Genomic DNA, 71,717 nt, shown 5'->3' on the forward strand with positions numbered 1-71,717 from the left:
AAACCAGATCTTCAGACAAAATAGGCACAAATGCAGGTCTCATCGAGAATATAGCTGCTTGGATAGGAACGGCTCTAATCTCAGCAGTGCCACAAATCCCCTTTGAGAAAATGAATTTTGGAACACTAAATGTTTAACTGTTTTTCAGTTTCCATGGAGTAACACCCTGCCTCAGGCCACTGTAATAACATTCCTGGCTTGCCCTGCTGTAACAATCTGTAAAAACCCATCCAGTCAGATGATTTGGTTTTAGTATCAAGCTGCTCTGGAGAACATTCATGGTTGGAAGTGAATAATAATACGGTTTATTATTGCTGTAAGAAAACAGAAGAAAAGCTAGAAGTGGTTTGCTCATTGGGGAGCTCTGGTTTGTTATTACATTCTATGCAATGGTAATTAATGACTCCACAACCAGCACTGAAACAGTGTTCCCTGGCTAAAATGTTCAGAAGTAAGTCATGATAAAGGGTTTCTTTGCATTTATGTGTTCAGTTTGAAATACCTTAAAGAGGGACCTGCTTTTCAGCAAAGGCTAAGCACCGACTTTCTGCAAAACGTCTGCCTTGCTCTTAAACCCTTCAGATCCTGTCATTTTAAGGTCACGTTACATGCTGTTTACTGGCAACAAAAGCATGTCAATTCACAAATCAGCAATGGAGCGCCAGAATAGATCACAAATAAATCCATTTCAAAGGAAAACGTTTTCAAATGTTACCAGCCTTCCACCTGCAAGACTTCTGGACTCTTGAGATGATCGGAAGCTACTTAATGAACAAGCATGTAAGCAAAAGAGGGTAGGCTCGGGACTGGTTCTAGCAGTTGTTTTGTATTACTCAGTGAAAGAAAGATCAAGACCAAGATCCTAGAGTCTTGGGTGGTGCTTGGACATGTCAGAGTACTTTTGAATGTCACTGTACGCACTGCGCCTGCCTGAAGCTGTCCTGGAGCCTGGCTGTCCTTTGCCTGGCAGGAGGAATCACTATTAACACTTGTGTGAAGTGGGGAACCTGCAACTGAATCAGAAAGCTGATGTTTCAGTCTTGTTGTCAGTGCTCATTCAAGGTATGCAGTGATGGAGAAAGGAGCATCACAGATGTCCTTATTTCATCCACCCAAATGACTCAGCATCAGAAAAATCCAGAAAGGCTTCTAGGTTTTCCTCCCAGCTCAGCTGCACTGGAGCAGGTAGAAGGCAAAGGAGAAAGCAATGAACTGAGTCCGAGCTCTCCCTCTGCCACAGTGATTACCACAGGGTATCTTTATTTCATGCCCCTCTACGTGTAGTAATGTTCAGCTAGCCCAGATTAAAAACCTTTGGACCTTTGTCTCCCTGGCTTGGTTTTAGTCATTGCAACCTTGTCTTTCTTCAAAGAGAAGTCCCTGGCCAGGGCAAGTGTGCTGGATATCCAGGTCAGCATTTCAGAAGTACATTTCTCTTCTGATACCAGAGGTTCTCACATCTTGAAGTGGAGATTTCCCTTCTATTCATTTGGGCAGGATGAAACATTTTGTCCTGTAAAATTAACAGTGAGTATGCTTGCAAACATCCAAATCACCATGCTGTGCCTGATCGTGCGTGCAAGTGAAACTGTCAGAGGTCAGTAAAGGTAGAGCGAGGTAGCACTTGGTGGCTCAAGGTGCTCAGCTGCATGAAACTGGCTGGCCTGCTGATGGGGTTCTTAATCCTAAATTTGGCCTGGGTTGGGATTATTCCTGTTGACTTAGACACAAGGCAAGACCCCGCTTGTGTGAGCTTGCTCTGCCTTCCCCAGGACTGTGCACTTTTGCTTTGCAGAGGACTTTGTCCCTGTTGTAAGTCACTCTTCCCAAGTCTTGTGGTTTATCTAGTATATGCTCAACATCCTTTTGTTTCAAGGTGTCCTTTGCGGACAGGATTTATCCGCAGACACCAAGATTTCATCAGCAGGATAATGAAAGCGGTTCTTGTTTTACTCCAGCTCTCTTGCCCTGCTTTTATCTTAGATTTTCCATCACTAATGCTTCTCTTCTGCCTGGCTGAAGGACAGAGGAGTGTTCATCTAGTTCCAGTCTGAAGGGAAAAAGCCTGGAAGTAAGGAGATAGCATCAAATGATTACACTGCTCTGCCTTTAATGGGCAGTCTTCTGACTGTGTGTCACTATGGCCTGGAAGAAGCACCCTAGCACAGGGAAGTCTTACCACTATAGCTGTACCATGGTTCTCAAAGAAACAGAGACTTCTGGGCACAGGGCAGGGATGCTGGGGCTGCAGAGAAGACTGCTTGCTATGCTAGCCACAATTGAAAGGACCCTATTTTGCTTTGCTGAACTACAACTTGATTTTACAGCTCTGACACACTGAGGTGTGGTATGTGACTGATACTGCTGCTAGGAGTGAGGGGAGAAGGTATGCCTTGACTAACTTGGTCAAACTTTGTGAAGTCCCATTTGGAATGAAGAGGTTTTATTTAAGGCCTAGGCCTGCATTTGCTTTCTCAGAATTACTCTAGGCTACAGAGAGGATAAACCCTGAAGAAGGAAGCGGGATAAAGTCAGAGCTGCAGAGCTTGCCAGGGTCAGGCAGTATTTCATGCAGAACCGGGATCAGTCAAGGACATACTGACAAGCAACGATCCAGCAGAGCTGGGCTGGGAAAAGCAGTTAGTGTGGCAGCTCAGGGCTGGTGAAGCAACCACGGTGGCTGATAGCACAGCAAGTGGGCAGTGTCACCCCGGAGCAGCAGGCTGAGGGCCCTGTGCACGGCATGCCCAGCAGTGCTGCGCTGCATTGTTGGCAGCAAACACGGGAGCTGGCGGCATGCCTGGGAAATAAACATTGAAAGATGAAAGCAAGCCAATGTGGGAGGTAGCAGCCTGCTCACTTTCCAGCCTCTGAGCACCTTCTTCCAGTCCCTGTTTCCTCGGCGTCCCCTTGTCCTCTCAGAATGAATGGACCGTTGCCGTCCATCGGGAAAATGAATTGCCATATGAATGAAGAGATTGCCCAGATGATTCCCCAGAGAATTGCTTTGCATTCAAGGGTGTGTGCACATCCTGAGAAAGGACGTGATCTGACTTCTTTTAATAGGCTCATTGCAGCCTCATAGTCTGGAGCATCCACAATGGCCCCTGGTTTCCTCATTTCCTTCTCAGAATCTTACTGATACAGCTCTTTAAGATGTTCATACCAACACGAGTAGAGAAGTACCACAGCAAGTAGCATCATGCTTTGAAGCCTGAGTGTTGGTCCCTTGCACCAATGCTTCCTTCCCAAAATCTAACCAGATCCCAGAGCTGTGGGGGTCAGGCTGATGAAGCCTGAGGATGGTAACCACCAGTTGCACAGCTGCCATCCTGCTGCACTCTGGTTGCACTTAACTCTGCTGGTATTGTTACAGCAAGTACTTGTTACAACAAGTAGCAGACCATTTTGTTTCTTTTTCTCCATCCTATCAACAGATCCCCAACAATGAAACATATGGTAGTAAAAACAAAGCAGTGGATTATTGCCCTCTTCAGTTAGGGGTTCTTTGCCCAAGTAGCATTAGATGAAGACGACTTGCTGAACCTTAACCCTGACAAAAATGGAAGCATCAAGAGGATTTGCATTATGGGTAAGAGACAGAGCACATCTAGGGGTTTATGCTACTAAAACTTTATACTTCTGAGAGGTTTGTAAGTATCTAGCATAAAAATATTTACTACATGCTAGACACAAAAAATGAATGCTAGTTTGCTACGGAAGGAATTGAAAAGAGAAACAGCCTACCAGTTGAAGTTAAAAACTCACTTAGGGAATTTTATACAAGTGGAGTCAGCAGTGGGTAACTGCTGACTTGGGAAAGATTGTTGTGGTTTAACCCAGCTGGCAACTAAGCACCACACAGCTGCTTGCTCACTGCCCTCCCTGGCCCTGGTGGGATGGGGAGAGAATCAGAAAGGTAAAAGTGATAAAACTTGTGGGTTGAGTTACAGACAGTTTAATCGGTGAAGCAAAAGCTGTGCACACAAGCAAAGCAAAACAAGGAGTTCATTCACCACTTCCCATTGGCAGGCAGGTGTTCAGCATCTCCAGGAGAGCAGGGCTCCATCATGCATAACAGTTACTTGGGAAAACAAATACCACTACGCCAAACAGGCCCCAATTCCTTCTTTTTAATCATGCTGAGCATGATGCCATATGATGTGGAATATCCCTTGGGTCAGTTGGGGCCAGCTGTCCCGGCTGTGTCCTCTCCCAGCTCCTTGTGCACTCCCAGCATCCTCACTGGTGAGGTGGGCTGAGAAGCAGAAAAGGCCTTGACTTTGTGTAAGCACTGCTCAGCAATAATGAAAACATCCCTGTGTTATCAGCACTGTTTCCAACACAAATCCAAAACACAGCCCCATACCAGCTACTAGGAAGAAAATTAACCCTATCCCAGCCAAACCCAGCACAAAGATAAGTACTCTCAGGTGATATGGTGATGTTAAATGTTACAGAACCACAGAAGGGCAGAGGTTGGAAGTGACCCCTGGAGGTCATCTTGTCCAGCCTCCCCTCATCATGCAGGATCAGCTAGAGCTGGTTGCGCAGGACCATGCTGAGATGGCTTTTGGGTATCTCTAAGGATGGAGGCTCCAGAGTCTCTCTGGGCAACCTGTTCCAGTGCTTGGTCACCCTCGCTGCAAAGAAGTGTTTCCTGCTGTTCAGGCAGAACATCCTGTGTTTCAGTCTGTGCCCATTTCCTCTGGTCCCGTCACTGGGCAGCATTGTTAAGAGTCTGACTCCATCCTCTTCACATCCTCCCTTCAGATATTTATATACACTGATGAGATCCCCTGAGGCTTCTCTTCTTCAGGCTAAATAGTCCCAGCTCTTCCAGTCTCCCTTCATAGGAGAAATGTTTCAGTCCCTCAGTGATCTTAGCAGTCCTCTGCTGGACTCTCTCCAGTAGCTCCATGTCTCTCTGGTCTCTGGAGACCACAGAACTGGACACAGGGCTGCAGGTGTGGCCTCACCAGGGCAAAGGAGAGGGGAAGGATCGCCTCCCTTGACCTGCTGGCACACTCCTCCTCATGCAGCCCACACCACCATTATCCTTCACTGCCAGCATAGGCACACGGCTGGCTCGTGTTCAGCTTGGTGTGCACCAGGACACTCAGGCCTTTCTCTGCAAAGCTGCTTTCTAGCCAGTCACCCCCAGCATGGACAGGGGCTTGGGGTTGTTGCTCCCCAAGTGCAGGACTTTGCATTTCCCCCTCTTGAACTGTTAGGCTGACTAGATCCTGGCTGTGCTGGCTCTGGATTTATTTTGCTTGTTGTTACTACTTGCTAGCTCATTCTTCCTTGCACTGTTTACGTAGGGCTGCCAAGTGGCAATTTAGCTGCATCTGTGCTGGGTGCACATGAATCCTTCATGAGTGCTACCCTGTTCTAGAAATGTAAATTCACACATTGGCCTCATCAGTATCATTCTGAATGCAGCTAACATCAATTATGTATGTTTCATTATATTTTTCATCCTCTTCCAAGGTGCAGAACTGCTTATACAGGGTATTATTTCATCTTTGAGGTTTTTGCTGCTAATGTATATGCTAGGCTGTGTTCTGCATGCAGAAGTATGCTGAAGCTGCCTCTTCCTCAAGCTGAATGAGGCCTGTTAGCTCAGCCTCTCCTCACAGGGTAAATGCTGCAGCTTTCCCTGGACAACTTGGTGGCCTCCACTGAACTTGCTACGGTCTGTTGAGCTTTTCCTTGCATTTGGACACCTAAAACCGGACACGTTATTCTATACATGGCTGAGTAGAAGCAGGTAAAGATTTTCCCTGGCCTGCTGGCTGTGTTCCTAGTGGCAAAGCCCATGATGCTCTTGGCCTCTTTTGCTGCCAGGACGCAGTGCTGGTTTGTGGCCAGCCTGCTGTCTACCAAGACCCCATGTCCTTTCCTGTCTGTACTGTTGCAGAGGGCTCTTCCTTCCCAGGTGCTGGACTTGTTGAATTCCCTTTCACTTGTCCTTCCACTGTCCCACTCTGGCATTACCTGCAAACTTGATGAGCATGCACTCCCATCCTCCTCAAGTCACTGAGAAAGGTGTCAAACAGAGCTGGCCCCTGCAGTCCTCCACTCCCTACCACCAGCAGAGTACAGCCCACTGCCCCTGACCCTCCAAGCCTGGTGATCCAACTGGTTTTTCCCCACCAAACCATCCACCCTCAGACCGCAGCATCCCGGTTTATGTGCTACATGCAGGAAGACAAGTCACGCTCCGTTGCTTGCAATGCCAAGTTATCTTTTTGTACTGGTGCAGCAACGAGTGATTCCTCTGTCTGATGTGATCAAACACACTTCATCCGTGCTTGAGCCGAGCAGTGAGCTTGCTCCCCATTATACAGAGGCAGGAAAAGGAGACGGAGCTGTTTTGAACAGGGCATTGCTCTCAGCAATACCCACATCTCTTCGGAGGTCTCTGTAAGCATTCGCTAGTCCCTTCTGCTTACAAGGAGCCACTGGACTTCAGATCCAGCGCTGGGGCAGCTGGTGGCGTTATCCAGGGAGCAGCTCCGCAGCAGGTACTATGCCAGCCACCTCGTTAGCAGGCACCCAGCCCAGCCCGGGGCTGCTCCGAGCGCTCCTCCAGACCTTCCAAGGCCTGGCAGAGCGGCGGCACGGAGCGTTGCCCGTCCCGGGGCGGGGGATTTCGGATGCCGGGGGTGCGGGTGGGTACACGGCTTGGCCGGCCCCACCGCCGTTCCTATTCTGACACCGAGCCTCAGGGGTGAGCTCGGGCCCGGCTGCTGATCCCGCGTCCACCAGCCCACGCCGGGCACGGACCAGACCGAATCCCCGCCTCGTCCCGCGCCGCTTCCTCCCGTCGGCCCCCGCCGCTTGACCCAGTCCCGCCCCGCGCCCGAACCCAAAATGGCCGCCGGAGAGCCCCTTCCCACATTGGGCATCGTGCCCCACTCCAAGATGGTCGCCAATGGAGCCTAGCCGGAGACATCGTAGCGGGTCAGTCCCAGCGCCGCGGCCCGGTAGGCTGGGCGATGCCCCGCCTCAGCCAGCCTGCCGCTCCCATTGGTTGTGCCGAGGGTCAGGCTCGCCCTCATTGGCTGGCGAGGTGTCGCTCCCGCTCTGTGCGCTCCGGGGCCCGGGGAGCTATTTTCCATTCGGCGGAGGGGGGCCGGGGAGGGGGCTCCGCGGATCGCTCCGTCCGCGCCGAGCGGCAGGCGGCGGGCCCGGGCGGGGCGCCGGAGGATGTCGGGGCCGCCGGGACGGCGCTGAGGCGTCGCTGTCCCCGCCGCGGCGCAGAGGTAGGTGCCTCCCGGTCGGGGCTTGGCGGACGGGACCTGCGCCGCTCGCCCCCCGGCGGCGAGAGGCGGCCGCTCCCTACCCCGCAGCCCCGCTGCTGCCCGCCGAGGCCGCGGCCCCGGCTCCGCGGCCGGAGCTGCCACCGTCTCCCGGCCGCGGGCAGCCAGCGCCCGAGGGAGCCGGGGGAAGGGAGGGGGAGGGCTCGGCCGCGGAGTGCCGCCGCGGGGCTTGGCCGGGCCGGGGTGCCCGTGAGGGAGGAGGCCGCCCCGGGGCGAGGGGCAGCGCCGCTCCGTCCCAGCGCCCTCCTGAGAGAGGCGGCCCCAGGCGAGGTGTGGTGTTGGCAGCGGAGCCCCAAGGGGTTGGGGTTCAAGCTGCCCCAATGCGGTGCCGGCTCCCCGAGGCGGGCGGTGGGGGTGCCCCGACTCTGACCGCCGCTCCTCCGGGCTTCCAGGTTAATTCGGTAGCTGGTGCAGGAGCGGGGCGGTAGCTCCTCCAGTCGAGCTTGCACGGGTGTTTGTCAGTGTAGAAATCACCCAGGCAAAAGAGCCCCTTTGAGTGTTCGGGGCACAGAAGCGACTGTTAACCCCTTCTGTGGAGGGTGGCACGTTAAGTGTCAGGCTGTGAGCGCTCATAAAAGTTTTGGTGCAAAACTCATGAAAGTCTTTACATGCATCTGACTCGGAGTTGTGAATGGTTTCTTGGAATTGTGGAAGCAGTAAATCGTGTTATTTCTGCTGCTGTTAACTTTGTAATTCAGTGCTTGCACAGGATCACAATAGCTTAATCCCGTGGAATACATTTCTGACTCTGATACGTTTGTTTCATCGGGTTTGTGTCATCTGAGCGTGTATTCTTATGAACACAGCATGTACAATAGTTACATTTCCATTCCCTGAATACTTGCAGAAGCTTCTCTTTTATCTCTCTTTTTTTCCTTCTGTCTCCTCTAAAGCTTGTTGAAGTTTTCTGCAATGTTACTATGATTGTAAGATACACGTTTTAGATTGATCATCATATGGGATGCCATATGCCATCATTTGTCCTTAGTGACATGGGTTAGGGGTTGACTTGGCAGTCCTGGGGGAAGGGTTGGACTTGAAACGTCTTTTCCAACCTGATTGATTATGTGATTCTATGTGATGTATGGTCCCTGACCACGCCATGAAAACCCTCTTAAGACACTGACTGTGCTTTCCCATTGAAGCTGATTCCAGTATAGTTTGTAAGTTTGGTAAAGGTAACAACAAACAGTAACAACTTCAGTGGTGCTTTTGTTGGTGCAGTATACTCCTATTACAAGAAAATATTTTGGGGATAGATGTGGCCCAACTCAACTATTTGCATGGAGATTGTATGACTGGAAAGTGCTACTAAAGCTCGTATTTATATAACCTTATTTAAAAATACATGTTCCAAAAACTTGCACAGAAGTTGACTGGTTATCTCTTTAAATTGGTCTGCCCCTTTCAGCAAACAGGTGAACTGGATATCAAGATGAGAGTGAAAATGTTGAGAGCTTTTTTCCTGGCTTTAAAACTCTCTGCAGGAGGCTAAATTGCATTTTCATGGCTATTTGAACACTTCACATGCTTTAAAGACATTTGAGTGTTCTGTTTTCTAAAGTTATTACTTTATCTTGACATCTTTTGTGTAATTAAGTTTAAAATTCCCTTAGAGATGAGCAGTTGCGTGTCAGGGCACTTTTTTCTTGTTTCCTTCTTGGTGGATAGCAAAAAAGACCCTTCTGTGGTTGCAGGTACCACGGAAAATATTTTACTGGGGTTAAAGTGCATTATCATTTAAAGTGGAACTTTAGAGTAGTTTCACTTTGATTTTGTTAATATTATGAGTCAGGACCCAATACTGAAAAGATTGCGCACTTGCTGGACCCTTTAGTATAAACTTCTTTACAGAATCAGTGTCTTAATGTGCCTTTCTAGAAGTGCTTTTATCTTAATTATGGGATTGTATAGAAGCCTAATTCTGTTTCTTGTAAACCTGGTTAACTTCCTAGTTTAGAGCTCTTCCTCCAAGATACACTACTCTTACGAAAGAGCAGTTTTAGTCCCATTCCACCCTGCAGAGTGTATTTGTGCAACATGAAGACTGTAATTTATGGGTGCCGGAAGGCTTGAGTCCAGTGAATTATCGAGGAGAATGGAATGTCCTTTCATAAGTCCATTTCAGGAAGGGAAGTTGGGGTTGTGTGACTAGGTAATGACCGTGGAGTACATCATAGCCCCTAAATGTTGTTTGCCTTACTCAGGTCTCTTAACTTCTGGGTTCAGCTCTCACATGGGCCACAGGTGTGCGCAGAGATGACATTAGGGCAATTTCATAGTTAAACTGTGTTACAGCTATAGAAATCTTGAGGTGTGGTTCGCACACCTCAAGGTCTTGTGACATGCAAGGTTTGTGCTGTTCAGGGCTTCCTGCTGAAGATGTCATGCAGCCCTGAAGATAACCCCCGTTACCTTGAATATCCCCAGTTAATGAGATTGCTACAGGGAGGTGCTGGACGAAGGCAACTTTCCAAGTTAACAGCCTCCTAATTCATTCAGTTGTCAATCTGAAAACCAGGATATTCAAGTGGGCCTGGTATCAGTGCAGTAGCCTTAGCTCTGTCAGAACATATTTTATTGTTATGTTGTGGGTTTTGTGCATTAATAAGTATGGCAGGGTGAATTAGCTGTGTTTTTGGGGTGCGTTCTTTGTCAGTCCAAAGCAAACTACAAAGAAGGGAAAACAAAACTTTGGGACCTGATGTACTGAGCTGCTAAGTGTGTTCGGATTGTTCCAGTTGGTCTTTTAGATGTCTCGCATCTACTCTGATTTCAGAATTGCATTAGCAGTACAACCAGCTAGTGAATTCAGACAGCTGGGTAGCATGCAATAGCTTGACATGACTTCATACATATGACAGCATTGGAAAAATGGCTGGGTTAGTCCTTGGAGGGCTATCTAGAATTTCTCCTCTGTTGCTCTTTTTATGATGGCAGGTACATCTAAGAAAGAGAACAGATGGAAGGGATTAGAAATAACTGTGTTCTTTTAGAAAGGTTTGGGGTGGTTTTTTAATCTTTAAAACATGTGGAACCTGTCATTCTGTGGCAAGGTTCTAGAGGGATGACTATTCATTGAACTCAATGTGGCAACTCATGTGTTTCCCTGATGGACTCGTAACTCAAGATGGTATATCGTGCGTTTTTCTGATCATGTTCATGGTGTTTGAACTAAGATGTATTTTAGTCTAATCAAAAGATAGTGCTGATTTCTGTTAACAGTTGTAAACCACCTTGTTCTGTAAGAGCCTGTTGCTAAATAGCTTGATTTTTTTGTTTTTGTTTTTGATAGATGGGATTCAAGGTGTAACTTTCAAAGTGTAGGTTGATCTAAAGTGGTGATGTTTAATTCAGTGCTACAAATAGTGAAAGCAAACTTCAAATCTAAACAAGATGCCTTTTTCTTCACCAAAATGGACATTCTTAACTTTGTCGAATAAATAAAAGAACTTTTGATATAAAGGCTTCACCATAAACTCCTAAAATACTGATTCCTATTCCAAAACATTGGAATAGGCTGGCGTGTTAAATCATTCTTGAGTAGCTCTCTGTTTTAGGCTTATTTCCTTGCCTCTAGTTTGCCCAAGAGCTATGTTTGGTAGGTTTCTTCAGCCTTAAGGGGAAATAAGCACTTAGTACTATGTTGTGGCATTTATGCCTAGAGGCTTCATTAAGGCCACAAGGTTTGGTTGTGTTGAGAAATTTCCTGTGCCTCCCCTCCATCTCATCGTGCCCACTGTCTTCTAAAGGTGTCTGCCTAGTTTAAGAAAAACCTTGTATTTTGCTTTATGGGGTTTGGGGTCAGAAGGATTATCAACTTTTCCAAAACTGTGAACCTATGCATTAGTTTGAAGCAAACATGCAGTTGCTCCATTAAATAAGAAGCGCCCTGAAATGCTACGTGTTTGTGTGGTTTGGTTGTTGGACAGTTATTTTAATCTTTGAGCTATATCTAGTTAAAATGTTGTATTTAAAATTTAGTAAATGTATGCTATACCTTCTGGAGCCCTTATACTTTGTCAGCTCTATAAATTAACTCTGACACACTGAATATTTTTCACCAGCTAACATAGCTGTTAGTGAAGTTAAATAAAGGAGAGAAGCCCACATGCTCTCTCCATGCATACAGCTGGACATCTCTTAAATTTTTCCACAAAAATGAAATTTTGATTGCTTTTTAGAGCTTCATGAATACACTAATTGGTGAATCATCTAATGTGCAGTTCAGTTTCAGGAAATCCGAAATGGCTCGCTAACTCCGTGGGGATAGGATTATGCAGACCACCTGAAAGTCTCAGTAAGAAAATGCGTGCAGTGGCGGTAGTCGGTATTTTTGGCTGTGGAGAGGTTGGCTAAAACTCAGTGCAGTTAGGCATGGTCTGCACTAGTTTATATGACAGAAATTCCTTTGTGGGATTATCTGGAAGGGAGAATAATTTTACAGGTTTATCTGCTCTTGGGACCTTACCCAGATTTTATTAAAGAAGTTTGCAGCCAGGAGCCTCTTTTAGGTCGGGACTGGTCCTGAATTCCTGGATAACATGGGAGTTGCTTTTACACAGCCGTGGTTGTTGAATTCTTCAGCCTTAATGTTGGACAGCTGTAAAGCATTTAAACCCTATCTTTGAAAGACTGGGATAAGAAGGAGAGGGAGATGGAGGCTGCCAAGATAAGTAATACTTCTTGGGGAGTCTGAAGTATTTTCTTTATGTAGCCGTATACGGTGTGTTCCTGGCTAGCTGGATACTACTTGATTGTGTACTCTGTTATCGGCTGAAGTATTTAAACCAGTAGTCCTTACTTGTGAAAGCTGGGGTCTCTACACCAGTTGAAGAGTCAAAGAGGTCAGGAGTATTCTTTTTGCTGCAGCAAAGAAAAAGAATCAGTGCAGTGCGCAAGGTCTCTTTATAAACCCCAGGTTTTAGACTAAGTATTCTCACTCTTGTTGAAGATGCACAGGGCATTCTTAGAATACTATTGTATCTCACTACATATTGCACTAGTGAGCACCAGTTTCTTACAGCTAGAAACTTAGTGTTTGGAAGTGCTTCAGCAATTTCTCATTGGAGTGCATTTACCGAGGTGAAATTTCAGAGTGTTTTAAAATTGAAGTACAGTAGAAACAATTGGAAAAAGTTTTTCTGCAATACTAAATCTGTTAACAGTTTTGTTCCTCCTCAGCAGAATGAATCCTGATTATAACGCAACAGTCAGCCTGGCTCCCAGCTGAAATCATTTGGGCCTCATTGTGCAAAGCCCAAATGTCAGTCATAGGATTAAGAATTGTAATTCTGGGATAAAAAAGGCTGTCACTTAGCACCCTTTACAGGTTGCCATTAGGCTAGTAGAGACTCAAGGACTGCAGTTGAATGAATTAGGACTGAGAGAATCTCTTGGAATATTTGGCTTTCAGTAACAAAATCTTAAGTTGTGGTGATTGTTGATGCCAGTTTGACATAATTTTATTCGTGGAACTTGGCTAGCTAAGGATGAATGTGTTTAATAAGGCAGACCTGCAAGTCCCCTGTTTCTTGAAAAGAACTCCAGACTTCCCCATTTCCAAGATGTCTCAGAGTTTCTGATGCCTCGAATTCTGTCTGCTTGGGTGTATCTGTTATTATACCTACCTGTATACTGTGCCTCTCTACCTTAGGTTTTTGGTTTTGCAGAATAAGGCATGTGCAGCGGAGTCTGATTTACTGACTGCCTCGCTTATGGAAAAAATACCCATTACTAAACTTTGTTTTTGGAGAGCTTTTACGTTTGGCCTCTGTGAAGACGGAGATATTTTAATCATTTCACTAGTGCAGTAAGAGGTCTCTTGTTCTTTTGAAGTAGCATATGGATAAAGTGAATCAATTTTAGACTGCAAATTATCTTTAATCTTGAGTTGACTGGATTCTTTGCGTGATAGATTTGGTTAAACACTTATGCTGCTTAGTTGATGCTTTGTTTTCCTAGATCTTTAATTTTCACATTTCTGTTGGGGAATGGTGAATTACATACTTCTTTTTTTTTAAACAAATGTTAAACTTCACTTGGACAGAAAGTGGAATTCAATTAAATATACAAATAGCATTTTAAAATTGATCTGCAGTTTATTCCTTCAGATGTGCTGGATGAGTACTTAAACCAGCAATTTTACCTAAACACTTTTTTTTTTTTTTAATTTAAAACTTGCCCAGTAAGTTCAAATTTCTGTTCATTTTTGTGTTGCAGTATTTTAGACTTTGTGGATCTCATTTCTTATCTATTGGTCTTACTTAGGGCTTGGAAGAGGAAAATAACTACGTATTCTTAAACTGTCAAACAGTTGTGCTGTTAAAATTACTAATACTTAACCTCTTAGCCAGACTTCTCATTCTTATCTTTACTAAAAGAGCATTGCTTTCAACTGTAAGCTATCAGCCTGTGATTGTTTCCACCATTCCACTTGTGAGCCAGGGTGATATCGTGTGGCTCTGCCACTCCTGTAGGCTCTACTGAAACCATCTCTCCATATTGTCATGTTATTTGCTGCTTGAGTCCTCCTCAGAATTGTGGCTGTTTAGGAAGGAACTTCAGGAGTCCATCCGACCCAGGGATGGGTCCCTGGTCTTGTTAACGTTGAAATTATTGGTTTTTTTCCATTTTCTGAAGTAGTATATAAGTTGGGTCTTCGTGACCACTTGGCAGAGAACTGGGAGAGGTGCTATCAATGTCCTCTCACTGTGATCGTAGTTAATAAAGCTTCTGTCTGACCTATCCTAAATTGTATGTGTATTATTATGCACTTGGGGTCCCCAGATTCTCTTGTCAGAGTTTCTCATTTTTTAATCAATCCGTTGTTTTAATCCATGATGTTCTCCTTTCTTTTTTCCTCTTGGGATAGTTGGTGGTGGCTTGTTGAGGGAGACTAACTCTGGCTGCTGGTGTCAGTGTAAGAGGGTGGGCTGGGGTATGTGATGGGATGAGTAGGTCAAGGCCTTAATGCAGATTGTCGTGATGCTGGGTAGATTTGGATGTAAATTGGATTTCAAGTCTAGGTATCAGACCAGATTTACCTTCAAAAATGTATGTGATCTGTCTATGAAGAAGTTCTGCAAATCTGTTGTCCTTAAGACTTGGATGCCTTATTTATGGAAGCAAGAAATTTGATAACAGGGCTTCTGGTTCTTACAGATGTAAAACGAACTATACATAATAATTTAGATTAGTATTATGAGGTTAAAAATTCCGTTAATCCTGGAGGATGCAGAGGTACAAGCTCTGGTTTAAGGCCCTGAATTGCAAAATACTGACTCTGGGAGAGGATGTGTGCATTGTCTCCCTGTTTGTATTTGCTCATATTATTAGTTTATAGCCTGGTTTAGCAATTAACAAAAGTTATGTCACACCCTGGATTATAACATAGCGATTGTTGGTGGGGTCATTTGGTGACTTAGTTGGTTTTAGAAGAGAATGTGTGACAAGGACTTTCGGAAAAAAGTCTTCATTCTGGAAGGTTAACATATTGTGCACCGGTAAAAATGTAGAAATACCGATTGCCTAATTCCTGTTAATGTACTCACTTTAAGCATAAAAACGATCTTTTGTTCGTTATAATAAAGATAGCTTAGAAATTAGTCCTCCTGTATGACAGTTCCAAAATAACTTCTCTTATGGTGCTTTCATGTTGCAGTTAAAATGTTTGCAAATTCAGTAAGTCCACACGGTAATCTATATTATAGAGGTATTCTTATCGCCCGTTGCATTATATTTCAGCAACACTTCCTTGAATAAATACAAGGACTCTTTCAGCTTGACCTGCTGATCTTCTGTTTCCCGTTACTGGCACTGAAAAGCAAAATCTGGAAACCTGTCAGAAATTCTAATTATTATAATGCTGAAACGGTTGTGCTATAAGAAGGGAGAAAACTGCTTTGCCTCACGGGTCTGGGTTGACCAGTGTCAGTTGTCATGTGCAGATGATATGGTTTTGTTCTCCCAAATTCCTTGGGGTCTGAAGCATCTGTTAGAGGATTTAGCATTTTTGTCGGTAGAACTATTAGTCCTTATATGCATATGACATGGTTTTGTTCTCTCAAACTCCTCTGGGAGTGAAGCATCTGTTAAAGGATTTTCAATGTTTTTGTCAGAAGGAATGTGACTAAAATTCGAAACTATCAAGTCATTGCACTCATCTGTAGCTCAGAGTTGCTTGTGTGGAGGACTGGTGAGCACTTGCATTGAACAAGTTTTCTATTTGGATGTTTGTCTAAGAGTTGTGAGCAGAATAAGTGAGGTTAGGGCCTTAAGGTCCAGGCCAGCAGGGTAACTTGTGTCTGAAAAAGTAGTAGTCGCCTTGTATTTTAGATTAAGGTTTGGACTTTTATTCAGTATGGCATGTGGTGTAGGGAAAACACTTTGTTCTACGGTGGACCATAGAAATGTATGTGATTCAGGCAAACCTGACCTTTTGTTAATTAAACTTATGCTTGTTTCCAGGACTAGGTCTAGAAGGCAGTTTCTAGGCGTCAACTCTGCAGGGGTCTGAAAGTTTGAAATCTCCCTGCTTTGTGTTTGATTTGTCCCTTCCCCATATCTGCTGATCACTGTTAGTATTTCTTTTTTCCCTTGAGTGCTTTTTGGCTTCTTTTTTTTACAAGGAGTTTTGAAAAGAATTTTAAGAATGGAAAAAATTAGCATAGTAATGTATCATCAGTTGTCTTTTTGAGGCTATCTATATTTAACTGACATTTGGAAATCCTTGTTGCTAATGAGCTCCAGAGAAACTTTACAGCTCTGTTTTCAGCAATACAGTTGGTTTATTTGGGTAGAAAATACTCTCCCTGAGCATCATAGATGGTAATGGATAAGCTGAAGATTTGCGGTTTATATCTATTTCATAAACGGTTCTTAAGATGCAAATGACTTTAGTTTTAGTCCTGTAAGTTCTTGCTTATAGGCTCAAAAATTACCATTTTATAAAATAGTCTTTTGTTTCAGTTATGCAGATAATTCCCTTATTTTGACTGTGTAGCAGTAGAAACAAAGACTGCAAGAGATCTACATAGCCCATGAATTCTCTAATAGTTTTTTAAACTTTAGCTCACATATGAGAGACTGATCAGTTTTATACCAGAACTCCATCCACACGGAGCCCCATCCCTGGCAATGTTCACGGCCGGGTTGGACAGGGCTTAGAGCAACCTAGTCTAGTGGAAGGTGTCCCTGTCTCTGGCAGGGAACTGGATGATCTTTAAGGTCCCTTCCAACCCAAACCATCCTGTGATTCTATAAGGCAAATCTCAATGCTAGTAAAGTTAACATGGCATACTAATACTATATCTGTGCATGGTTGAGGAATATGTCATCCCTGTAGTTGCTTCGAAGCCTGTCATAAGTGAAAAGAATCTTGATTTGCCAGTTCCATTGAGAGAGGCATGTATAATTTCACACAAGTTTCTTAATGGGATGCCTGCAGTGGTGTTTTCTGTTTTCCTGAGAAATGCAGAGGCGCTGAAACTATTTGTTTCTTTCCTTACAATCCCAGAGAAGAATGAGTAAAGCAAACCTGAAAATTGTGGAGAAAAGAGACTATTGTTATGTAGGAGATGAAATACCATACAACTGTGGCTTATTATTTGTTCATTACTATGAAATTTGATGAAATTATGTTCTTTTTTGAATATTAATGCTTTGTTTGGCAGACTAAAGTTTGATACAGCAAAGATGTGCAAAGAAGTAGTTTTGCCCTTTTTGTTACACAATATAGATCTAGAAAGTGGCTGCCCTTGTTCAGAGTCTGTTCTCAAGTCTTTCCTGTACTTAAATTAAATACACTGCTTGTATTTAATTTTCTGAGTTCTCACAAATGTTGGGCTTGGTTTCTTCTGCTACACTCAGACTTGCTTTTCTTTGTGCCATTAAGTTATGCCTCAAATGCCAAAAAATCTACTTTGCAATTTAATGTTGGCTGACTTGAAGAGGGTCAGTAATTATAGTTACCATTCCCAGCAAGTTGAGTTTTTCCAGCAGTCTGCGTAGAAAGTGACTGTGGATTAATTGAACATAAAAATGAGTCAAAACCTTTTCTCTGCCAAAGGCAAACATAGGAGTAGGTGCTAGTAAGGTTTTCAAAACTGTTTCCTAGGCAATTTGTAGATCTACTGTGAGCTGTTGCTCAAGGAAGTATAAAACTGATTTAATTTAGTGAGAAAGTTATTGGGGTACAGCTTACTCCTAAAACAGAGAGCAGTTCTGTGGAAGCTCTTCAGTTTTCACGGCATGTTGATGTCGAGGCATCTTTAAAGCCTGCTGCTTCCAAGCTTCCTGCCAACAGTGAGGCTGGCACCTCTAAAGCATGTGTCCTGGGTTCAGCATGGTACCCTGCCTTTTTTCAAGTCATGCTGAGTTCGGAGAAGACAGTAATTTAGCAGTTGTTGATTTAAGAATATGCTGACATCATGGATGATGTGACTAACAGAATTTCTTCTCTTCTGCCTTGCTAGCTTATGCACGTTCCTTTGGTGTCCTGGAGGGGGTGAGGAGGCAGGAGTGGCGCTCTGTGGCAGCAGGATGATGTACTTAAGTCACTGAATAGCGTGTGATAGTATTCAGGTGATGCCTCTCCTCTGAAGGATATTTAGTTCTGCCATTAATCACTGTAAGTTGTCTTCACAATGGCAAAGAACGCTCTTCTTTGGCTCAGGATTTGCAATGAATATGAGTTTTATTCTTGCAACTACCTCTGGATGGAATTACATCGTGATACTACATATGTACAGCGTGTCTTTTCACATGGATTGCACAGCACTTGCTAGGCTGTTTATAAACCAGTGTTTGTATGTAGAAAACCTCTCCAATTAACTAGAATGAAAGCAGGAAGATGATAATTTGTGAATATATTTGATCAGGTTGATTCTGGAGGAAAACTGTCAGAACTAGAGAAAAATATACATAAAGATATTTGGCAGGGGTCAGCGTCTCCACATTACTGTTGTGGAATGTGATGGTGCAGGGACTGGAACCTTGTTTGGAGTTATAGTTAATTAATTATACGTTATTGCATAAATATAACACAGACCATTGGTTTTTGAGACTTACTAGAGATATATTCCTAATGCTCAGTGTGTACTTCTGTTTTACAAAACCACCGTAGTGCTGGTATAAGGAGTGATCAAGAAATGCTTCACAAACTCGGCTGAGTTTGGTATTGGCATGGAGAAGTAGTCTTGATCTTAGCTGTCATTGCTGTGCTCTCAAGACCATGGTTTGTGTAGCAGGAGTTATGGTGGTGCTAGATACAGCTTTGTTGGAAGAAAAATCTGGACTTCAGTTTGGGACAGTGATGGAGGCCAAATGGGGAAAAGAATATCAGTGTGCACAGCTACCTTTCTGTTACAAAATCTTGCTAGGTAGGCCTGCTGATACAGCAACATTTGCAAATCCCTTAAGCTTAGATGAATCCAGTGCTTCTGATCCTTGTTTCCTACTCATTTAGCTTTGTATGTGTATTTTATGATCTTTGTACTAACTTTGGAGTTGAACCATGTGTTTAGCTCTAATGGAAAGTGGTTGTACTTCAACATTTCAGGCAGCATAGGTAGTTAATGCCTCAATGCAGGAGCTAAGCCTGGGGCTTAAATAAATGCATGTAGAAAATTGCTGCTCAAAAGGCTTTGCCAGCTTACTTATCCTACACATCCAGGAAGTAAGTAGATAGGAGTGAACTGTGTATTCATGTACTTTGGTTGTTGTATGGGAGTGCACAGAAGGAGCATAGAGTTGAACTTACTTTGTGAGGAGCAGCAGCAAAGGCATGCATTACGAAGTGAGGGAGGAGAAGGAGGTGAAACCAAGTTCTGTGTGTGTGTAATCTGGAGAGCTGAAGCTTGCAGTGTGTCCACAGTAGCACAACTGCTGGTGGTGGTGATCCCAAACTTGTATGTGATCCCTGGGGTGTTACATGGTGCCAACACGTGCTGCTATTAAAGGAGTTATTGCTACTTTTGCATCTTTCTCCCCCCTCCTCGGGTAGGAAGGACATACAACCATAGAGATCTGTTGGGGGAACGTGGTGAAGTCCTTGACTGTGTCCATAGGAGGCAACAAAGCTGGTGAAAGGGCTGGCAGGAGTGTCCTATGTGGAGCAGTTGAGGACTTTGGGCTCATCTAGTTTGGAGAAAAGGAGGCTGATGGATGACCTCATTGGCCTCTCCAGCTTCCTGAGAAGAATTGGAGAGGGAAGTGCTGATCTTTTCTCCCTGTTATCCAGCGAGAGGATGCATGGGAACAGCACAGAGTTCTGCCAGGGAAGGATTCGACTGGGCATTAGGAAGCGTTTCTTTACTGAGAGGGTGGTCAAACACGGGAAGAGGCTTCCTAGGGAGGTGGCTAATGCTGCAAGCCTGTCACTGCTTAAGAGACATTTGGACAATGCCCTTAATAACATGCTTTAACTTTTGGTCAGCTCTGAATTGGTCAGGCAGATGGGCTAGATGATCATTGACAGTTCCTTCCAACTAAACATTATTCTATAAAGTCTAGAGTAGACTATATACTATAATATAAAATATAACAGTATATAATATAATACTTAAAGTCTGTTCTATAAAGAAACAAACAAAAAAACCCAATCAGAGCAAACAAAAAACCTCACAAAACCAAACAAAACTCCCAAAATAAACAAAACCCCAAACAAACAAAAACCAAACCAACCCCACAACAGACACTGAGTATTTAGACAAAGGTATAACTTTGGACCAGGTGTGGCTATATTGAAAGGTATTCCAAAACTAGGCCGGCTGCATGTAGTGTTGCTTTACGATGCTTCAAATTGCCCGTGGTGGAAGTTGAGCAATGGTAACTGGATGTAAAGAGCCATAGCTCTTTCTGGTTTTATTTATGTGTGAGTGGAGGTTAAATGGAATGTCCGGAAGAGTGAAGAAAAACCTCTCCTGGTCATTGTGTTTTCTTACTGTTGAAGTGGGCTTTTTCTCCTCTTCAGACTCTTTGAGGTGTCTTACCTGGTCCTTGTGGAGTGTAGTTCCTGCTTACTGTGGGCCTGGAAGTCCCTTATTTTAAGCAATAACTTAAGAGAGTATTGACTATGGTATATGTCCATATTGCTTCACTTTCTAGTTCACTGCCTCTACTCTGTACTCTCAGGATGGAGTGTACCATTGTACAAGCTGGAGGCTTTGAAGTCTTGCAATTGAGTATAATGCCTCTGAGGTTTGCAAAGGTCACTCTGATTTGCCTTGCATGAAATGTTTTCTGGAGGAAACAAGATGGCCGAGTGTTTATGCTACATGATCTCAATGAGCAGACAAATAGCTGCAATGTTTAGTAAGGTAAGCTTTATATTTTATTTGTGCTTGCTGGATCGTCCTGCTCTGTCATTTCACTGAACCTGACATTGGCCATTACACAAATAACCCTGACAGTGTCTACTTGTTCACCCATCCGCTTGCAGACTCTTTAATGGACAATTTGAATAGCCATGACCCTTTGTCATTGACAAAGGGTCCTATTTTGTTGCACAGCTGTAAACTTCTATAGCGAAGTGCATTGCTGCATAAGTGACGCTGGGAGTTCACACATGAGTCATTGTTCCCACTGGTGTTCTTCCTTCATCTCTGCCACAGATAATAGGAGGTGTTAGACAATTTTGAAGAGACGTTGTATTCAGTTGCTTATAACTTTCTGAACCCCGGTTTTTTGGACTGAAATACTTTATGCCATTTCTTTGCCTTGAGTTTAATTTTGTTTAAAGCTTTCAGCCAAAATGCCTCATCTGTTTTCAGAAGTAAAACTCTAATAAATCTCTGCCATTTTGTTTATGTCAGTTTCTCCTTTGAAATACTGTAATGCACCTCTGAACTGGAACATCTACTTGACATTTGTTGGTGGGTGGCCTCTGGCTGAGCTCTAATGTTTTAGTGTTACATGAAAATCTGCCTAAATGGAGCCAGTTCTCTTTGAATTTGAATATTTGTGACCTAGACATGGCAACATTTCTTTGTGGAATTCTCTGGAGACTGCCCGCGCTCTGTGTGCTTAGCAGGACCTTCCTTTCAAGTACGTCTCTGGACTGCAGTAAGCTGTGCAGAGCCTGGGAACACAATTGTCCTAGGTTAATAAGGGGACTGAATGGGGTCTTATGGCACGAAGCCGGGTGGGAAATCTCCATAAGACAGCCCTGACACTCGTCAACTCTGGAATCATGCACTCGTTCCTCCTCCCTTCCTGTCCCAACAGCTCCCCAGTACCTCCAGACTCCCACCAGCACCTGTACTCTTGACTGTGACTTTGGCAAGACTTTCTTTAGAGGTATCCATACTGGGCTAAAGTTTGGCTTTGCCTGTATGTGAACAGGTAGGTAACTTGTAACAAGGATGCCAGTCATCATACTAATGTGTAACTGTGGAATGTAGGGAGCACGCGCAATCGCTTTGTAGGAGTAGGGTATACACGTTTGGTCAGTACTGATCGCCATGACAGTCATCCAGAAATGCTCAATCTGATTCTTTAGAGACCTTAACAGATAAAATCTGGAAAAACTGAGACAATGAACCTAAATTTTTTTTTCTTTTTAATTTTGGGAGCTCCAAACTGGTCCACATTTGGCTGTACTTCCGTAAGGAGAGCAGAGGTACCACACAAAGTCCATGCTTCCTGAATTTATAAGATGAGGTGGTGGTGTAGTTGTTGGGTTTTTTTACTATTAGACAGTCAAAATATGACCTTTTTTGGATGTTTTTCCTGCAACTTCAGCTTTGAAGAGCTATTTTAGGTAGCTACCTGGCCTATCAAATTCAGACCAAACTAGGAAGCTAAAGGCAGCCACTGAATGCGATCTAATAATGGGAAGCATTAGATAATCATAAAATATAAATTATTGAGAAGAAGGAAAACATGTTTTCAGAGGCATGTTCCTGTTGTTGGGAAGAAGACTTTAAACCCACCAAGTAGGCCAAATGTCTCTGCTCCTTTGGAGGTGGCTAGTTCAAGCTATAAGAAAGATGGTCTTGCCTGTTGACATTGTACAGCTTAAAGTATTCTTTTTTTAATGCATTTCTCCTGTAGCAAAATCCGTGTCTATTAATGTTGACACTTGAAGTTGGGTGAGAGAACCTTTACTAAGTTTTTTGCTGTCCTTCCTCTGAACTAGCAGCAGTGCCCACTGTGGCAGTGTGACCTTCACAAGAAGTTAGTACCAGGTTGAGCAGGAGTTCCTTCTTTTTCCTCTGTTCAGTCTAGGAGAGAACAGACAGATTTTGCTGAAAGATGTTCTAGTCTGGCTGCTTGTCGTAACTGTTATGAAAGTAAATGTTAAGTTTTCTTTGAGTCGGGATGGATTTAAAGTTACCTGCAGGTTAATTCTGTATGCCTGCGTACCGCTGAGGCAGTGCTATCAGAAATCTGCCATGCTATATGCCCTCAGACACTAGACAGTGTTCTTTGGTTTCACCTCCTTTCTCCACCTGCCAGTCTACAGCAGATTTTGAAGTTGCACTGAATAACTTGCAGTTATTCAGACCCTTCAGCTTTAATGGTTTGGGGGATGCTCAAGCTGTGGCTAATCATCAGCGTCTCAAAAATGCCTTAGTTATTGCCCAGGAATGAGAATTTGGAATCCTCATTCTTGTGATCACCAGGCATGTTTTCCATCAGGAACTTCTGGCCTCCACGTGACAGTACTAGATGTGGAAACTGCCACGTCTCCTGATGATAAATTGAGGAAACTTGAATTTGATTCTTGATGTAGAAATACTATTTTGACGTGGAGGATGCTAAAGGATTATAGCTTCCTGAAGTCATTTATTGAACAGGTTGTCCCTGTCATCTTGAAAATGTTTATGTAGATTGTCTGGTATTTTAAGTAACAGTTGAACTGTCCTTACTGAAAAATGAAGAGGAATAGTTCCTGATTTCATGTTGATAGATTTTCCTGTTAATAGTGGTATGCCTCCTGTATCCTCTGAAATGTGCAGTATTTCTCTAGATGAGTCTTGGTCTCAAGGCTTCATTTTATCTTTTTGCTGCACAATTATGACTTTATTATACTTTTTAATAAAGTATGTTCCCTGGTATAAGGAAAGTGTGGTTTAACATTAAGGAGTGGGATTCTATAGAAATGGCTAAACCACTGTTAACAGCTCACTGCTGCTGGGAGAGATGGGTTTTCTCCTTTTCTCTCCTGGAGCTTCTCCTGCGCTCATGCTGTCACTTGTCTTTTCTGGCTTCTTTTTCCTAGCAAGGGCTTGTTGGTCTGTCTTGTGCTTCCATTAATTAGCTCATAGTGAAAGTAGAGGTCAGATGAATGTTAGAAGTGATGCAAAGGGGTGGGAGCGAAGCAGGAATATCCCTTTGATTAGCAGAAAAGCAATAGTAGGTTACTTATCATGGACTGTCACCCTTCGGGTGCCCTGGCTATGGCTAAATTCTGTTTATGAGATACAACCTAGAAGACCTATACTCTTCTGTTCCTTTCATGCAGGGGATGGTAAATTATGATCTCGAGCTGATAATGGTGAAATAGCATCAATGACTTGCTCTGTGTTTGTGATTTGTTGGGTTCTTTTGTTGTTGGGTTGTTTTTTCTTTTAATACCCCTTCTGTGGTAAGTTCAACATCCAGTAACTGTGTGATTTAGCTTTCTGTTTGTGGTGCTGCAAACTTTGTGCGTGAAGCACAGTCTCTTAAACCATTCCTACAACTGGATCCCTGCTTTCATACATCCAGTGAAGGACAGAAGAGGTTAATGAGTTTTATTAGTCTTGTGCAGCTGGTACTGCTGTTGTAAAGATCAATTTTTCTAATTTCCTGCAGCATATAACTTATATTTACCTGTATCAGATAGGAGCCCTTAGATACTTGGTGACTTGACAGTACTGCATGAGCTGTTGTGTGTGTGTGTGGCTATTAGAGTGGTATCGCAGGTAGTGAGTTGCCTTTTTTAGGTAAGCCATTTTCCTATTGATTAATAGGCATTAATAGACATTAGCTAAGCAGTGAGTTATTGGTCTATGGCTAGGGCTTGGTGCAACAATCCTTAGTGAATCCGGAGGCAGCTTTAGGATTAGATAGATGACCTCAAAAGGCAGAGCATTTATCTATTTTGTTTTCAGAATTTAGGAATTAATCAAGCACGTTTTTTCTTAGAGAGTTCTCATCCTGTGGGGGCTCAGTCACTTAACACACACAGATGCACCTTTGCTAGAATAAACATTCATTCAAATTGTAGGATCATTGAATGGTTTGGGTTGAAAGGGACTTTAAAAGTTACCCGGTTCCAGCCCCTCCTACTGTGGGCACCGACACCGTCCACTCATGAGTATAGACCAAGAGAGACTCTAAGTTTACTCATTAGCCTTGTCTGTGTAAAGGTGCAGAATACAGAAGGAGAGCAGGTATTGCAAAGAGCTGGATCTGTTCTGTGCTGTCATGGTAGGAAACGTTTTCTGTTATTCTAAAGCAGTACCTCTAAACATTTTCTGTTACTAAAGCAGTACCTCTAAACTTAGCGATTTACAATCTCATTTTCTTTTTAAAGATTGCTAATGGATCTTTGTATTAGCCCTGTTTAACATCACTATCAGCTAAAGGTATTGTGCAATTGTTTACATAAGGTGTTCAGTTAAAACCGAAGTGGCACACTGCATGGCTCTTAGGGACACCAGTGGTCTGACTATCAAGTACTTCCATCGCAATCTCTAGTTTTCTCAAACACCATAATTCTGCATGAACGCTTCTTGATTGACATGCCATACAGAGACTATGCCTGACTTTGCCTTTTAACACTTCTAAATCTGCAGTTAAGTTATGGAAATATTCATGCTACTGTACATTGTTGGAATTCTTGACTAGCAAGCTAAAAGTAAACCACCTAAAATGTGGAACTTGGCACAGGCATAAAGTCTCAGCTGAACGCTTTGCTCTAAAGAAATCTAGTTTTTTCTTTTCAGTATTTATACTTAAACTGTCTTAAACAAAAATCTGGAGGAAAAAAAACCCTGAAGTATATCGATGCATTTATTTTATGTATGTTCTTGCTTGTGTATAGGTAATTAGGCACTTGTTGATTCCATAATGTAAAACTCTGCTAAGCTAACAAACTGGTATTTTTCCCCCTTACTCCTAAGAAGAAATTCCCTACCTCAGGAATTGAACCTGCAAGGCTAATGCTTTAAATTGTTTTTGCTTGAGTTTTAATATTGCAAAAAACAAAGAGTGGAATTTCAGAAAGCTTCAAATTTGCCGAAATCATGAATCTTCTAATCAAGGAGGTGATCCTGCCTCTCTGCTCTGCTCTCGCGAGACCTCACTTGGAGTATTGTGTGCAGTTCTGGTGTCCTCAACATAAAAAGGATGTGGAACTGTTGGAACAAGTCCAGAGGAGGGCCACGAAGATGATCAGGGTCTGGATCACCTCCTGTATGAAGACAGGCTGAGAAAGTTGGGGCTGTTCAGCCTGGAGAAGAGAAGGCTGCGTGGAGACCTCATAGCAGCCTTCCAGTATCTGAAGGGGGCCTATAGGGATGCTGGGGAGGGACTCTTCATTAGGGACTGTAGTGATAGGACAAGGGGTAATGGGGAAAGTTTAGATTGGATATAAGGAAGAAGTTCTTTGCTGTAAGGATGGTGAGGCACCAGAATGGGTTGCCTGAGGAAGCTGTGAATGCTCCATCCCTGGTGGTGTTCAAGGCCAGGTTGGACAGAGCCTTGGGTAATATGGTTTAGTGTGAGGTGTCCCTGCCCATGGCAGGGGGATTGGATCTGGATGATCTTAAGGTCCTCTCCAACCCTAACTATTCTGTGATTCCTAGCAGAGGTCAAAACATATTCTAAGTGTCTTTTCACACTTCTGGAAGTCCCCCTTCAAATTCCTTGTACAGCTTACTTCTAGCTAGTTTCCAGAATTGGTTTGGGTTTTTTACTTTCTTCCCTTTCTTCAAAGATGCACTGTAATTTGCTGTGTCTCATAAGCTGTCACTGTGTGTGCTTTATATGTCCAATATGCAGAATATCCGGGACAGTCTCAGTTTTGATTTTCTGGCATATTGCTCTGTAATTTTAAAGTTATAATAATACTTTTAAGCTAATTTTTGGTGGCATTTGAAAACCAGAATTCCAATTGTGCTGCAATTTAATAGTAGTGTTGATGTTGCAGTTGGCTGTGCCGCAGCATGACCCCGCACAGCAGGGCCTGGTGGGCATGCAGTGGCAGAGCTCGCAGGTACACAGCCGTAAAGCACGGGTTCCTTTCAGCTGGAAAGCTGCAGGAAACATTTCTGGTAGCTCCAGCTGGGTATGGTTTAGGATGGAGTTGCCTGTGGATCAAAGTGAAAACATGAAACAGGCTATGCCTGCTGGAAACCTTCCAGCTGCCTCTCCTCCTTCTTTGCAGGGTTTATATTCTTTTACCTACCAGGGCCCAGCCTAGGGAACCAGGTGCTTGCTGCCAATTAGTCTTGTCAAGACAGCCCAGAGCCTCCCTTGACAAGCCTGACTGCTGATAGCAGCTGTGGGGTAGTCTTAGGCAGGATTTTAACTCCTTGCTCACCAAGTGCTTTGCAGGTTAAATCTCCTGGTCTCGTTCTGCAGCTATTCAAATGTGCTTCTATTCTGTGAAAACACATTTTATACAGAAACTGGCCGAAGATTGCGAGTGGTGCTGTAATGATAGAGTTTACTTGTCAAGCTTCTGGCACGGAAGCATGTACGTTGGGGGTTACCATCCATCCCAGGCCATCTTCTACTTGATATAGAGCAGGGCTGTAGCTGGACTAGGCTGGTCCAGCAATTCTCTCCCCAGTAGCTTGAAGCTTAGTCTCTCTCTAGAAGTGCATTGGCATCAAGGGATTTAGGCCAGTTTACAGCTCATCCATTAGTATCATTGAAATATAAATTGCAATGATATGTTTCATGTTTTTAAGCATTTCAAGTCACTTATCTTGCTGCCAGGAGAAGCACTACCTCTAGTGATGTATCGACAATGGTGACTACACAGGAAAAAGCAGTATTGTTATTCAAGCTAAATTGCAAGACATTAAAAAAGCCACCCTTTCAAATTTGAGTGGAATGGACCTGAAACTTCAAAAGCCCCTAGAACCACAACAGCTAAAGAGTAGCAGCCTCAGCTGTGTGCTCTTAGGAACTGCATTTAAGTAGTGTTAACCTGAAGACTAAATATTGCCACATGCACTTAAAAAAAAATTGAGATCTCTTGCACTATGAGTTGCTCAGATCATTAATTTGCCATTTTGGATGAACATTAAAAAAAATCCACTGAGGTTTAGTGGGTAGCATCTGTATTTTTTGTTCACTGCTAACATTACTGGAGCACTTGATAACAGCAAGGTCATACCCATGGGTAAAAGACAAGTAGGTTTGTAACCACTTTTAAGAGGTGGCAGCTAGCTGGTCTGTATTGAAGCATAGGATCTTTTGCTTGTTCAGACAGAAGATGATCAGGGGAAGTAGCTGGGTGCTTGAGAAGAGCTCTGTGTCTAAAGGAGATGCTTGTAAGCTAGCCGGGAGCAAAGGCACTATGGGGAGGGAGAGGCATTAGGCAGGCTGTAGAGGTGTTGAAAAATGTAGCAGTGGGAGTAAGACTGTTAAAACAGCAGAAATTGATCCCAAAAGAGAGGAACTGTTTGTTTGCAAAACAGCCAATTTGCAACAGAATGAAATGCACTGTTTACAAAATAATCTGAAATTGGATGTTTCTACTGAGCTAATCTAGAAAGAGGGATGTGATTGACTCAGCTGTTCAACTTTGCTTCCAATTTCCTTTGCTTTTAGGTATGCTTTTCCTTCACTCAGAACTCCCAAGAACTGCATGCATATAACTGTTGGCTCACTCTTTATGTCAATTTGAGACCTATTTATATTTTAGAACTTGATAGCGAAGAATATGCTTCATTAGAGTTCTTAAAAGTAGAAATCAATTCTGCCCTGCTAGGGGAGAGCTCCATAATGTTTTCCAGAGTACTCACAGCTTTTGCAGAGGTCATGAAGAGGGCTGCTCTACTTAAAATGAACACTGACTGGAACCATTTACTTTGCCCACATCAGTTAATAAAGAGTATATTGGCAGCTCTTGTTTGAGGAGAGTTAAACACAGCAGTACAGAAATGTTATTTCAGCAAGTCATAGAATCATAGAATAGTTAGGGTTGGAAAGGACCTTAAGATCATCCAGTTCCACCCCCCCTGCCATGGGCAGGGACACCTCCCACTAAACCATGTCACCCAAGGCTCTGTCCAACCTGGCCTTGAACGCTGCCAGGGATGGAGCATTCACAGCTTCCTCAGGCAACCCATTCCAGTGCCTCACCAGCCTTATAGTGAAGAACTTCCCATCAAGAGATCTCTTCCATAGCGGGCACCTTACTTTGCTAACTTAATGCCTTTGCTTTTAGGTTTTCAAGCAATAAGGGAAAGTTATGAGTTGCCTGCTTAGGGTGTGTAGAGGTAATTGAAAAGAAACTGCTTCTGTTTAATGTTGCTTGTACGGCTTACTGTGTTATGATGTGTGGCCATCAGGACGCTGCCTGAATGATTTGAGGGTGTCTTTACTTGGAATGAACATGCATCATTATCTTGAATTTGCAGAGATTCTACCATGGATATCTACCAGAATGTACAGTTCTCAGTAGATCTGTATAGCATTATTTCTGTATTAATACCTGAAACGTAATGCTTGCTGTGTGTAGTTCTGTGATCCTTATAATTAGAAATACAGGCTTTGTTCATGATGGTTGTATTATTATCCACTATATTTGTGTAAGTACAGGGAAAAGAGTAGTTCGGAAAGAGCTGCCTCATTATTTTTGAGTCAGTATTGTTCACATTCCATTCTTCCATTGATGTTTTCTCTGTTTCAGGGATTTTAGGTTTTCTGAACAAAAAAGAAATGGATAGCAGCTGCACAGTATTTTGTAATCTAACATGTGAACACATGTAGTCCTGACATTGTCCTTTTTGAACTCCAGAGCCTAGTCACGGGGCTGTAAGGATATATCCCACTGTTTGAAATATCTTGGAATGAGATTTTTGAACTGAAGTTACCAATGTGTGGCCACTTGGAAAGAAACGGGCAGAGCATCAGCTATCCAAGCCAAGACTGCTTCTTGCTCCTTGAGAATCTGCACCAAGGCCGGGGAGAAGATTACTTCTTGCTGTCGTTGGAATAATGGCAAAATATCATTGTTTTTCTTTGAGCTGACAGTCTGCCAGCTTAAGTCCTTTAGACCTGTAGCTTTCCCTCTGTTTTAGCAGGGCGCATCCAGCCAACTCAGCATGTTAGTTTTGAAGTAAGCATTTTCAGCAGCTGAACTTTCAACACGAATGCTCAAAGCAGCAGCTTAAATAGAGTCCTAATCTCTCTGTCTGCAGTCAGAGCCCCACAGCTGGTTAACATGGTAGGCTTCAAAGTAGCTGTTTCAGGTCTTCGTATCTTGAGCAGAACTAACCAGTGCTGCAGTGGAAGGAAGCATTCTTGCCCTGGCTGCTGCTTGTCCCTCCTCACCCAATCATCCCTTGAGTTACCATGAATGTTTAGACAGAAGTCAAACCGGATGGAATAAATGATTAAGACTTTTTGAGAGAATTCGTTACAGCGTGGATCAGTTCCTTGAGCTGGTTGACTGAGCAGCCATATGGTGTGCAGACCACCTCCTGCACCAGCACAGGTGGGCAGGAAGAGGCTGACGCCATTTCTTTTGGTTGCAGTCCTGACTTAGGCCAATTTTGTGTGTTGTTGGAATTCAGCTTGGTGTCCTTTACGTCTTGGCGAGTTTGAGTTTTGATTTGGGGGTTCAGACCTTCAGATTCTTCTCCCTACACAACTGCACTTGCAAGTTATCAGAGACTGATAGGGCCAAGCAGTTTTTTTTTTCCCTAATGAGGCTTTCATGGACACTTGGGACACTTGGGCCTTTTGCCTTGACTAGTTAAGAAATAACAGCCACCTTTTCCTTCCAGCCTCCAAATCAGTTCAAGCTGTCCGCAGTGAACACGTTTTTGTGCATGTGCAGAAAAATGCATGGTTCCACATAAGCCAACATATTCCTTATTTTTTTAACAAAAGTTGTCTCTAATGTACAGTAGTAATTCATTATCTCTGGAATGTGTATTGGAAGGGAGGGAATTGCTTTGTAATCCTTAGTATTTCCCTTCCTTCCTTCCTTCCTTCCTTCCTTCCTCAGGTGGGTTGCTTTCAAGGGTAGGTGTTTGCCAGCCTTATTCATTCTGACTGAATAAGGTTGAGGAGTGCTTATGTGAGCAGCTTTGTTAGTGCATCCCTAGGAGCAGTAGCCTATAGCAGGCAGTTGGCAATGTGCAAATAGGGCATTAACCTCTTCTGCAAGCATACCTTAAGGGAAGCAAATGTCTTTAATAACAGAGTCTCTTGTCACTGCTTATTGAATCATTGCAAAGTAAGGAACAATCCAAATAGAAGGATAGACTCCCTCCATTCCTTTCACTTCTACCTCTGTGGTCCAGGGTGATGTGCCTCAGTGTCACTGAGTGTGTTAGCCTGCTTGCCTGTGTTGGCTCATGCTAGCATTGAACTAAGCAGTGTTTGAAGAGCAGAGACTGTGATTTGTCTCCCTCCCCTCTCTTCCCCTCCATTTTCAGATGGTTGGGGGTTTTTGACTGGTTTTGTTTTCTTTTGATGTTTTTTCCTGTTATCTTTCAGTGTTTTGAAGCTAATCATCATATGAACATACCAAAACGATGAGTCTTGTAGATGCTTGGTTTTTAAATAAGCATACTATACCTGTTTTGCAAGGTGTTATATGTTATGCAGTGTATCAGCTTTTGTGAAGATGGTACATTTTAGGAGTTAATATTTTTGATGTAGTTTACCTTATCAGCTGTTTTTTAAGTTGGCTAACACTGAGAGAGTAAAACAAGTGTATTAGCTTTAGGACAGAACACAGCCTTGGCATTGAATGTTCCTCCTAGGAGGTCACAGGCAGAAAGCTCTGGTTAGATCTCTTAACACTTGTGGAGGAATGGTCTGGGTTTGCACAGTAATCTATTAATATGTGGTACTTCAGGATTGCAAACAGGTTGTAACTGTTGTCTTTATTTAAATAGCATTACACAAGTGGTTTTGGTAGCTTCTCTTTGAAGACTGCACTCCTGCAAACCTCATGGCTTTGAATGTCTCTAAATTTACTACAGATGGAGAGAGAATGTTAAGATACTACTGCTCATTGCTTCTGTCATCCCTGTAGAGTGCTTACTACCTGTTGGGTGTTTTTTAAGGTAACTTACGCCAGTTTAAAGTGGACAGAAATCATTTTTAGCTGAAAAGAGATTGGCTTAGGAATATTTCTTTTTCTCAGGAAACCTACAAATTGGTGAGTTCACTTTGTAGATTTTGGTAGAATTAAATTTGTTTTCTGTTTTGGCTGCAGTAACCACTGGCATTGCTCCTTTGTAAAACCGGGATGACTTTAGGGCCAGTTCAGCTGTAATTTGTATTTTGTCAACCTTAGCAGTGCCACAAGAAATCTGTGAAACCACACATCTGTTGCACATTAGTTTAAAATCAATGTCAAATTACTAGATTGAATATTAAATACTTTACCAATGACTCAAGTTTTAGTCTTACACAAGGTTGAGAGGTGTAACTGAGACAGTCACCCAAACTGAAGAAACTGTTTTCCACTAGGGAGGGATGGGCTCCCAAAGCAACCACTGCCTCCTGGAGCCACCAGGCAATTTGTCCAGCGGGCTGTGTTGGCTGGCTAGCATCGCTGATGTGATAGGGGGTACACAGACTGCTCGTGTTCCTGAGCAGAGGAAGAGAATAACAGTGATGTATAAAATAATGTACATTAAGCATGAAATGTCAAGATCTGCTTCCGTGTCCTTTTTGTATTTTTAATGAGTTAAAATGGGTAGCGTGCAGCTCCTTTGTCACCAGTAAAACAGCATTACTGGTTTTATTTGGAATGCAGGTATGTCTTAGGAGGCCTGGGTGATCTGATGTTTTAAGGAAGGCTTTATTGAAAATTGTATAGCCCTTATTTTAGCAACTTTACCATTATTTGCTCCATTAAAGCCTTGCTCTGAACAAGGTGTAGTAAGTTTTACTGTCTTGTGTTTGTAGACTTGCTGGGAACATAATGGGGGGGGGGGGGAGGAATGGGTGTAAATGTTGAAGTTGCAGAAGAATTTTACTTTTGCTTTGATCTCCATTCTATACTAAGATTTTGTCCTAGTAACTCTGTTGCTCTCTGGAAAGGTTACTGCTATGGAATCTTTCAGTAGCAGTGAGGCCTAACTTTAAAAGTGTTTCAGTGATTTTGGTGCTTCCAGAGGTGAATGGAAACTTTAGTACTTTTCAGACATTACCCTGGATTTTCTGCATGGGGAATAATAACTTTTAATATTCACCTAGTGATTGCTCAACCCCATAGGTTTTTTTTATTCCAATAAATGCATCATATTTGAATATTGTTTTCCTGTTCTGCATGTAAAGCTTTAACATAAGCTCCCAATGTTTTCTGTTAACTCTTAATGCTGTCCTAGGCTTGGCTGTAGCGTGGAAAAGAAAATTACTCTCCTGTGTCATGTTTCTGTTAGATTTCTGTCAGTGGTGTGAGCGTATTAAATCACTCGACTGCTCTTGGATTTCTGAAAAACAATGATGATTATTTTAGGGAAGTGCTGACCTATTCTTTTAATAAAGAACTTGTCTTGTATTCCACCTTCCCATTTTTAGAATCATGGTTCATATGCCTCTTGCTGCACAATCCTGTAACATCCTGTGGCAAGTACAGCAGTTGCTTACCTGGAAAAGTAATATTAGAAAAGTGTGTATTTTTAGCTGCCTTTTGATGTGATGTAGCAGCTGGAAACAAGGAGGAGAGGCAGTATGAGGTGATCTGACAGCACTGCCAATCACAACTTGGGAACCACGGCTTTGGACTTGCGACCAAACTGTGGGGAATCCATTTTTACAGGCCTGAGTGTGCCCATTGTGCCTGGCACTTCAGCGACCCACATGCTGTGGGTTCACTTTTGGGGCTCAGGGGCTCCATTTTGAGGATCCCCTTCTGGACTCCTGACAAATGTCATTAATAGATGAAATAAAGTTCTGTAAAGCTTTTTGTTTATGTTGGTTTGCATTAAAAGTGTATAGTAAGCGGGCAGTTCCATGCACATATTTGAGATATAATAGGTAAAATATCACTTTGATACCAGTGACTACTTGTAAACACCTAAATTGAAATCTATTCTATCAACTAACAAAAATGCCATTTTTGCCATTTTTCTCTTTGTAGGAATCATGTCCAGAACTCAGAGAAGGAATCTAGCAAGTTCATGTTGAGGCATATTCTGAAGACAAAATACAGCGACTCGTATGCTTTTCTGGGTAAGAAGGATGTCTATATTCTCTTGAGTATGACAAAAAGTAGTTAAACTGTTAAATTTAACTTGTGAAAAGTACAGTCTGTCAAGCCAGTATGGTGGGGGTTTGTTTTTGCTTTGTTCTTGAAGCTTTCTGGACGAGTGCAGAGCACTTCCCACCCATGTAGCAGTCTAAAGACTTTCTAGACTAATAGTACAAAGGAAGAGCAATAATGAGCAGTATTGGAATAAAAGACACCACTGAACAGTGTGTGACTGGTTAGAAAAGTAATTCCAATGCATTGTTGCAAAGATGTATACTACTTCTAGCCTGATTTCCCAAGAGAATGAAGGTGGTGTACTCTCTCTTCCTCCTTTTCCCTTCCCAACAATGTTAAACATCTCTATGAAGAGAAATGTACAACTTGAGAGAAAAGGGGGTAGAAGCCTATCATATATATGCTGTGTTGACAGGCTGGCAACCAGCAAGCGTAAGCTGCCTCCTGGTCAGTGTGGATATTCTGAGACACCATGAGCAGCTATGGTTATTGTGATGGCAGGATACATGGTTGCATGGTGCCTATAGATCTGTATGTGATCTGACTTCGTTAGCTCAGCTGCTTTTGGAACTCCCAGAGTCCCCTGATTTGGTCCAGACAGCTCCAGAAAAAGGAAATTTAGGCATGTTTTTTTTCATCAGGAAGACATTCTTTGCTCAGTTGCTTACACACTTTTACCTATGCACAGAACTCTATAGCATCTCTTACCTATAACACTTCTCTGCAAGTGTCTCCCTCCTTAATAACTACTTGGGTGTTCATATTGTCAGTAGCATTGTGTTCTAGCTAACTTGTACCAGTGGTCTCCAGAGACTGTTAAGGCCTGCTTCCCCTCACCACCTCCCTGCATCCACACTGAAGTCTTAAGGTTTTACTTTATGCAGTTAGATGTAGATGCCTTGCTTGCTGGGTTTGCTGAATTATCTAAGGAGCGGGTGGAGAAGAAAGTATTTGTCCCTTTTGCTTTCTGTTCCTGTAACAGTTAGGTGTTTCTCGTTCATTATCCTGCCATGATTCTGATGTAAGCTGTACCTCTGATTCTTCCTCAGTCCCGGTGGATTCTGCTATAAAGTCATGGGTTTACAGCTGTGCTTTATCTTAAGGGACTTCTAGACTGAATCACTAGAGCATTGCTTACTTATTATCCACATTATTTAATGAGACCCAGTGTGTTCAATCCCTGCTCCAGATCCCTTTCTAGCTGTGATCAGAAAAGAACTGCAGGAACAGAGGGATGTTGCCTTGAAGTAATGTTTCCAAAGGACAGAGCAGTTTCCCTTAAGAGTTAAATTAGATAAGATGGCATGTTTCAGTCCTTTAAGTTTAGCACTTCTCTCAGAACTTAATTAGATCTAATTTAGCTTGGCATTGCCTGACTTTCTTAGTAGAGAATTAGCCTGTTTCTCTCTGTCCTAGGGCAGTCTCGAGTTTTTGGCAGTCTTGTTCCAATTATCACACTGTTTCTAAAGAAGTAGTTGCAGAATACACACTGCTAATGTTTGTATCTTTTGACTGTATCTTCATGATTCACTGTCATTGTGTTTCTGCTGCAAGCTGGTTTCTTTTTAAGTGCTCTTACTAAAGATAGTAAAGCTCCTTAGCTCTTTCATTCTTTTATATCTTAAGTAATAAAGTCAGGCAGTTCCTCTTTTTGTTTTTAAGTGTTTCATATGTGTGGCTTTAATTTATGAGAGACTTTATAATTCTACAATTCTGCTCATAGCTTATTGCCTTTCCTTGTCTTTGGCAATTGCCTCATCTAAGAATGTTGAATTTTATTTTTTTTTTCCCTAAATTTCATTTTTTGTGCACTTTTTTATAATCTTGACAGTTACAGCTTGGAATTTATCTGACCTGTGGCTGGAGCTTTTGCTTTTAAATGGTGTATTTGGGCATTTGCAGTGTGCTTGTTGGATTTCACTAACTGCTGTCATGGTTTGGAGTGTCATAAACAGTTCTTTTTCAGGGTTTGTTTTACTGCTGCTTCTTGGAAGCTTATTAGGGAGGTCATGCTTTACATGTGACTTACAGATTCTTCCTAAAATGAAGAATTTCAGACTGTGTATTTCCTGTTCATCAAACCCAACTCTACATGCAGAAAAAATGGGGAGGGCCTGCTTGTAAATAAAATGCTTGTCACTTCCTAAACATTTTCTTATGGGATTTTTCTAACTATCAGAACGGTGTGACGTGTGACACTTCCACATAGCCAATGAACAATAGAGCACTTCTTAAAATGTAGTGTTTTCAATTAACAGTCATTTTGTGCCTGTAACTTTATTGATAACTGAAGGTGTAGCCTCTTTTTTAACTCTATTTTTATGTTAATATTTCTTCTCTTGAATTTAGATAACATAATCCATGGATAAAGTGGGAAAGATGTGGAACAATTTCAAATACAGGTGCCAGAATCTCTTCAGTCATGAGGGTGGAAGCCAAAATGAAAATGTGGTTGTGAACTCCAGTAGTTGCTCATCTGCTAAAGAGAAAGCTATCCAGATAACTGATTTGGCTCAACAACAACCCAGTAGCCCTTTGAGAGAAAACATTGCTTTGCAATTAGGTTTAAGCCCTTCAAAGAATTCAGCAAGGCGGAACCAAAACTGCGTCACGGAAATCCCTCAGATTGTTGAAATAAGCATTGAGAAAGAGAATGACTCGTGTGTCACCACGGGAGCTAGGCTTGCTCGAAGGGACTCTTATTCTCGGCATGCCCCTTGGGGTGGGAAGAAGAAGCATTCCTGCTCTACCAAAACCCAGAGCTCCTTGGATACTGAAAAAAGAATTGGTAGAACACGAAGTGGTTTGCAGAGGAGGGAGAGAAGGTACGGGGTGAGCTCTGTCCATGATATGGATGCAGTGTCAAGCAGGACAGTAGGTAGCCGTTCTCTGCGACAGCGTCTGCAGGATACCGTTGGGCTGTGTTTTCCCATGAGAACTTACAGCAAGCAGTCCAAACCTCTGTTTTCCAACAAAAGAAAGATCCATCTCTCTGAACTAATGCTTGAGAAATGCCCTTTTCCTGCAGGTTCAGATCTGGCTCAGAAGTGGCATCTGATTAAACAACACACAGCTCCTGTGAGTCCTCATTCAACTTTTTTTGACACATTTGATCCTTCCTTGGTTTCCACAGAAGATGAAGAAGACAGGCTCAGAGAGAGACGTAGACTTAGTATTGAAGAAGGGGTTGATCCCCCTCCCAATGCCCAAATACATACTTTTGAAGCTACAGCACAGGTTAATCCATTGTATAAACTGGGACCAAAGTTAGCCCCCGGTATGACTGAGCTGACCGGGGACAAAAACCTCACACCTCCAGGGAACTGTGACTCTGAAGAGGACACAACAACGCTCTGTCTGCAGTCACGCAGGCAGAAGCAGCGACAGATGTCTGGAGAGGGCCACGGCCATATCAGTAGGCAGGGGGCTTGGAAAGTGCACACTCAAATCGATTACATCCATTGCCTCGTGCCAGACTTACTTCAGATCACAGGTAACCCGTGTTACTGGGGTGTGATGGACCGCTATGAAGCAGAAGCACTTCTGGAGGGTAAACCCGAAGGCACTTTTTTGCTCAGGGATTCCGCGCAGGAGGACTACCTCTTCTCTGTGAGCTTCCGTCGTTACAACCGATCGCTACACGCACGCATTGAGCAGTGGAATCACAACTTTAGTTTCGATGCCCACGATCCCTGTGTATTTCACTCCTCCACGGTTACAGGGCTTCTGGAACACTACAAAGACCCTAGCTCTTGCATGTTCTTTGAACCATTACTTACTGTATCTCTGAACAGGACCTTCCCCTTTAGTCTGCAGTATATCTGCCGGGCAGTAATCTGCAGGTGCACTACGTATGATGGAATTGATGACCTTCCTCTACCCTCAATGTTGCAAGACTTTCTCAAGGAGTATCACTATAAACAAAAAGTCAGGGTGCGATGGCTGGAGCGGGAACCTATAAAATCAAAGTAAAAAGAAATCGGAATAAGCTTCTAGAATATGCTTTTTTGTGTGTGTGTGTTACAGTTTAACTGCAGCAAGCGCACCAACAGCGTCTAGCTTTTCTGCAATATCCTATTTAAGCTGAGTGTTAGTATCCTGTCAGATGCTGCCTGCTGTTAATCAGACTAAGTTATGATGCCTCTTGGAAACAGTAAGCAGACACAATTCTGCACGTTTTTCATTAAGGCCTAATGAAAATATTTTTGCTAATTTCTAAATATTTTTGTTTCCCTTTTAGAGCTGTAGTAATTGGATGAAGAAACTATGAGGCATTTTCCATGGGGCATTCATGTAATGCTAAGAAAGGCTTTAGTAGAGGAGCATTTTTGCTAATATTGGAAATATTTTTATAAAATGATCTTCTTGAAAGCTCTCCACTACTCAAAGTACTGATTTAGCTCACAGACAAGTTCCCAAATACTAGCGAATTAAGACTATTTTCCTTTAATGAAGAGCAGTTCATTAGAAGCAGTCCATTAAGAGTTAATGGTGCTTTCACGCTAACAAATGAATCATGCATTTCTCAGTGTATAAGGTTTCCTAGTCATTAAGACTTGAATATGCCTGCTCAGTACTGTAATTCTGTTTTAAACACTTGGAGATTTAAGTGGCATTGTTAGCAAAAGTAATACTGTCTTGGACAGTTAAGTACCTTCCAGCGTGAATTACTGATTCAGTCGACAGGACAGGAGATTAGATTATCGCCATGCAACAAAAGGTGGTGTTTTTTCCTAAACCAGAATTTGATTGGCCTGCCTGCAAGTAACTGACAATGGAAGGTAATAGTGAAGAGAAAAATAATGTTTAATTATTTAAAGTCGTCTGATATTTTTATGGAGAAAGCTACAAGTGGTTGAATTATTATAACCAGAACGCAAAATCTGACATATCTGAAATAAATGTCAGGTTTCAAAGGTACTGTTACACTTTATTTGTAAATATCTTTCCATTTGCGCTTTTAAAAATACCTTAAAGTAATATGCACTGATGATAGTTTCAACAGATCGCTTAGAAACAAGATTCTAAGTTCTGTTTGCTTATTTAATTGGAGATGGAACTGAAAATAGTTCTGTCTTGGATGGTTTTGCACTAAAATTTTATTGGAATGCCCTGACCCCTGTTTCATGTTTTGTACCAATTCCGAGTGCTCCCTAGTTTCTTTACCAGCTGCTACAGTGTGTTATTACTTACTTCTCTATGGCAGTGACCTGTGCGAGGTAGGGAACATTTTGGCTGCAATTACAATAAACGTTATTCTTGTATGCTACACTAACCCTTCTCTTGATGTATTTTTCTGCTTGCTGTGCCTTGTTCTGGCTTTTTTTGTGCTAATAAAGTACAGTATGTTCAGTGTTATACTTGTATATCTGCTCTGTTTTTATATATTCAAGTAACTTGTAGCAGTTAACTGAATTTTTAATAGGCTTTTCTTAGTACTTAGCATAGGTAACGCACAAACACTGTGCAGTTGAAGACTGGTTAGTCAGCACACCATAGTCCTGGGTTTTGTTCCTTGCTTATCAGAAACCTGGCAGTGTACACCCTTCAATAATGTTTCTGTAGTCACTGCAAAGTAACGGACGTGTCTGCAGGCGTAGAGCATTTTGCAGGTTTTTGTAATGTAAAGGATAAATGTTAAGCAGGAAGTATTCTAAAAATTTATCGATCCCCTTTAATGGTTGCTGAAGGTGTTTCAGCTTCTTATATTGGCTAACTGCTAAGCTTTTGATACCCCCCCACTGCGTAAGGAATGGTTATTCCTGTAAATTGACAGTACAGCGGTGGCATTTGTTCACTTTTAGACTATTTTAATAAATAGATGTATGCGCAAACTGGCCAAATGTCCTGTTTTTACCAAAGAATACTGTCAATTTATGTTGGGGTCTTTGTTCGTAGTAAGAAGAGTGGAGAGGTGCAATTTCTGTTCTATCAGATATTTATCCCAAGCTATGATAAACCAAAGTGTATTTGACAACTTCATCTGAACTTAATGTGTATGTTTATGTTGGTAGAGCTTAAAACCTTTACATCAGCGGTGTGGTTGTTTTCCTTGAACTCACAATGCACCTGGAGGAGAACGATTAATGTTTGTAATGACTGGAACAGCACTACATGGAAGCTCATACTGCAAGGGGTTAATCTGAAGCACCCAGAAAGCACTTTAAAACATGTGTTTATATGCTTGTGGAAAATTTGTGATCTCGTTATGCATTCTTTGTAGTAGCTTATCTTTCATGTGTTAAAAAGACTTAAACTGTTACAATGGAACTTTGTTTAGAGTGTGTAAATACCAAGTTTATGTAAGTATGTGTACAAATGTGCTAATGGTCACTTAAGTTTTGAATTGTGTGTGTCATTGGATATGCAACTCCTGGTTTCAAACCTGCTCGAAGCATAAAAAGCAGAAAAACAAAGTCACCAGCATGAAATTGCACCTAAGTGTACCTTCACTGTGTCGTTCTCACTGTTCCCTCCGTTGGATCTGAATTCCAGACGAGTTTACTTTAAATCTTGCTTTCAATATTACTATCGTGCAGTCAGCCTGCAGCCAAGCTTTGTCCCAATGTGGGGACCTGTTCTTTGTTTACACCCGTTGCAGTTCCTTGTCATAAAGTAGCTGATGAGATTCTAGCTGTGACATTATCAATGTGGTCAGGAGTACACGTTCATTTCATTTTTTATCATGTGGTGAAATCTTTGGAGAAAAAAAAAAAGAAATAAAAACCCCAAACCCTTATCTCAGAAAGTTTGCTCTTGCATTTGTGTAAATAATCTGTATGGAGAGGATTTATTGCTGCCTTAAAGCACACGAAAAAGGAATGATCTGTTTCCTTAACAACTTGGTTAAAGCTTTGCTTCACTGAAATATACAGAATAACCTGCTAGTGTGGTTATGCTAAAAATAATCACATTTTAAATTATAGTAGGCTTGAGCGTTGGCTACTCGAGTTGCAGTAATGAGTACATTTTCAGTTCTAAAGGCACTAAAACGTTGGTATGTTGAGAATGCAATTCCTGCTTTCTGTTTGAGGACTACACCTTGACCTGCTTTCATTTAGAATATTTTATACATGTCATCTGTGCAAACCACTGATAGGATTCAATGTAATAAGGTATGGTAGCATGATTCTAATCTGATTTGATTTCATGACAGGTAAGTATTTGAGACTCAGTCTTGCAAAATGCTCTGTCAAGGTGGTTGTCCTTTCTGCAGGAAAGGCTACATAGAAAGGGCTTACTCAATAGGACTGTTTTGCAAAGAGCCTTACAAAGATCTTTGACCAGATTGGAAAAGAACAGGGGATGTGGCGGGTACTATGTGCGAGTTAAGATCTTGGAATACTCAGCACAACTTGATGTTTTCGTTCCTTAAAAATACACATCGTTATATTTTTGAAGGTTGGCAACAGCACCAGTTTACCAACAAGGAAATTACAATTTCCATATAACATGCTGTCTGGCATTGAAAACTACTGTGTAAGTGAAACTGTCCGTAATGCACTGGCATACAGCGTGTGGAGGTTTTTTACTCTGACTGGATCATAGTTTGTAGAACAATTGCAATTTAAAAAAACGAGGATATTAAATCCAGATGGTTTTAGAAATCGGTCTTTATGTCCCCATGAAGTTGGAGAGATGTAACTATACTGTATTTTACCTATACACGAGGGTCTATGGGTTGGGATACCTTACCGGCTTTGAAGGCATAGCTCTCCTGAAAATACTCTTAAAGAGTAGACATTTGTCCAGGTATTACTTGTCAGAATTAATCCTCATTTAAGAGAGTAAGTTATAAAGCTGTGGTTTGCATTTTATGTACTTTGAATTTTGTGTATTTGAAGATTTGTTGCTCACATATTGGTCTTTAGGAAGCATGCAGTCTTAGACCTGTCGGCGTATTCATTTGACAAGATGAATTTAAGCCTTTGCTAATTGTCGTCCTGGCACTCGCTCTCATCTTTAAGTCTGTATTTAAGGTTCTGCACTACTTGGAAACAAGCAAAGATTCTGAATTTATCTGATGCAAACCTGGTTTACTTTACTCTCCATCAACTAGCCAAAATGTTTGCAGAACGCTTTAAAGCTTGTCTCTGCTGCAGAGTTGCATGGAAGACCGGACCTGAGAGGTGAGAAGTTGCTGAGTACCAGAGAGATGAATATGCAGGGAGCATGTGGGGGTTTTCTGGTTTTTATATGAACTGCCTCTTCTGTGATTCTTTCCAACATAACCAGATTTGTGTCCTTTGAAAATCATTCCCATTTGAAATTGAGGCTGAGTCTCGTTTTCCTTAAGTGTTGTGAAGTGACCATGTATGTGCCAAACCTTAGTCTGCAAGTATCTACATAGCCTAGATATATATATAAATAGAAGATTACTCCAAGCATGTGCACATTCATGTTCTTATTTGAAGCTACCTGAAGTACACCAATATTGTGAGCATTAATACATTGGGATTCTAAAAATTCTCTTTGTGCTTGGCATACATTCCAAATAAAAGGACTATTTTACTTGTAACTTCAGCTGTATTTATATATTACAGCCAGTTGATTGGTGTGCGTTAAACACTTGTCTCCTGCCTGTGACCGAAGGAGGCTTTATGTTCATAACTGCGGTAGACTGACATAAAATCAGTTGGCATTTAAAGTGTTAACTCTGACGAAGCATGGTAGAACGCTGCTCATTGCTCTCCCTTTTTGCAATATTGATGTACGAAGAATCATTTAGCTTCACTATGGATGTGTGTACCAAAGGCAGTTGCCTTAAAATGTCAGGATTTTAAGGTTTGGGGGTTTTGGGTTTTTTTCCTTTTATTTTTTCAATTGAAAATGCTGGTGCTGAGGATAGAAAAAGACTTTGTGTTTTCACAGCAAGATGCATAAAGTAAATGCTTTGCAGTGAGCTAAAGATCTCTTGAAATGTTTTTGAAGTTCCCCCCCCTTATGTCTTAAATCGAGACTTTTAAAGAAAAAAATAAGCACCTCTTGATGACTTAAACCTTACAGTCGTTTACAGACTGAAATCTGGTGCTTTTACTTGATTTTGCTTGCATGTCGCTATACAGACTTAAAAGTAGTCGTTTCAAGAAGCAAATTCTGTTATTTCAATGAAGCATTGCCTTATTTTTATAAAACACTCAATTTACAAAACTCATGTATCAATAGGATGTTAATCTGGTACTGTCTTCAACTCTCTTGTTATCAAGGTAATTATTGTGTATTGGCTTTTCAAGCTGAATGAATGGTCACTTTGTAAATCTGCATTAAAGCTACAGCTGTTATCAGCTAGGTTTCTTTGGGCCAACACTATGTATTTATGAGCTGAAGCTCCTGGTGCTTGACCCCTTTTTCTCTATCTTCCATAGACAAAAGAAATGCATAATTGATCGTGTGTGATACAGCTAATGTTGCGCATCTTGTGAAGCACATAGCTACTACTGACAAGCAGAAACAGACCTGCACTTGCTTGTCTGGAGTAACCTCTCTTGCTTTCTCAGCAGCTGTAACGGTGGCAAGTTGGCAAGGAGGAAGCAGAAGTGGGTTTTGTTCTTCTCTGAGCAGCTGTTACATGGAACGCGGTGTGTGCTTCCTGTGCAATAAGGTATATTAACTTTTTAGAGCGCCAGCAATTTTAATGGCTTTTGGAGGATACTTGGAAGTAGTTGGCTGCTTTGTCACTTCTTGCTTTTGTACTTGTAGTTTTATGAAAGCACAAAGATACAGTTATTAAAACTGAATCTATGTAGTCACCAACTGTATAAGCACTGTGTCGTAATATCTGTATGGAGATAGGGTATTCCTACGCAGTTGTATTTCAGCTGTTTTGGGAGAACGAACACTGTGGGCACAAATTCATTCAGATTGCACTATAAACTTTCGTACCAGAAGCCTTCATTCTTTAAAAAAGAAATAAAATCCTATGCGATCCCTGCACAGAAAAACTGTAGTTTTGGTGATGTGCTCTTTGGTAGGTGTCCAAAAAAGCAGCACCCAGACGGTCCCCGGACCTTTTCCCGGCCTTCCAGCTGAAGGGGCCCTGGCAGGCCTGCCAGGCACTCGAGGAGTTGGCTGGCAAGTGTGCTGTGCCCAATGCCAGCACCTTGTGTAACGGCGCTGGCTCAGGTCTCCCTAGTTCAGATGGATTTTGACCCGCTGCAGCTTAAATGTTTCTTCACCCTGCCTAATTTGTCTTTGTTATCTGGTTGCCAAGCTGTCTCGCATCTTAATATAGTAAGAAAAGAATGTGATTTATGGCTACCCAGCCAGTGTATTAAGTAATGGATGGCTCTGTCTTAATAAATGGGGTATAAGCTATCAGTGCTTTCTTTTTATATCTGTTTGGGAGCAAAAAAAAGTTGTCATTTTCAGGAGTTGGTTTGAAGTCTGTACTGTAAATACATCTTTTTACCAATATAGTTGTCATGCATGTCAGAGATAAGCAGTTAGAATAATCAGTTTATTTGGGTCCATTTCTATTGCATCTAAAATACTCGAGTGAAGACATCCAGAGACTGATAATTATCATCTTAAGAAGTTTTGCCACACTGAAATTCCAGCAAGCTCCTAAATTAGCAAGTTTTCACTTAAATCTCAAGGTTCCCCCCCCCCCCCCCCCCCCCAGTTATGGGCCAAGAACATGGTTTCTGAGACATAACTGTACTCTGGAGCACAGCCCCCATGAGCACAAGCTGAAGGATCAGATGTATGTATCATCTGAGTGTCTCCTTTGTGCCTTATGGGAGCAATTCCTACAGCACATCAGTGCGGATTATGGCAACTGGGCAAAATGCTGCTGGTGAGCAGTTGTAGTGGGCACAGGAACAGCCGTGTGACAAGCTGAAATAGTATTGTGGGCTGCTCTGTGCAGCTATTTTAGGCTGAATCTGTTAATTATATGTTTTCTAGAGCATTGCTCCTAAAAATACATGTAGTCTAGGCACCTTTTTGGAGTCTTTATATCTCATCATTTAGTGAACTAATAGAAATAAACCCTGAAAACAAAACAGTGGGGTTTTGGCTGCTTTATGTAGAGGTTACCTTTGTAGTTTTAGCTTCATTGAAACATCTTCATTAAGACCAGAGTCTTAAACTCTGCTGAAATAAATCCATAGTTGATTAATAAACACAAGTTACGGGCACTGGCTTACCTTAGTGGTGCGGTTGATACAGAGAGTTCTAATTCTGTTAAACTTAGGGCAGAGATCATCATTCATAACATTCTATGATTTCAGTATCTTAAGTGTTTAGGTAAGGAAAAGGCAGGCACAATGGTATTGCACAATGGTTTCAAAACGCCCAGGGGATCTGAAGCAAAGGTTGCTGGAATCAGTCTCTTCTGTATCCCTGTCCCTAGAGGAGGGAATTTGAGTCTGTCTCAGAAAGCTCTTTGAGTTGTGACTTTGCCGGATGCCAGAAAATACATGGGTGTCTAGAACAGAATACATAGGTATATAGAGTAAATATGAGAGGCCCTAGAATGAGCATGCCTGGCTACCACCAGTGTAAGATGTGCTGAAGAGAATACATACCCCTAGTGGTTCTTGAGCTTTGAATTGCCCACATGAGCTGCTCAGACCTAATGCTGAGAAGCAGCACAAGAGTAACACAGTACAGATTCCTGAAGCAATGTTCCTGCTGCTTTTATCTATGAGATAATATTTATCTAGGAGGTAAATGAATCTGTGAGAAGGGTTTGTGGTGTCTGAAGCAGCTGGTGGTGTAAGGAGCATCAATATGGTTCCAGATGTGAGCTTCCCAGTAGTCAATGGGCTAGTTCAGGTATGGTTGGAGTAGCACTGATATGACCTGCTCGTGAGGCTGTTCTCACTTCATTCACCCATCAGGTGTCCTGTGGCATCTGGGCAGTCAAGGTTGTGACCTTCAGCAGGGCTTTTGTCATCTCTTAGTGAAACAAAAGTGACTAAAAATTGCTATATATAGGGTTTCTAACTGTCAGGATAGTGTAAATTGTAGCTCTTATCTGTTATATTAGGAATATTAGGAAGAATATGTAAAATCATCTCGGTTTTAAGAGAGCACCGTGGACTTTGTCAGAAGGTCACAAAGAGCTGCTTGGGAATCGGACTTGCTAGATGTGGGGTAAGTTGGACACGTTTGCTAGCTCAGGTTTCCCTTTAGTGAAAGAAGAATGATGATGCTTATCTGTTTGTGAAATACTTAGTGCTCTGGCGAAGAGCAGCATAATAGAACTAGTCTGTGTTACTTGGGAATGTCTGACACCCTTCACCAAGTCATAGAGCTGAGGTGGGTATGTGTCCTCTCCGTACTGTAATTCAGTGTTCTAGCTGAAGTGACAACTGACACAATACATATGATACGCAGGTATGTGGGGTACTGAGCGCCATATGCCCTTTATTTCCTAACCCAGCCCATTGTCAAGCCATAGTTTGGGTTTTCCCCGCGTAAAGTGTTGTTTTCTACATGCAAGCTCTGTTCTGGAGACACTGTTTTTTGCCTCCTCGCTTCTGTCACTTTGGTTTTTGTATCCCATCTGATAAGGCTGATAACCTGCAAGCAGCATGCGGGGAGAATTTCCTGGCATGAGCCAGTGAACTGCTGAGATTGTTATCATTCTGTACTACAGAAGCACCCTGTTTTATTTAGACACCATTTGTCTTTGGTTTCATTATGTGCCAAGAAGAAAAGAGCCAGACTTCTCCTTCAAGCAATTGCTTGTATAACCATTCATACTCTGGGCATACGGGTGCCTCATGTTTAAGCCAAGTTAGTTTTGTGCCCCAGCAATGTTCATGAGAGTACTCCTTTTCCCCCCTCCCCAGTCTGGTGCATGCATTGTTTGTTCTTCGCTGGAGGACACTTCCACTCTTTTTTTGGAGCTATCAAACCTTTCTGTTTTAACTGAAAATTTGCTTCCTTGTGTCTACGGGCATGGCTTTGCATGGAGGCTGTGGCTTTAAACTGTTCCAGATGTGTCAGAGCCACTGCTGACCATCAGATGAGTGCTGCCAGTGTTTATGCTGTTCAGGAAAAAGCCTGTGGGAAGCCGCCTGTGAGCCAAGAGTTTGCAAGAAGCATCCATGGCTTCAGCTGTTTCTCTCTGGAAGTCTTTTAGCTTCAGCTTGATTCCGTACTTCAAGGAGCCTTAATCCTTACGCTGGCGTCACCTCAACGAGATGTTTCACACTGCGCAGGAAAGGAAAAGAAGGGAAAATACGTGTAAACAATTCCAGCATGGACTTCAAAGGAGCCATTTCCAAGGCTGGTATCTGTATCGCTTTAAGACCTCCTGAATGTCTCAGGTGTCTGGTATCTCCCACAGGAACGTAAGACTGGCACCAGCTTCAGACATAGAGTTGCCGAGAAAAGCCAAGAGGTGCCCTGAAACAAGACTTGGCTGCGGCTCTTGGTGGATGCCTTCGAAGTCACTTCCCAGCAGGTCACCGTTTACTACACTATAGACTTCATGGACATTGGTGCTCTCTAGAACTTGCCCTTGGTCCTGGTTTCTGGCAGTTTAGGCCCTTTTAACAAAGGTTCCGTTTCTAATCCTCGTGCTCCTCTTTGAACCAGCGCCGCCTCATGAAACAGCCTAAGGTGGTCTGAGGCTCTGAATGTGGCTCAGCCTTCCTTTGCTTCTTGGGGAGACCGATTGCAGGTGGATCCCCATCTCAGACTGGACAGAGTGGCTCAGGTGGCCAGCCCTGCTTTTCACCCTCTATAGTTAGGGAGCTTTTACTGCCCTCCTGTAGCCAGGAGTCTCAGGTTCACAGGAGAAAATCTGGCTTGGCTCCTGCCTGAGCGAGCCTCCCGACCACATCCCTCTGTCCTAACAGGGCCGGTTCTTGGCATCCTCCTTGTCATGTGCAAGGTAAGAGACTCTGCCCAGCTGCCTTGGTTAAGAGTAATTGAACAGGGCTTCCCTCAGGCTGTGCCCTTTCTGGAGTAGAAAGGTAACGTGTCTGCACCCATATCGTGAGCGATCGGCGCTCTGAGCTGCAGGCTGCCTTCAGTTTGTATAAGGAGCATTTCTGCAGTGTTATAGTCCCTTTCAGGCCATTTTAAAGGGCTTCTCTCGGTTTTCTCAAGACAATGTCTATTCTCATTGTTTCTGTTGTAACTTGAGCCAGTAATAGCTTATAATTTCTTAAGTTTTGTCAAAAATAATGAAGCAATTAGCTAACCAGTAATCTCAGACCTGCTCACAGATTCCCAAATCAGCATCTCCACTCAAAGCTCCATTCATTGCCTGCAGTCTGTGAGTCATATGGTCCTCACTGTTCAGTCCTGGCTTTGCTTTTCTGTTGGGAGATACCCTAATTAACAGCAGCAGTGAATGCCAAAGCCAAGTAATTAGATTCTCGGCTTGAAGTCCAGTCATCTCTTTTCCCCAAGGGCATGTTGCTCCCCTTTCGTTCTGGCACGCTGTTTGGTGTCTGAGCTTCTTGGTTGAAAGTTTGTCTGCAGCCATTGTTGCTGCTCAAACGCTATTTCTTTTGCCTCCATCCTGCAGCAGTTGGAAACCTTAAGGACTTAGGAACACTTATTTTCATTGTGTTTTAGTTTTTCTCTTCTTATGATATTTACAACCTCTTTCCTTAGGGGATGTTTAAACTGGGAAGATCAGATCACCGAGCCTCTGGCAACCATTCTGATGGCTGTCAGATGGATGAGAAGGGTGAGCAGTACATGCCCTCCCTATACCATCTCTGTTTTGACAAAATTACCCTTTGCACTTGCTTTTCTGAGGTGAATTTGATTTGTGCTACTTTATCTTTCCCAAACCTGCAGATGTTCAGATTTGAATCATCCCATTTTATCTTGGATGTTGAGGAGCGTTTTGGTTTTCTGTTTGGACACCATGGAAGTGGTTGGGAGGATCTTCCACATCAGGAGACCAGGGCTCAGCCATTTTATCTAAAGGTCTTGGGCCCAAAGAACTGGTTGTGACACCACCACAAAAGTGAGAGGATGGAAATACCAAATGTGGTTAGAATACAGCTCACCAAAGCTTGGACAGCTCAGACGGACTGGGTGAGGAAAGTGGCTACCTGGAACTGTGGCTGCATCTCACCACAGATCATCACCAGGTATGGTGTGGTTTGAACAGAAGGGTACCCTGCTCATTGCTCTCTTAAGGGCTGCAGAATGCTTCACCCTGTTGTTTGCTGAGGCTCAGGGGTAGCGGGGGTGTCTACCAAGTGAAATAGCCTGTGGAAATGAGCATCGCTCCCGGAAAAAGAACACCTCTGTGATGCGCTATGGAAACACACTCAATCAATGACTTTAATGAGGGGGGAAATACATACGCTACGTTGGCTCCAGACACAAGGTAAGCAAAGCACATGCTGCTGGGCATTGTGTAGCTGGCTGCAGGTTACATTTCAAGTGGGATGCAGTGAAATGTGTCTCAGCAGGCACATACTTCCTTTATTAATCAATCTTCTAGAAAGTTTCAAGCCTACTGAAGTCATACTCGAGAGGATGCTCTTCTATGCCAAACCCATCTCTTTGCACGTATGAGGAAAAGGCTGGAAAACTTGAAGGAAATGCCCTCGCTTAAAGCTTTTTGAACTAATCAGTAAATATACAAAAGGAGTTTAAAATCTTTTTGCAACATTTTCCTATACGGAACGATCTTCCAAACCTGCATCTTCATTCTACAGCTTGCTTAATCTACTGTGCTTGTGCATAGATATATATCTCCAGCTTCCCTTCCCCCGGAACTTAGTGTGCAGTTGTTCTTGGTGAGCACACATGTTCGGAGGGAGTTCGACAATGTGCTTGGCATGAGCGATGGGCCTTCAGGTATTGGAACCTGGGGAAAGAATGGATTCTTGGATTCTTTGAGTGGTATAAGAGTCTGGAATCATAGAATAGTTAGGGTTGGAAAGTTCCAAGCCCCCTGCCATGGGCAGGGACACCTCACACTAAGCCATGTCACCCAAGGCTTCGTCCAACCTGGTCTTGAACACTGCCAGGGATGGAGCATTCACAACCTCCCTGGGCAACCCATTCCAGTGCCTCACCACCCTCACAGGAAAGAATTTCCTCTTTATATCCAATCTAAACTTCCCCTGTTTAAGTTTTAACCCGTTACCCCTTGTCCTGTCACTGCAGTCCCTAATGAAGAGTGCAAACCAGCCCTGGATCAGCATGTTGCCTGCAGCTTTCCGTATGGGTGGCTTTTAGATCTAGAAATTTGGAATTTGAAGCTTCAGGCTTTAATGGCTTTTGTGTATTGTGTTGATTGAATTGGTTTACTCTACAGTGATTCAATGCTGTTGTTTGAGATGAGAAATTAGTATGAGTTTGTAATGGGGACTGAAGGGAAAGCTTTGAGGGTGTGTTTTGATTTACTTTGGGAACTTGGGTAACCAGAGTCAGAAGTGATGGACTGGGTTGCACAGCACTGCCTGTCTGAGCGGGGCTGTGAAGCGGTTGTGGCTACCTTCTGGGGTCCACCCCACAGCCTGGCTCCCCAGCCTGCTGTCAGATTATTGCAGCTTTTGAGCTGTGTGTTTGTGCGTTGTTCGTGCAGGAGCTGTGATGTGGGGAAGGTGGTCATAGATGCCCCACAGCACGGACATGCTGTTCTAGTCCCTCTCTGTGAGGCCACGGTCCTTCAGGAACACAGCTGTGCTTTGTTCCCTGCTAGCATTAGGTCACCCATCCAAATAAGAGATTTCTTGTGCATTTGTTGAAGGAAAGCTTGAGCCCCCATTATTCCTTGGTTACCACATCTGGCTTGGAACCCAGCGCTGCTTGGTAGCCTGTTACACTGCCTGTGTTCTCATCCTCTGTCACGCTATCACGTTATGGGTTGACTCAGCTCACTCTTTGTCCTCAGCAAGTTTGCTGGGACTGTGCTCCGGCATTCCCCATTGCTCCCAGGTCATCCATGGGGACTTGCAGTCAAAAGAACTCTTTTAGGATGACACACACGGTCATCCTGGAGCACGCTTGTCAAAAGGAGTTGTACCTGGCCGTAGCAAAGACCTCTTGCTCAACACATACTGTTATGGTACTGAGATGGCCACAGGTTCAGCCTGCTGTCTTCCACCAAGTGAAACCAGCTGCAGGGGACTTCATAGGTGACTGTTCATTGTATAGATTTCTCCCTCAGGGCACACTCCAAAGAGTTTTGATGCTCATCCCAGCGTTCACTCGTGCAACAGAAAGGCTGCAACCTCATGAAGGTGATTAAACCAGGTCATGTAAACGTGAAATTTGGTAATTCTCCTACCTGTGTTATCCCTTGGATGAAGTCCTATGTGTCTCTGTGCTGCCTGTGTGTAATTGTGGCTAAAAATGTAGACATATTTAAAAACTGACTTGGATTTTTGGTTTTGAAGCTGGAACAGAGACAAACAGCATAAGTAATTCACTGCCTTTTCTTTCATATCGTGGTTGTTGAAATTTAGACAGACTAGACCCGTTCTGGTGGGTTTGAGCTAGTAAAAGTAGTAATGAGCCCTCCAAAAGAGATCATTTTGCTATCAGAGGAAACTGGAGAGCATCATGCACACACAACTCTTATTTCAGACCATTCCTCCCCAGTTCAACCCCAAAGCATTAGGGGAGTTACCAACTGGACAAGGAACACTACATCTTACCTGGCCCAAGGGCATAGGATCAAGTTGCTCCTCACCCTTAATTCTCTCTCTTGGACCGAGGAGACATCAGTTCTATGTGATCCATTCATACAGGACAGCTTCCTTCTCTGTGGTGTGCTTGCTGGAAAGCCTTTGAGTGGTCATTCTGTCAGGGAGTTTTGTTCTCTTGGTAAATTAGAAAGGAAAGGGCAGATGACACCAGGGTTTGCGAAATGGTTCTTCAGCGTAGCTATGACTACATCACTGGTCCAAAGCCTGTCCTGACAGTGAGGGCCTGACAGCTGCGTCTGTAACACGTTTCATGTCTGATGGATCTTCATGTACCGACCAGGCTGTTAATATCAGAACTATATTTGTCAGAGCCCTTTCAGCTGAACGTGTGCAGCTGCTGCAGACGCTGCTGCATGCTGGTACCAAAGAATACCACATTTTTCTTCAACAGTTTGAAGGGGAAATAATTGTGGTTTCTCAGCTCCCACTTTGAAGCGGCGTTTTTTTACAGCTGGCTGACTTTAATAACTGTAATTGTGTGTGCAGTCCTGCTCCAGCTGTGCACTGGGCACCCTGAGTCACTGTCCAAAAACATCCTGAGGTTCAAACCCCTCTTAAAAGAGATGGTTCTGAAATACCTCTAAATGTCCTCTTCCCCGTTACTGGGAAATTCCCTTCTGGTCAGGCAGCTCCGTGGTGGCCATTTGAGAGGCTTCTCCTGGAGTTTGCATGGGCATATCCTATGCTGTGTGCTCCCACGCCGGAGCTGGGGACAGAAGAATGGGCTGTCCCAAGGAGCCGTAGCTCAGCCAGTGATGGGCACATAGACTCATAGGATAGCTTGTGTTGAAAGGACCTTCAAAGCTCATCCAGTCCAACCTCCTGCAATAAGCAGGGACATCTTCAACTGGACCAGGCTGCCCAGAACCACATCCAGCCTGGCCTTGAATGCTCCCAGGGATGGGGTATCCACCACCTCCCTGTTCAGCCTGTGCCAGTGTTTTACCACCCTCATTGTAAAGAATTTCTTCCTCACGTCCAGCTTAAGTCTCCCCTCTTTTCGTTTAAAACCATTGCCCCTTGTCCTCTCCCCCTATCTTTCCCATAGGCCCCTTTTAGGCGCTGAAACGCCACAATAAGGTCTCCCCCCGCTGCTGCTCACCTCCTGTGTGCAGAGCTATGCACATCTGCCTCTTCCATCTGCTCCTCTCTGCTGTCGCTCCAGCATTTCTCCTAGTAGGTTAATCTGCTATGAACACCAACCCAGAAAGCCAGGAATTTGTCTGCTTTGTCAGAAGAAGCCACAGTTTAAATACCCTTGTATTACATTGCTATAAATCACACTAGGCTTTATAAATTCCTTTCCATCAGCAAAACTCACATCAGTTTATTAAACAGTTCAGTATTGTCTGATGCGGCTGTAAAAGTAAAGAAACTGAGGCAGAAGAGTGGAATTCACTTTGTGTTGCCCAGTGGCCAGTAAGAAAGCTGGGGAAAGGAGTTGGTCTCCTTCCAGCTCTCTTCCCAGCAGCTATTGCTGTGCTGTAAATAGTTTAAATAAATATTTTCAAAGTGCCTTTAAAATGATTATAAGAAATACCTTCTTATTCCATGCGTTTCCTGCCCACATAGCGTATTTACATATGACATGCAGTTGGAAGGTATTATTAGAGATCCCTGCTCAGGCACCTGACTCATAGCACCTTTAACTTGCCACCATAAATAGGCACGTTTGACTGAGACTGCTCGCGACGTGATGCCTCTGCCTGCGCATTGGAGGCTCTCTCCTACTGATATCTAGGGCAGACTTCAAACCAGACCTGCTTCTTGCAGCAGAATCCTCCTTGCCCAATTCCTGCAGGTGTTTGCACCTCAGCCGGTCCCTCAGTCTGCTGCAGACAGGGTGAGCATCACCTTCAAGTCAAAACACCCATGAGACATCCTCTGAGTGAAGCGCGGTGGTACCCAGGGGATCTGTCACAGTGGTGCCAACACAACTGTCCACCCTGCCTGCCTGTCCATGTCAGCAGCGCTGGAGGCCAGCTGCTAGTGCTGTGGGAGATGCTCAATCACAAAGCACGAGGTCTGTGCAAACCAGCTGGCTGAAGGCAGAAGTCAGGCACTTCAGTCTGATTTTCTGATGTGCTGAGGCATGTAGGAGGTGGGGAAAGAGCTGTCGGGTCTGAAATGGGCTCTGTAGTGCTACTACTGTCTGTATTAATAGCTATTAGGATTTGCAGATGCAGGACTTCATCCAAGTGTCAAATCTCCCTTGCCTAAGCTGGCAACATGGTCCATGTGCTACATGGGTTACCTGATGCTTTGGGAGGTCCTTGACTGTGTATGTGTGAATTGTATGTACTCAGTAGGACTTGTTTTCCAGCAGGATCAGCCTTCCATAAATCAACCATGCAGCCATAAGCAATATGTGGAGTAAGACTTTCCAGAAGTGTGATAATGCCCTCAGTGGAGGCACAGTATGTGCTCCATAGTGTGTGTGTGCCTTGGATTTCCTGTTTTCTGCGAGGATTTACTGCATGATGGCTCCAAACAGTACTGGGCACACAAGTCCTGGGAAAACACGGACAATAGTTTTCCATCTGTACTGAAGCTCTGAGTTGGAAAGAGGTTTTCTTTGCTAGGGGATGCTGAGTGTATTTGGTCCATAAGCACACCTCTGGATCTGCTTTGGTTAAAAAGTCAGTCCTGTTCCTGGATGACGAGGAACTTTCTAGCTCATCAGAACTGACCCAGCTGTTGGGACAGCAAAGGAATGTTTGCTGTGGACTCTCAAGGGATCATCAGCAGTCCTGAAAGGTTGCTGGACTTGGGCTCTCTCTTTTGGCAGAGCCCCATCCACATACGATGGAGAGCAGGATGTGGTTTCTCAAGCAGAATAGCTGCATTCTTGCAGGAGGCTATGGGCAGAGGGAATCCTTAGTTAACATGGAATCACTTATCTGCTTACGCAGCCCTCTAAAGGGAAGGGGAACATGGTCATTCTGTGCAGTCCTTTGTGGAAGCATTCTAATAGCTCAAGTTGTCCTGTGAACAGCCAAGTGCATGGGGAAGAAATAAGTACTGGATAGACCTTGTGTCTCCCGAAGTGCACAAGGAAATCATAGACTTCTGTGCTGTTAGTATGGCCTTTGCTGGGTCTGAACTGATGTTCTTTTGCAGTTTAGCAGTCTTTAAAATGAATGATATCATAAAACTCTGTCTAGCAAAAACGGCTGCCAGAGTTCTAAAATATCTACCAAATCCTCTTCCCATTAAAACAGCCTTGTTAAAGTTGTCTGCTCCAAGCAGAAGCATATTTTACTGTTCCTGGTTATGTGGTTTTCCTGCTCGGATTTCTGTGAAAGCATGTGTTTCACGATGCATATCGAAGTTGTCTCGTGGGCAAAAACATGTAAGCAACAAGTATGTCATTTTCTTGCAATCCTCTGTAAAATGGCTCTCCACGTGGCCTTTACCATGCAGGCAGTTTTTTGAAGGCATAAGAAGAAAGATGGGTTTTGCAAACACTGCAGGCCTGGAGCTGTGCCTGTGGCTCTCCCGTTGCCCTTCAAGCAATCAGCCAAATGGGCTTCCTATGCCTCAGTTTCCCCACTTGGGAGGCAATGACTGTATAAAGGATACGGGCTCTTCTCATGCCAAGTGAAGCTCAAGGTCCACGTGGTGCTGGGTTGACTCCTTAGGTCTGGCCATAGCTGCTGCAGAAGCCCAGTCAGACTCCTGGGAAGAGTTTACTGCAGCACTCCACTCTTTTCACTGTTTCCACATCGAGCTCTTCCTCCTTAGTTCAGTCGATACATGGAAGGAGGATGTGCTCTCTTACTCCTTGCCTTAATTCCCTGCCTGGTTGATTAGGGTGAATCGTTAACCAAGCGTTTCAGTCTAGCAATGCAAAAGTTGAGTGCCATTTGCAGACCTTGCCCTTCCAGTACATTCATGTACCAAAGTGTACCTATCTGTTGAAGTTCTGATGTTGCTCCTGCTTTGTGGGTGAGGAAGGGGAACGATGGATGTGTCCTGAAGAAAGGAGTTAAGTTATGTTAACTTTTCCATTGATCCTCCTTTGTGGTTGCTTGAGTTTGTTGGCAAAAATAATGAGCATCCTTTTCCTAGCAGCAGTTAACAAACTGAAACCATCCTCTAGGGTGATGCTGACATGCCAGCTCTCTGTATGTGGAAAATGTCTGCTGAGGTCCCATAGGAAAGGACTGCAGAGTGTGCTGAAGATCATGGAAAAGATACCCTTCAGTGAAAGGTGGGGTTGTTATGTCCGTGGCTGCTGCAGGTACTTCCTCCATAGGTCTTTATGCTTGCCTTAAAAGTGTTGCCTTGGTGTGCTGGGCTATAAAATCCCTGGGGGCTGTGGTGAAGGAACAGCATGGTCTAGATAAACTCTACTGAACGCACTTATTCAGGTGGAGGTTGATTGGCTTTGTCCTTTCTCCCTGAGCCAAGACTGAGGAATTACTGCAGTGCTGCAATGTTGTCAAGCGGGTGAGTGCTTTCATTGTAAATCTGTAAATCCTCTTAACCCCTATTTGTGCGAGATGAATGGGAGCCCTGCCACAGAGCCCACCTTCTCGTACACCGACAGTCCTATTCATGCCGCAAATACAATGCAGATACTGATTTCCCCCTTTTAAATGCCAAAGCATTTATCTGCCGGTCCTCAGGACTGTATTTCCATGGTGTAAGAGTCTCCTGGATAATTAACAAACACAGTTACAACCGCATCAGTTTGAAGATGTTCTTCTCTCTGCTTTTAAAGCAAATAGCCTTGATTTTGCAGTGGCATTCAGTGAGGTGGCACCTGAATGCAAGAGCCTGAGTTTGGGCAACTGTTCTCAGAATGAGGGCCTGTATTTGTATTTCTTCCAGAAACTCTCCCCCTACTGCTTGCAAACCTTATTTAAAGAGTTTTACTGAGAAGGCACGTTCAAGCCTTCATTATTAGAAGATGTTGGCAATGAGATTGACTGTTCAGCATGAATTCTTCCAGCTGTGCCTCTGTGTATTGGAATTACTGTATCACTACTCACACTTGGGCTCAGGGGGACCAACCACCCAAGGACCTGCAGTGCCTGGCCAGTGGGGCAGAGGCACTGGGTGTTCCTCCGGCCTTCAGTGGAAATGGCTGCTTTTGTTGGCATTGCAATGGGCAGGGACACCTTCCATTAGACCAAGTTGCTCCAAGCCCTGTCCAACCTGGCCTTGAACACTGCCAGGGATGGGGCAGCCACAGCTGCTCAGGTGAGACCCTGGCAGAGGGTGCCCAATCTAAACTAAATCTTTCAGTTTCCTCAATTCTCATCAACCAAAAACTTGTCACAGAAGTTTGGTCGTGTTTCACATTCAAATTCCATCAAATTTGGGAAATCATGGGGACATCAGATGGAAATGCTGGTCTCTCCAGCCTCCCCTTGGCTCCATACCTTCGTCACCCACCATGGAGGGGCTGTGCAGGCATAACCAACTGAGGATATGGGTGTGCACAAGCTGCTGCTGGCTGGTAGAAAGCAAACCACTTTCTTGCCTGCATTGCTTCTTCCATCTCTGTGAGTCCAGGTCTCCATCCCTAGCCAGTCCTGTTCCCCATCCCTTTCCGTCTTCCCTTCCCTATCCTCTGCTCCTGCTAACTCCCAAAGGCAGGGCCATTTTGAAGCAAATCTGTCTTTTTTGGTCTCTTCTCTGCCACCCCTTGCTTTCACCAGGGCTCCACGCCGTGTCTCTTCCTTGCTCTCTAGCAACTTGGTTTTCAGTTGTGCCTCTTGCTGCCATAGGTCTGTGTCCACCCTCCTTCACAGCTCAAAGTGAGCTGTGTTCCTGAGGCTCTGCAGGAGACGAAGGACCTCTTGCCCACAGCAGAAAGAGCAGGTAACTGCAATTCTTCAACAGCTTTAAAGGCCTTACGCAGCCTTTAACTGCAGTTCTGAGTTGTTCTGTGATCTGGCCAAAGTTGGGTAGATTTTAATGGGGATAGACACTTTCTACCACAAAGGCTGCCCCGCTGCCAGATTTCAGAATTCCCCTTCTGAAGCTGGAGATCCTCACAGAAAAGGTTGTCTGCATTTATTTAACATGTGCCAAGTGGTGTATTTTCCCCTTTATAATATTCCTGGAAATGGCTGAACTATTTTGGCTCCAGCAGATGCCGAACTGTTTGGGATCAAATTCTCAGTGCTACGTTCTGGCAAAGCCAAGGAACGTGCCATTTTGTGCCGTTGACACCGGGGAAGGCTGAGCACTGTGACAGCAGGGAGGAAGGTGACACTGCCGTTCAACTCCAACCAGCAAGTGTTGCTTTTAAGGAGCTGCCAGCTCGAAGCCAGAGAGGAACATCCTTGTGCTCGTGTGCCCAGTGAAGTCTGTACCTTCATCTTGGACAGCAAACATGGCAACCCAGAAGCATCAGTGCTGCTTCCAGCTGCATTGAGCTGTTTAAATCTACCCTTTAAACCATCCAGGCTCGATTCCCCCAAACCTTTATTGCTCCTGGGCTTAAGGCTGGATCTGTATGTGGAATCTATAGGTTTGTATTGCCACCTTGGTGCTCAGTTCCCACCTTGGAAGTCCATCTGCAGAACCCCCCTGTGCCAAATAAGAGTGTCCTCCATGGATGTTTCACTATACAGGTATGTCTTTGGGGCTGAAGCCTTACAGGGCTGTGACGTGAATGAGGATAAGGCTCCTTCCCTCTTCTCTGCTCTGTCCTGGCTCCTTTCTCTGTCTTTAGGACCCAAGGCACAGTGACATAGAGCTCCTGCTCTCTTTCCTAGGTATATATGTTTTGGTACATAAACAGACTGTGAAATGCTCACCTTACCAAGTTGGCTTTTCCACAGGCAACACTATATTTTGGGAGGGCAGAGATGAAGTTCCCATCTCTGGAATTTCTTGGTATTTTAAAGTGTTCAGTCATTCCTTTAGTTGTTTTCAAACAAAGCCTGTTAGACTCTTAGAGAACGATGTGCCTGCTGACCCCATCACCCCAAGCTGGGTTATTGTGCCCTCTCCAAGTCCGTGCTGTGCAAGTCCTTTCTATAATTACAGCCTTCTCAAACAATACTGGTACCAGAGCATAAGCCCAGCACATTTGAGCTGCAGAGCTGTGAATATCACTTTTTGTGGATACAACACTTGCACTCTGTGGCTTTGGGCTCAAGCTTATGTCAGTGTTAGCGCAGGGCTAATAATAGCCTCTACAGGCAGTTTGAGAAGTTGCTTACCTTTCCCTGGGGATATGAGTTTGTATTCCCTAAACCTTTAGATACACAACCTGTTTGTGGGCTTGGCTGCGTAACAAATAGTGTGAGAGTAATCCTTGCTTTTATATGTATTTATATATATAATGTGTGTGTATATGTACATGTGTATATACGTTTTTATATATATAATGTGTATATATATAATGTATATACATATGAGGTTTTTTTCCTCCTTTAAGTTCTGATTTGCCTGCTTGGTTTTTGTCTGCCTGTTTTCTCCAGTGCTAGTGATTTCATGGCAGGTCATGGACCATAACCATGAAGTTAAGGTGATGGGCAAGCAGGAGCTGCTGTGCTTGGTAGCCCAAGCTGACCCTGCCACTGCTTTGGTGGGAAGAAGAACCTGTTTCAGAAGAGCACATCCATCCTGAGCGTGCCTCTGGCTTTCACACCAGGGCTTCTCAAAGGAGCCCCTTGACCCTGTGCTGCCTCTTAGACCTCTGCCCCTCTGTCTGATAACGGTGAGTGTGGTTTGTGCTGGGGCTTTGTTCTCCACTCTACAGAGAGCAGCATTAACGTGCAGAATGACTAAGTGCCTTTCCAAAGGCCTCATAATGAATCAGTGAATGAACAACAACCCCAGCAGCTCCAGGCCCCCTGGAATAATGCCTCTGTCCCTGTACCAAGACGTGCATGTAGTATACGTTGCATACAGAATTATGTATTTCAAAAGAAACGTGGATATTAATATTTACATTGGAGCAATGCCCCTGTCCTCTATGCTCCGTAAATAGCAGCACCACAACCACGTGAATGACTCCTTTTATGCAAAACCCTGGCCAGTGAAATAGCTCATCAATGTGAGATGAAATTGCTGCACAAAAGTTTGACAGCTACATTCATTACACATGTCAATCAGAGGATCCTAAAGGCTTTATTGTCACTGTACAATGTCTGAACAATCTGCTAGCCCAATATGCCACAAAGTTATTTTCTCACTGCTCCTTTCATTTAACAAATAGCCACCGATAGCTGTCGTCAAACAGCCTCTGTTGAGGAGAACTGCCTGACCAGCAAAGGAAACTTAGGTTTTCTTGGGTGTCTGTGGGCTGGAGGCATTCCGGGCTGAACTCGCTGCTCTGGGCTAGCATATCACAGTGCTTACAGTGGGTGAGATCTGGTCAGAAACACAGGACACACGATGCAATTACTGCACGAAGGCCAGAGTGGGCTGAGGCTGTGGAGATGGCACGGTGAGTTAGAATGGGGAAGTTGTGCTAAAGAGGAGAGAATTTAACCACTTCACCTGCTTTTTGTCCGATTTTGCTGGATATCGGACATTCAAGCTCCTCTGTCCCGAGTCTCCCCCCAGGTTAGAATCAGAATCACAGGATGGTTTGGGTTGGAAGAGAACTTAAAGCTCATCCAGTCCCAACCCCCTGCTATGGGCAGGGACACCTTCCACTAGAGCAGGTTGCTCCGAGCCCCTGTGTCCAACCTGGCCTTGAACACTGCCAGGGATGGGGCAGCCACAGCTGCTCTGGGCACCCTGTGCCAGCGCCTCAGCACTCTCGCAGTGAAAAGCTTCTGCCTAAAAGCTCATCTCAATCTCCCTTCTGTCAGGTTAAAGCCATTCCCCCTTGTCATGTCCCTGCAGGCTCTTGTGAGATTAGGACTGGCCTTTTAAATTGGCCCCAGTAAGTTTCTAAGACGTGGGTTTTGATAAGATCTTGCTCTCAATGGACTCCTTACAGCCTGGGGGCGAGCTTTGTGTTTGAATTTCTTTTCCAGCCTTCTCGCTGAGCCTGTGAGACCCCACTTACCCTGTGCTGTAATAGGGGCAGAGGGTCGGACTGGGGGTGGCTGCTTCCATAGGAGGCAAAACCAGCCGCGGGCGCTCCCGTGGATGAAGCCGCATCCCGGCGGCTTGGGGGACCCGGGTGCCGGCACCGGGGGTCCCCTCAGCCTCGCAGCGAAGCGAGGAACAGCCGCGAGAGGGAGCTTCCGCAGCAATGCCGTGAGCATCCCGGCTCCTCCCGCTTTCCTCCCGCTTTCCTCCCGCTTTCCTCCCGCTTTCCTCCCGCTTTCCTCCCGCTTTCCTCCCGCTTTCCTCCCGCTTTCCTCCCGCTTTCCTCCCGCTTTCCTCCCGCTTTCCTCCCGCTTCCCTCCCGCTTTCCTCCCGCTTCCCTCCCGCTTCCCTCCCGCTTTCCTCCCTCCGGACAGTGCTGCTGCTGCAGCAGGCAGTGTTAAAGTCACCGTGGAAGTTCACCTACCAGCATCCTGCTTGAGGTTCAAGTGCCGTGTTGTGGTCGTGTGTCACGACAGACCGTATCACACCTGGTTTATGAGGGTTTCGTAACTTGCCGGCCTTAATTTGCTCTGTTCTGGGGCCTAAGTTAAGTTTCCCAATGCAAAAGGGTTTGGAGGTTGGTTGTTTCCTCTAAGCAGTCAGCTTGGGTCTCAGTGTGTGCTGGTGCATGGCTCTGCTGTCAGACCCTGGCCATAGGTTCTGCAGCAGCAACAAAGCCTCCGGAAGGTGCTTCCTGTGTGTGCCTTGGGTGCACCTTCCTGGTGGCTGCTTTTGGGGTGAAACGCTGCTTTTCACCTGGGCTAAAGGGCACTTTTCAGCCGCTGGCCTGTAAGTGTGAAGAACAGTCCCGCTCTTAGGTTTGTGGGTGAGCCGTGGGGATGCTCTGTGAGGATGCAGGCAGAGATGTTGCAGCAGGAACGCTGATCGTGACAGCTAGTGTTTGTACTGAAAAAGCATGGCAGAGAAATGGAAAAACTGAGATGTTTAAAGAATGGTGGTGTTAATTCATGTGCTGAGAGCTGTGCTGCCCACTCACCATCCCCGAAACTGTGACATTTCCCTGAGGTGCGCTGCTTGCTGCTGCATCATGTGTTTGATCACAGGCAAAATTAAACATGTTTTTGTTTTCAATAGACTCCACAAGTAACTTCGAGGTACAAGTAGGCGTAAAATACACAGACCAACACTTTCCATAGCGTTGAAGTTTGTAGTTGCTGATATGTTTCCCTCCCTTCTTTTTGAGGTCCTGCACAGACCACTTCTGTTAACGCTTTAAGCAATGACCATTGGTGTGGCAATAGTGTAGAGGTCTTTCAGCACAATTACTTTATGGCAAGCTCCAAATGTAACCCAATAGATTGTCTGTTACCTGTGACAGGCTGAGAGCCAGCACAGCCATCTTTCATTTCAGCTCTGCAGGATTGAAATCAGTGGAATTAGGTGATGCCGATGGGATGCAAAAGGCTTTCTGCAAGCAGAGTGGGCTGTGCTTTACTCGGTAGCCTACCTCCGGCCAAGGACAGGCTTCGTAGTGTGTGGGTGCAGTGATAAAGACATTGCAAATGCTTTTCCTACTGGTCTAGGAGCTCCAGTTGCTACTCTTGGTGCATACACATAGAAAACCCTACCCAAGCCTGTATCGCTTTAGCTTGTATCGCTGCTTTAGCTTGTTCGTTCTGACCCTAAAGGAAACCCTCCCAAAGGACCTGGGCATGCATCCAAATGAGCAGTGAAGAAGAGAGGTACCCAGCTCCATGGCTTCTGTGAGCACAGAGGTAGTGTTGACTGTCTCATTTGCTCTAGGGGGAGAAAAGAATGGTTCCTAATACTCTACTACTCGGCATGCTTGGTTTGAAGCAAATGGAGGTGAAGGATTGATCTACAGGCCACATGGAAAAGCAAGAGAAGTGTGCAAGTGGGGGAGCCAGCGCTTTTGACACTGGTGCCTCACCACTGGCCCTTTCTAGGGCTTCCTTGGTAAGTCAGCTTGTTGAAACTGCTGCCCACCAGCTTGCTGCTTTGATCACAGCCAACTGCTTCCCTCAGTGCCCATTGCTACCTCTGCTATCATGGTGCAGGGGAGGTGTGGGTGCACCTAACTATCAAGAGGGATAGAGGTGCCTATGGGGTACCAGCATCTCTAGCTCGGCCATGTTGTGCCTTCCTCCCCCCCCCCCCAAACTTGGGGTGCAGCAACCTCCCCATCACACCACTGGCTTCTTCCCATTGTCCAAACCCATGAATCCCTGCATCCTTTTGGCTGGGATAGGATGTGGTCCTTCCTGAGCCCTGGCTGCAGGCACTGGCACTGTGCAGACCTGGTTTCTGAGAGCTGAGGCTCTGCCTTCCCTGCCAGCACCATGCATGCTTCTGCACTGGCAGCAGTTGGCAAGCCATGGAAGATGGATCAGCATGATTTGCTTTTCATTTCTGAGTTATCTTGTGCAGCTGTCCTGGAAAGGGTTGGAAACCAGCTCTGGAAAAGGATGCAGTAGTTTTCATTAAAGCGTTCTGCTGTGCCCTGAATTATTTATAAGCATCAGGATGTAAGGACATCATGTTCACCCTCCAGCACTGAGAAAGGCTGCAAATAATCTAATAAATTACTCATGCAAACTTATACTTTGAGTAAGTTTGTTTGCAAGTTTTGAGACTTAAAAGGGAGGAAATACCAGAAATAAGGCTGCTGCTAAGTATTTTGTATGTCAGGTGGTTGGTTTGGTCAGGCAGTTGGGCCAGATGATCACTGTAGGTCCCTTCCAACTGAAATATCCTGTTTTATGTTCCTGATGGCACAGCACAAGTGTCACGGATTTGCTTCCCACCCCTGCCCTGCTTGCTCCCACCACCTTTCACTGCAACTGGTGCTGCTCAGGGGATGAATCTGAGGCAGGCTGCTGCCCACATGGGCTACATGCTGCCCCACGCACAGGGATGCTGATGTTTGGCATCTGGATGGTGTCAGGAGAAGCAAGCTTATCTCCCTACTGCTGGTTTGCAGAGGGCTGACGGATAAAACAGGGAAGCCAGCCCAGGGCAATTTGGTGCTGCACAAGCAGGGTTGTTGTCAGATCGCTGGGATGCATCATCCGCTGGGCATGTTTGCTCAGAGCTTGGTGCGCTGAATCACTGACACATCCTTGGGACTCTCGTGCTCCTCTGCAACTTAATCTACTGCATTGCAGAAAAGCTCAGAGGCTTCAACAGGTTTTAAAGTCCTTTTGTGTCCTGCATCGTGTAGAAAAACCTAATCCCCATTGCAACCTAACGCAATCTAAACAAGCTGCTATTACACTGTATTGAAGGGTAGTTAAAGCTGTTCCATCAGCCTCAAGTTGGAATATGGAGCGCCAGCATAGAGAAGTCAGCGCTGTTCTTTTAACCGGTGTCTGAATGTCGATGATGTCCATGGTTTGACCTGGTGGCCCCAGTGCTCGAATCACTGCTTCCACCTGAGCAAACACAGGTTAAGAGGGTTTCTGAGATGTTCCGGTGCAGTGAGAAGAGGACTCTGGAGGCCATAGCTGGAGAGAGGGATATCCCAGAGGGGCATGGCCCCTAAGGAACAGCAATCTCTGTCCTCCACCAGCTGCCAGCAGTGCTGATCCACACTGGGTGGGCAGAACAGTGCCTTGTTCTTCACGCAAGTCAGAGAGCAGGGAAAGGTAACTGCCAGGTAAGGCCATTAATGGCTTCATTCTCAACTGAACCAAGAGGTATCAGCTCCAAATTTTGAGTGATAAAGTCAGAAACTTCAAAGCCAAAAACTTGTGTTTTAAAATACTCAGCAGGAGAGAAGGGGGGATTAAAATAGAGATTAGTCCGTGTTGTATCTTTAAAGCTGGATGCGTGCCCATCGCTCTGGTTCTGAATTGCTTCTCAAGCTGGAAGGCATGTGGATGAGAAATCTTGCTAAATACCAGATCTCATAGGATTTCTGCTGCTTAAGATTAGTCACGTTGCAAGATTTGGATGCTATCAAGACTTTAGTCCTGTTTTAAAGTGAAGACTTGCTTTTAAAGTGAGCCTAACAGTTAATTTGAATTGGGTCTTTACATAGCACCTCTTCCAATAACACCTGATGGTGGAGCTATAAATAAGTAGCACCAAGTATTACTTTAAATGTGTAAAAGCACTGCGTATCCCCAGCAGTGAGCCACAGCAATGTCCTGGCACTGCTTGTGCTTATGGGACCTGTGGAAGCACCTCTAACACGGAGCCCGTGCTTGTAACACAACTATCCTAATGGGGCTATCCTAATGTGTAGCTCCTTTGGCTGTTAGAGGAAAAGGAAACTGATTTTTTTTTTTTTCCTCTTTGTGGACTATTTCTTATGCTTATTTTGTGTTGTTTTTAGTTGAAATGCAAATACTTAGAGGAGCTTAGGTGGTACTTTCGTATGAAGGCTTTGTGGATGGCTTCATGTCCTTCATCCTAAAGGGACTTGAAGCACCCAAGCACTAGGAATATCAGAATGAAAAGAATGAGATCAAATGATGTGTAAATTCAATCCCTTGTATTGTGCATTGCAACAAAGCCTGTGGCTGTGCTGTATGCAGCGAAGGGCTGAGGAATGTGCCAGTGCAGCTGGATGCCAGAAAATCCTGCCCTTCTCTTTCAGACACGGGTTTCTTGGGCCTGTGATTTGCTTTTCACCAGGCTCAGGGCCTGACCAGGTTTGTGGGGATACCCCTCACTGTGGTAGTCTGTGGCAAATCCCAGTCTCAGGCTTTACTTTGGAAGCAATTAGGTTATTCAACAAAATTATGGGCAACCTCAACCTGGGCCAAAAGTACACTTCGGAATCTCATCTTGGTGATGACCGAGACGTCTTCATTGGTTGCAAAGAAATATGACATTGATATAGAAAAAAAGGTCTATATCTTGATAAAGTTGGAGGCAGTGGAAAATAAGGTAATGTGAAGGCACATACTAGGCAGCTTGTGATAACAGGTGGCCCTACCACCATCTGCAATAATTCTTTGATTGACTGCTTAGAATATCATCTCTCAAACTCTTAATATTTTAGTTGTTTAGTGCTCAGACAGCAAAACATTAAGTGCATTTGGGGTGCAGATTTGGTGGCGACAGCCTCTTCCCATCAGTACTATAAGTCTTGTAAAGCTTCAGCTTTGCATGCCTTCAACTAAAATTAATTGGCCCTATTCAAGTAATCTCTTAAACACAGACCTAAGCCCTCCTGGAGGTCTTTGGGACTTAGTTAAGCCTTTAAGTTAAATCTGTGTTTCTTTGGATTCTTCTGTATATTTTAGTATTAGAATATTTATCGAATTCTTCAATAAATATATTTTAGTATATACTTATAACTGCTCTCATGCTATAGTATTAGAATGAAATTTGGATTTTTGTGGAATATGGACACAAGCTTAGTTGTTTTCTTGCTTTAGGCTTTACAGCTTCTTGGGCCATTTTGAAGTAGGTGTTGTACACAAAATGATGCTGTTCCGTATAATCTATTTCTGTAGGAATAGGGGCATGTTTTCCTACCTATTAAGGAGTGCTCTGATGCAGGGGATGGTTTATTTCTAGCTGTGTTTTCTTTCTAGCCCTTTTCTTATTGCTGTCAGTCTTGTCCTGTGTTATTAGGACAGCAGTTTTCAACACCACCCACTCTTAGTTGTAGAGCAATGAGATCATTTAATTCTTCATTTGTGCTTTGCAATTTCAGTCTTTTTTCTTGATACAGGGTGGAAAAAAAAAAACCAGGAAACTTCATAAATCTTGCTAATCCAATGATGCAGGGTGGGTTTTACTGTATTTCATAGAACCAAAACAGCTCTAAAAATAGAAACCAGATCGTTTTGTGGCAGAAAGGTTGAAATGGTACATGTAAATCTTACTGAAGCTCTCCGTTATCAAGAGACTGATAATCATGAACTGTTATTTTTTCCCCTAAGCTGCCACATTTCACTTTCAGCTGTTCAATGTTTTCCAGCAACTTTCAACAACCCTAACCGAGTGCAATACAAAGCTTCTTTGCAAATAAGAAACCCTGCAGGACTTCACAAACTGCAACCGGTCTGTTCTCCTCAGTTATTCTTGTCTTGGTATGAGTGTTTTGGCTGATCTGCGTCCAAACACACTTTCCCAGCGTGTCCCAAGCAGGTGATCTCTTCCTCTGTTTCCTCTTAACAGGCCTCACATGAATCTTGCTCACGCTTCTGTTGTGCCAGATGCATAGAGCACATCTGCCTCTCAGTAAGCAGTTATATCAATGCAAATAATGCCTTCTTGAACTGGGAATTTAGGATAATGGATTCGGGAGCCTTCATTAGGTAACACATAGTGTGACAGAGCACAGCTTTTGTAAGCACAGCACCCAAACAGATGCAACTTTGAAGCTGCTCAGGAATAATTTAGAGCATGCTCTCCAAGTCTGGATAATATTGCTGCTGATTCCCAGAAGGGAAAACATTGTATTTTTATGGGTTCTGACCTTATCTTTGAACCATTCTGTATAAATTCTTTACCTTACTCTGATACATGCACACATATTTTAGTAGAGAAAGCCTGGAAATTAGCTGAGTGAAGAAGTGCAATTAAAACGAGTCAAGACTGAGCGTGTTTCTAAGTGGCAGAGTTTTATTCTCCCTCTGTGCCTCTTCTTCGAGAATTTCTATCTTTTCCATCCTTTGCACAAGGAAGTCAAAGAGGACTTGGCATCGCCAAAAGTGGGTTTGCATCTAGTCCAAGAGTGTTCCCATAAAACTGGAGATCTAGGTCTTCTAGGAATGTCTGGTTTCAACTGGGTCTTACTGCATCACCCCAACACAATGCTCTCACTACAGAGCAGATCTAAACTTGTTGAGTGTGTATCTGTGACACGTTTTGGCTTTACAAAGTGTGTCACCAACCAAGCGTGTTCTTCAGAGACCTTGGGTACCTGCATTTGTAGGATCCACGCGGGACACAGAGTGTTCCCAAATCCTCTCAAGAGAGCCTCTCAGATAGGGGAAAACAGTGTTTCTAGCTCTGTAACCTTAACAAAGATTGCAGTATTCCTTCGGAGCAGAATATGCATGACATCTGGAAGCAATTATTCCTTTAAAAATCACTCTGTGAGTCAACACTGAAAATACTCCGAGCACTGAAAATGAAAACTCATAAACACTGAAGTTTCCAGTTATCCCTCAGTCTGAGTGACACACACCCTGGAACAAAGTCGTTGCTAGAAAGCCTGAGCAGGGTGGGTACAAAGCTGGTCTTGGATTCCAAAGTTGGCCAAACTCTGCTGAAACAAAGAAGTGGCGTTTGTATGAAATCAAGTAGCCAGGGAGGTTTTCTTTCTGTTATTATATTATGGGATCAGGGGGGACAAGAAGGAACCAGGTCACACTAACAGACCTTGCCCATCAAGGAACTCAGTACAGCATTTATGGACTTAGAGCCAAATCTCATAGTTATCTTCTCCTTTTCAAACAGTCTAATGTAGGATTGTCACAGGGCTGCAAAACCTACAGTGAAAAAACAGTGTGACAAGGGTCTACTGGGCTAGCGAGGGATCACAGATGCTCTGCTGGACTTTGCTGGCAGAGCAGGTTTCAGGACATTTCTGGAAAGGGCAGATGCTGATTGTTTTAGATCTCAGCAGAGGTTGCCTTCAACCTTTCCATGACAATATGGAAGATGGGAGCTGGTTTCTCCTGCCACATTAAGGTGTGCACTAATACAGCAATTCCTATAGCAATTATTTTATTCTAAAGCCAGGGAAGACTATGGGTCCTTACCAGGCTGTCACTAGCCTGGTGTTCCAAGGAAACATGAGCTTGTCTGGTTACCTCATAGCAGCCTTCCAGTATCTGAAGGGGGCCTATAAGGATGCTGGAGAGGGACTCTTCATTAGAGACTGCAGTGACAGGACAAGGGGTAATGGGTTACAACTTAAACAGGGGAAGTTTATACTGGATATAAGGAAAATATAAGGAAGAAGTTCTTTACTGTAAGGGTGGTGAAGCACGGGAATGGGTTGCCCAGGGAAGTTGTGAATGCTCCATCCCTGGCAGTGTTCAAGGCCGGGTTGGACAGAGCCTTGGGTGGCATTGGGGCTGCTGGGAACTCAACTGCTTGGTCAGCATGAAGATCCTTGGGTACCTATTGTTCTCCAGAAGGACTAGGTGGTATTGCTGATGAACGTATTTGTGCTGGCAAATATTGTGCCCTATTTACATGCCAGCTGGATCAGCTGCTTACTTGCTATTCTTTTTGCAACCATAGTTTTTATCATGAATATTTTCCAGACACACATCAGTAGATCGTATTGCTTGGCTGGCAAGTCTAAGACAAGCCTGTTTGAGTGAGCCAGACGGTTTGTGCAAACAAGCTGACTCTGTACCCCAGAAAGTGGTCATTTCCTGGTTGTTTTGAGTCTCTCGAGTTCTTTCTCAATACTTACGGTACATCTGCAGGCAGAGTGTGGCAAGAACGTTACAACTCCACAGGCATTAATGGAGGAAACGGTATTTTCCATAGCTTGTGTTCTACCTCTTTCCAATGAAACACTGTTCTGAAGATAACTTCAGGTTTGATGGGTGTTGGAGGAAGCACTGAGGACACCAGTTCTTAATCTTGAAGCTGTAGTTTACAGCTGTGGTAAAACCTGACATTGAAATGTGGGTGTCACTTTGTGTTCCGCTTCCATATGAAGAGGATCCAGCAGTGAAGGGTGACTCCTGTGGCTGCAGAACTGTGACCTGTGTAGGCAAAATGGGCAAAAAGCAAGGTGGGGCATGGGAAGGGAGATAAAAGAAAGACAAAGCTGCAAAGTGAGAAGCGTGTGGTGTGGAGCTGATGTGCAGGAAAAGAAGGGAACAGAGGAGTGGGAGGATGCTAAGCAGCAGAACTTTGCATTGCAGACCTCCAAGAGGCCAGAGAAAGGGCTGTGCTGAACAGGCTCCATGACCAGTCCAGAGCTGGAACTTGTGCTACAGTAGGTGAGGCAAAGGGATGGCAAGGAGCGAAGCTGCTGTTCCCCTTCAGTGGAAGGCTGGGAATGGAACTGCACAGGGGAGGGCAGGAGAGGTGCTTTGCCAGCCTGTCAGATTGGATCGTCATGCTCCCAGTGGCATTAGTAATTGGATCAGGATGGGATTTCCTCCTCACCTCACAGCTACCCATGGGATTTTTGTTGCTCTCAGCACCCTGGAGCAAGACAAGCTTCTGAGGGTCATCCAAGCATTTTCCCTTGGGATTTGTCATGAGCTCTTAAAGAGCGTGCGGTGGCTTGTGATAAGAGCAGGAGGCACGTGAGCTGGGGTTGCCTTGGTTTATTCTCCTGCATTTCCCAAGGTCCCTGTGCAGCGTGAGGCACTCTGAAGGGCTGTGTTGGGTGGTGTGGAGCAGTCCCTGTGCTGCGGTGGCTGTGAGGTGAATGAACAGGTAATGTCATTTCATCCTTACTATGCAGTTACTTCTACTGGCGTATCTGAGACACAAACTCCTAACCTGGCTTTTTCCCCTTCCATAAAAAAGCAGAAGAGTGGGGATGCTGGCAGTATACCACAGTCCTTACAGACTCCTGTCTGGTGGTAACCGGCCCAGATTTCATTGTGCTTCAGTGTTTTCTTACTGCTCTTCTAAAGCCATTCTGAGAAGTCCTCTCAGGGGCAGTCTGCTGACGTAAGTGCAGAAGGTGGTCGTTCCTGTCTCTGCTTTGCTATCAATACAATGTCCAAAAGGCTCTCAGACTGAAGACTTTTGACTGCAGGAGGTCCCAGATCCAAGCTCCCCACTGCTAGTGAGGGGATGAAGGTAATAAAGCGCCAAGTACTTCTGTCTTACCTTGACTTTGGGAGCCAGCTCCGTGACCTGAGCTGCAGCAGACAAGCTGTAGTCCCTGCAGGCAGCGCAGGGCTGCAGAGAGCTTTGGTGATGGTAGCACAGGCATCTTCTCTGCCTGCTGTAGCCCACAGCCCTAGCTGCTGATGCAAGGTGTGTGGCTGCATGAGGTAACATTCCTGGTATCTTTGGCTCAGATGGTTGGAACTCATTGGACAACAATGTCTTCATCTTGAATCCCTTTGTTATACAAATGGATGAATACAAGGAAAGAAAACTTCTTGCTGTAGCAGCAGTTTGTTTCTGGTGGCTAAATCTACTTTTTTGGTGTTTATAGCCAAGCATTGAGGCATAGGATGACTTTTTGTACTGCTCTAGTTAGAACTGGACAAAACCCAGTCATCGCTGCAGACCATTTATGCTGCCAGCACTCACTGAGGATCCTGTTTTCGCATCTGCTCCATTTCTATTTCAACACCTAAACAAAAGCCCGTTTTTAAGCAGAGGCTGGTCCCCACCCAGTTGTTCTCACCTTTGCAGTGTGGTAAGGACAGTGAGTTTGGAAGCAAGCTCTTTCCAAACCCCTTCTGCTTGTTTTGATGCCCCAGGAGGGTACTGATGCTGGCTTGCTGCACTCCTGCATGGTGGTGTGGCTGGGAAGTGGTACCTTAAAGAAGATCGTTCTGGCTCACGCTCTGTCTCAGTGCAGCAGGAGAGCTCTCCTCCTCTGTTTACTGTCAGTCACTCAGGAATCATCACTTACCTCACTTTCACATATGCTTTACTCTGGGCGGATAAGCAGTGATAAAAGAGCTTGTTTTATTTTGGTGCCTTGACCTGAGTGATTCACTCAAATAATCTGATGGTGCCTAGAAGGCATGATTAAATAGCTGTGATTGCTTAAAGAGCAGTGGTGGCTCTGGCTCTACATTGCAGGGACGTTTCTTTGCACTTTTGAAACCCTGGCCCTGTTGATAGCTGGTGTGTTATCTAAACTCTGTGTCCTAGGGGGTTTGCCAAGGTGCATGAGAGTCCATCTGAGCAATGCTGCGCTTGGGTCGCTTTTTTACATCAGGGGTGCAGTGAAGAAACAGCTTGTCCAGTTCTAAATATACTGCCCTTGACAGACGTGAAATAAGCCCACTGATTAAAATAGCTGCCTAGTTCCCAATTCAAGATCTTACTGTATAACATCAGCGCTTGGCTGCCCTTCTGATAAACTTGGAGAAGGACCGGTTTCCATTTTGCTCCTTTCGAAAGGGAAGAGATGGGAGGGTTGTCATGCAGCAGGAATGCACCGATTCCAAGAATTTCTAAACAAGACCCACTGCACTGCAAACGGCAGGGGAGCTGGGATTTGTGGGGAGATTACTTGATTAAACCTAGCCCGAAGGAATGAAAAGCGAGCAGCCCAAAAAAATGGATTTGGATGTCTTGGCAGTGAAATGGAGCGTCCTGATTTATGAGCAATATGGAATTATCTTTCTGCAAAGAGACTTCTGAGAGTGATTTTTCATCCCGTGCCCTTTGGAGGGGCAGCTCTTGGTGAAAAGTACAGCTGTACCCATGGCT

The 71,717-nt window shown here is 44.0% G+C and overlaps 1 protein-coding gene across 1 annotated transcript; it reads left to right on the forward strand.

Moving 5' to 3' along the window:
• The first annotated feature begins 7,017 nt into the window (after positions 1-7,017).
• SOCS5 (suppressor of cytokine signaling 5) lies at positions 7,018-40,471 on the forward strand. The gene is made up of 3 exons (XM_061475315.1): positions 7,018-7,271; positions 33,607-33,698; positions 36,082-40,471. The coding sequence occupies exon 3, from the start codon at positions 36,094-36,096 to the stop codon at positions 37,702-37,704; it is 1,611 nt and encodes a 536-aa protein (XP_061331299.1). The 5' UTR covers positions 7,018-7,271; positions 33,607-33,698; positions 36,082-36,093; the 3' UTR covers positions 37,705-40,471.
• Positions 40,472-71,717: the final 31,246 nt, after the last annotated feature.

This window comes from Pezoporus flaviventris, unplaced genomic scaffold, assembly GCF_033815535.1.
Source record: "Pezoporus flaviventris isolate CSIRO_AGI_PZ_B2104156 unplaced genomic scaffold, CSIRO_AGI_Pfla_v1 ptg000083l, whole genome shotgun sequence".
NCBI classification, from domain to species: Eukaryota; Metazoa; Chordata; class Aves; order Psittaciformes; family Psittacidae; genus Pezoporus; species Pezoporus flaviventris.

Coding starts and splice junctions, on each gene's coding strand:
- SOCS5 (XM_061475315.1), top strand. CDS start 36,094: ATGGATAAAGTGGGAAAGATGTGGAACAATTTCAAATACAGGTGCCAG.